The sequence below is a fragment of the Micrasema longulum genome, unplaced genomic scaffold, assembly GCF_059751315.1.
Source record: "Micrasema longulum isolate JH-2025_06_02 unplaced genomic scaffold, ASM5975131v1 h1tg001991l, whole genome shotgun sequence".
In the NCBI taxonomy this organism is placed as follows: Eukaryota; Metazoa; Arthropoda; class Insecta; order Trichoptera; family Brachycentridae; genus Micrasema; species Micrasema longulum.
In genome coordinates, this window is record NW_028279161.1 from 62,556 (window position 1) to 124,245 (window position 61,690).

At 33.8% G+C, this 61,690-nt stretch overlaps 1 protein-coding gene across 1 annotated transcript; it reads left to right on the top strand.

Annotated features, from left to right (window-relative positions):
• Positions 1 to 36,034: 36,034 nt before the first annotated feature.
• On the top strand, positions 36,035 to 54,528 carry LOC148273320 (protein distal antenna-like). The gene is made up of 2 exons (XM_088238885.1): positions 36,035 to 36,504; positions 52,683 to 54,528. The coding sequence occupies exons 1-2, from the start codon at positions 36,422 to 36,424 to the stop codon at positions 54,394 to 54,396; spliced, it is 1,797 nt and encodes a 598-aa protein (XP_088095011.1). The 5' UTR covers positions 36,035 to 36,421; the 3' UTR covers positions 54,397 to 54,528.
• Positions 54,529 to 61,690: the final 7,162 nt, after the last annotated feature.

The window sequence follows — 61,690 nt, forward strand, 5'->3', positions numbered from 1 at the left end:
ATGGATAATTTATATAGCGCTAATTTCGTAATATAATACCTCAAGGGCGCTTTACAAAGTGATTATGCGTAAGAAATTAATTTTATTTCAACTTTTTTCATTTGTAATTCAAGAAAACAATGTACTTTGTCATCACATGCTAAGGATTCAAATGATTTTTAAGTTTTTTTCGAAACATCACTTCACTCTTACAGTTTCGCACCTCTGCTGGGAGGGCATTCTATGCCGTAGGTCCTGCGACCGCAAATGCGCGTTCGCCGAATTTAGTGCGCTGTTTGCGTAGAGGTATAATAACTTTTCCTCTCGACGTAGATGTAGCTGATCTAAGCGTAAGACGTCTGTCAGTTAGTTCATCTGGAATGCAGAATTCCCTTAGATATTCTGGAGCAGAGTTGTGCAGTGACTTATACATAAGCCAAGAGAGTTTATATTCCACCCTCTGTGGAAACCGTAGCCAGTGTAATTCCTGAAGTAGTGGAGTGATATGACTGAACTTAGAGATTCCAAACATAAAGCTCGCTGCGGCATTCAATACCGACTGAAGACGAGTCACTTTATTCATTGGTAGACCTGCGTAGATATCATTACAATAATCGACTCTAGACACTACAAATGCATTTATTAATTGACGGGCGGCATCAACTAGCAATTTTTGCGTATGCATTTAATCTGCCCCAGCTGGTAAAAGCATGAAATTGTCGTTCTACTAATTTGAGCGTCAAGAGAAAGGTCAGATCTTGTCACATATGCCATTCGGTTCTGCCTGCTTTTGACATTACCAGACTTAAGATTTTGGTTTATCTGATCATGCCACGTCATTCTTGGTCGTCCTCGTCCCACGTTACCTTTCATTGTCGCCATATATTCCTGTTTTATCATTCTTTCGTCATAATATATTCGTTCTACGTGACCAGAACATCTCAGTGACCCTTTCTTAATCTTATCAAATATACCTGACTCAGATTTACACTTTCGCCTGATTTCATCATTCATAACCTTGTCATACATTGATTTCCCACACAGCCGTCTAAGAGATCGCTTTTAAACTGCGTTCATTCGGCTTTCATCCTTCCTCTGTCAGTTTCGTGTTTCAGATACTAATAATAATCGCATTTTTTTTTTATGCAACAGTTCATCATTCATAACCTTGTCATACATTGATTTCCCACACAGCCGTCTAAGAGATCGCTTTTAAACTGCGTTCATTCGGCTTTCATCCTTCCTCTGTCAGTTTCGTGTTTCAGATACTAATAATAATCGCATTTTTTTTTTATGCAACAGAGAGAGATGACGTTTTCGAGACAGGAATACATATGTCAAGGCATTTACTGGGCTTATGATTTATCATCACACACCGTGTGATATTCATAAGTCTGCCAGCTTACTCCTTTTTATTATTCATATTTTTATTTTTTTAAATATCATTAATACACTAAATTTATTTGTCAATTTTTAAAATGTGTAAATGGGGGCTAAATTTCTAACTGTCTATGCGCTCTGTAGCTGCAAGACGTCCTGTAATCTAGCTCCTATATGTTATAATTGTTTATTGTTCTTAATTGAAAACGAGGAACTAGAATCCCAACCGTCCATGCGCTCTGTAGCTGCAAGACGTACTGGGATATTTATTAATTGTACAGCGCCCTTGAGGCGATTTTCACAAAAATGGCGCTATATAAATTATCCAACTATATATATATTTATATAACGTGGTTTTTTTTTCCATTTGATGACTTTTGTGAACTGAAATCAGAAAAGAGCTGAAACCTTTACTGATGTAGGTCAGATTCATCTTGCTGAATTATTTCACCCAGGTACTAGAAAAATAATTTTATATTTTTATGAATTTAATGAAATCAATAAACATATGTGTTAAGTATTTATAGCGGATTTTAGGGATTCTAATGATATCAGTGAATAAAAAAAAGGTTTCATTTATATCTAGACGAATGTGTGGAAAAACAATGCGGGACAGGGTTACGAATAATGAAATTGGGCGAGAGTGTAAATCTGAGTAAAGTATAATTTATAAAATTAAGAAAGGGTCTCTGAGATGGTCTGGCCATGAAGAACAAAAAGATGACGAAAGAATGGTAAAACAGGTATATATGCGAGAATGGACGGTAAAGTGGGACGACCAAGGAAGACGTGGCATGATCAGATAAGCCAAAATCTAAAGTCTGGTCATGTCAAAAGCAGGCAGAACCGAAGGACATGTATTACATGATGTGTGAATGTGGAAGAAGGTAGAAATGTATGCCGGAAAAGACGTGAGTGGCGGTCCATTCTCTCGGAAAGTGGAGCGATGGTAGAAGTAGTCGTAATGTATTCAACGCCAAAGTCTCGCGAGTTTGGCATTGATAGGTGAAATATTAGGTGGTCAGATCTCGGTTCTGTTACACAATTTCAAATTTGCTATTTTGGTAGTGTGTGCTTTGTTTAAAATGAACTTTCGTGGTATATTCCACTCAAATAATATAAATCTATTTGTTAATAGAAAGTTGACCTTCGTCTTTTTTGTCCCGTGTCCCGTCACGGCAATAAGCGATTAGGGCGAATTCCGATATATTTACAACTCCGACGGCAGGGTAAGATGCGAGATGCCGGACGAAATAAAAAATGTCCGCACGTAATGGCGGAGTGACGCCTGCGGAGGCCGCCATTGTCCCCGTCGGGAGATTTACAGCGCATGGTAACTTGTCGATAAATAGGGGCGGAAGAGTGCGCGCTGCGCGTCATGTCGCCCCTCGGCCGTGTTTATAATACAAACATCTTTGTTGGCCGCCATTTCTAAGGCTCTAATGTTTATGGCACTTAGCTTACATTCTTGTAATGAACTGCCGAATATCGACGCTCCAGAACAAGTCAATGGTCCAACATGTGCTACATGCGCGATTATGGGATTTATATGAAGGGCGTCGATAAAGGAAATTAAAAAAAAACTAATAATAACAATCTAATCTGACGTTATTGAATTTATAAAATTACTATAATGGACATTTAGCTATTGTATTTTTATTATTATTATTATAGATAACTTATATGGCGCAATTTTCGTAGTATAATACCTAAAGGGCGCTTAACATCGTAATTCAATGGAGAAATAATTTAAGTGAAGCTTTTAAATTTGTAATTTAATTAAATCAGTTTATTTTGTTCCCAGATGCTACGGAATTATTCAAATGATTTAGAGAACAAGTGGGTTTTAAGCTTTTTCCGAAACATCACTTCACTCTCACAGCCTCGCACCTCTGCTGGGAGAGCATTCCATGCCATAGGGCTTGCGACCGCAAATGCGCGTTCACTGAATTTAGTGCGCTGTTTGCATAGAGGTATAACTTTTTCTCTCGCCGTAGACGTAGCTGATCTAAGCGTAAGACATCTGTTAGGTAGTTCATCTGGAATGCATAGTTCCCTTAGATATTCCGGAGTGTTACAAGTAAACACAGTTTTTTTTTCCATTCGTGTTTGCAATATGGTCATGAGAATGAATACAATATACAACATCTCATAATGGCCCTCCATATAATTTGCCGAACACACGGTGAAAGGGGCAGAAAAAGTAGTAGAGTTAAAATCAATTAAAATCGCCATACATGAAATTAAAAATTTTAAAAGAGTAACTCGTTTATTGTCAAAAAAACATCGCTTATTTTATATTTTCAAAATATTTAAAAAAAAATAAATAACTGGCTGAGGAAGGAACTGGCAGAGGAAGGAAGGATGAGAGCCGAGGGAACGTGGTTGAAATGCGATCTCTTAGATGAATGTGTGGGAAATCAATGTATGACAGGGTTCCGAATGATGAAATCAGGCGAGAGTGTAAATTTGAGCCAATTATAATTGATAAGATTAAGAAAAGGTCTCTGAGATGGTTTGGTCATGTGGAACGAATGGACAACGAAAGAATGGTAAACAAGTATATATGGCGAAAATGAAAAGCAACGTGAGACGAGGACGACCAAGGAAGACGTGGCATGATCAAATAAACCAAAATCTCAAGTCTGGTCATGTCAAAAGCAGACAGAAAAGAAGCACGTATGACAAGATGTATGAATGTGGAAGAAGCTAGGAATGTTTGCCAGGAAAGACGTGTGGGGCGGTCCATTCTCTCTGCCTACCCCTACGGGGAAATGGCGTGATGGTAGTAGTAGTAGTAGTAGCTTTTTTCGTATGAGACCGATAAAAGGACACACGGTCTTTAAGACAGTTTCGGGTATGTGGAAGAATGTACTTTCACTGTAATAGTTCAACCTGGCAAGGGAAGTTTTTATGCCACTCTCTTGCAGATGCCTCCCTGAACACTGTGCGAAAGACACAATCGCATCCGAACGATTATGCCTAACTAAAATATAAAAAAACGAAGTCTCGAATTCTCGTTTTCCGCGATTTTTTATGGAAGAAAATTTATCAAAATAAAAAAACTATAGTAACACGACAATGGTAAATATCTTAAGTATGTAAAAAAACATCGTTGTAGTGCCATAATCCTGGGAAAAAACGCAGGGGATACGTTTGTTTGAAGAAAAGTCGGACCGCGCATAGTCTTAAAGTCGAACAAATTATCAAATGTTACGAGTAACATTTTTACCTGTAATTCTATCACTAATCCGATGGCATTCGGTTCCGGGAAAGGTTTGCATATTCGGAATTTCCACCCCCGCGCTGCGCATTGATAAACAATACACGAATGACAAATATTTTCAATAGAAACGGAGAACCACTTTAAGACGTATGAAAAGGGGGCTCTAGGCATATAACAATATTCTTAGTAAAATAAAACCAAATTTTTCTTATGAAAATGTGTCTATTATAATAAATTAAATCATCTGTAATTCAAATTTTTTTTTTAAATTACCTAAATACTTATACTTTTAATACAAAAATCAAAAACTAATTTCTGTGACAATTGTTTTGCCTTGTTAGGGCATTTTCAAACGAATGTAAAGATTAAATGGATTGAAAGTCCTTATATAGCTATATAATTCTAGGAACTTAAGTAAATAAATTCATCTTATTAAGTATGACATGTACAGTAATCAGTGGTTTTTTTATTCGTTATTTTATTTGTTGATAGACTATTGAACTAAGCCATATATCGTATTATCAGTGCTATGATTTTTTAAAGTTTTGTATTTCTAAAATAACTCCGCGTGTGACCTCAGAGGTTGTTCGGTTTTTCTCGATCAGTTCTTGCCATTGGTTCATCCACGGCAAGCAAACCGGAAATCTTCCATAAATCTCATATCATATATTGATTCATATGAACCAGTGATGTCATTCAAAGAAGTTCGTTTTTTTATTGTTTTTTTCGTACATTTTCAGAAAACTTTACCGTACAATTGAATGCTCCATTTTTTCCGCACGCAAGAAAACATTTATTGAATCCAATTTCCCGTAGAGCTGAAGTTCCTCATTGTGGGAAAAACCAATAGTTAAGGGCAAGGTTAAGTGCTTTATAAATATTTTTTTTTATTTTTTTTATTTTATTATTTTTTCACGCCCATAAGACTTTTACAAACCTACATGAAAGTTTTACAAAATATAAGTATATAAACAACATTAAATTTAAAAAATACAATATAAAGCAACAAAAGATAGAACAGTGTTAAGAAGTAAAGTTGGTATAAAAAAAGAAGATGAGTATATAAACAACATAGATTTTTAAAAAAAACACAATTTAAGAAATAAAATATAGGAACAGTGTTAAGAAGTATAGTTGGTATAAAAATAAAAAGATGAGTGTATTAACAACATAAATTTTAAAAAAATACAATATAAAGTAATAAAATATAGAACTGTGTTTAAAAGTTAAGTTGGTTTTAAAAAAATTAAAGCAATATATATATATATTTTTATTTTTTTAATAAGCTAAAGAAATACAATTAAAGGTTTAAAGCAGCTAGGTACATAATGTTATAAAATACAATATGAAGAGAATATTAAGTTCTATTTGATAAGGAACATATACATTGATATTTAAAATTTACAAGACTCACGCTAAAGACATCTGGAGGTTCTAGGAACTTATATTTGTATTTTGTAAAAATTTATAATAAAGCAAGCAATTATTGACATATGTATTGTGATACAATTAATGACCCTTTATAGTTTTATACATACCCTAAAATAATTGTTCTGGAAATTATATTAATCAAATTACCTATTATATGTTGTTTTTCTTTCATTTTAATACATGATAGAAATATTATGAAGAATTTATACTAATATTTTTTTTTTCACAATATTTTTAAAGAAGTTCTAAAAATAAAGATACAATTTAAAATTGTTCTTCTATTAATAACGCATCATGCAATCGTGTACATAAAGAGAAACAGTGAAAAATAACAGTCTATTTAAATATGTTTAATAGTGGTAAAGATATAAGGTTGATTTGTTCATTTATCAAGATACGCTGCGATTGGTGTACTAATGCAGTGCCCTATGAACCACTAGCTGCGGAAAGGGAATAATGATGATGAAGTAAAATACAGAAAGTCGGTAATTTTTGCAGCATTCGAATAATGTTAGTTATTTTGATTTTATCGCCGTAATTTTTTAAAATCTTTTTTGATTGAGGATTTTACCGACAATGGAAAACGACACATATCAATTTCTCCATACTCGTTTCCGAGCCGGTGTAGTCTGACGATTGGAGAATTTACAAAATAATTCTGATTGCGGATTTTACCGACAATGGAAAACGACACATATCAATTTCTCCATACTCGTTTCCGAGCCGGTGTAGTCTGACGATTGGAGAATTTACAAAATAATTCTGATTGAGGATTTTACCGACAATGGAAAACGACACATATCAATTTCTCCATACTCGTTTCCGAGCCGGTGTAGTCTGACGATTGGAGAATTTACAAAATAATTCTGTGTACCAGACGCCACAACTAACATTTTATCTGCCTTCTTCTCGTCACATAAATCTATTGGGCAAATCCTACGCAGGAATCCAGGTCAATCCCAAAACGTAGTATTGTTTTATGTGTAGTGTAAATTTTCTATCAATAAATTATGATTTGATCCAATTGCACGTGTCTTGTATATTTTATTTCTACGGCTCACCGTTTTTAAACTGGGAGCCGCGATCGAGTAAAAATTAAATTTCAATCTTTTAGGTGTCAAAAGGAAAACACGGCATCGGTACTTAAAAACGTAATATCCGTTTTATTTTATGAATCAATTAGTAATTCAATACAATATGGAAATGCACAAACATCAACAGATGAAAGAATTGAAGGAATATAGATGTTCAAATATAGGCAGAATGGAGAATGTTACACAGTGTGTAAAGTGGCCACTTAAACTACCCATTGACAGGTCATAAGCCCTGTAGATGCCTAGACTTCTATATTACCTTCACTTAAATGTTCTTCGTCTCTGTTGTAATATGTTAATATAAACAGCTCCCCGGGGAGTTGAATCCAGTCCTTGTCTACAAAAATTTAGACAAACTCAAAATATTGTTAATTTACATCTGTTTCCATTTCAAATATTTTATAACATTTAGTAAAAAATTTTACTACAAATTTAAAGCTTTAAACATTTATAATAACCAATTTAAATTATGTTTTCCTTTACACCATATATTTTTTTCTTGTATTTATAATTTAAGCATCTTTTACTATTTGAAGGTATGATCTCATAGATTTTTTTGCCCAGCAAAACGCTATCCTGATGCTGATGACAGCGGACTTCCTAGCTGCGGTACCTCAATCGATCGATCTGGATCTATCTGACTGGCCTATATCAGGACCTCTAATTTTAATTTAGTTTTTTTTTTCATATATTTTTTATTTCCTGTCATGCGCTAAATAAATTATAACTTAAAACCTTTTCAGAATACATTGTTTTGCGTGCCTTCAATTTTTTTTCGACATTCTGAAATCAATCGTACCAATTTGGCAAAGCCACCGAATGATTAAGATTACCTCTTACCAGCTGTTTGCGCGGATAAGGGGGGATTTAATGATGGCTATGTGTGCGTATCACTTAGGCCAGCGAAGAAACAATATATAGGAGGGCTGGACCTAGGAAGCCGGCACACGAGCCACTACTCGCTCGCACCTCGTGCCTTGTGCAGGGTGGTGGCCGCTAATGGAAGATGCTTGTACCCTGGAGAGAGCTCGCCTGCTAGGGATTAGTCGCTAGTTGCTAGGCCGCCAGTCCTGCGTGGCTAGGCCGATCCGGCCAAGCGTCAGAACGGCCGATATATCGATCAGGGGAGTTAGAATCAAACAGGGTGTCAGAAACAACGACGGCGTTTAAATTCTATTTTAATAATGTTTTATTCAGTATTTATTTATTAAATACTTCACCAGAATACATTATATGATAAAATGAGCAATGTATTCCTCACTGGGAAAACACGTGCGGTAGAATACATTACATTTTAGTGTAGTTCGATATATTTATTTTTTACACGAATAATGGTTTTAGAATAGACTTTTTAGGAGAAGGTGGGGAATGATGGGGTAGTGGGGCAAGATGGGGCCCTGCGATAAAAGCTGAAATCTGCCGAGAAGCTCCGAGCACATTACGCCATTTAATGATCTCCTTAGACCCCCACCAATGATGCAATTGCAGCGGACATGTGTGCACTCTCCGATACGCAGCGATACTTAACGTGTTTTTCGCAAATTTTATGTTATTTTATCAAGTTTTGCTGCTTGTGACATTAAAGGAAGCATATCGTGATTTTAACTGGCTGATGGTCGCTTTACAAGCTCAAAGTATTGTCATTTACAGTAAGTTCATCAATTATTTCCAGAGAAATTGTATTTCGTAAACAATAAGCGTTGTTAACAAGCATAGTAAGAGGGGAGAGACAGGGTATCGGTACCCCATCTTACCTCATTGCTAATTTCCATATGTATTTTTTTTTACTACTAGCTCGTTTATTTTTTAAGCAACCAACAACAGTATAATAGCCCTGTAAATGCCTTGACATCTATAATCCCTTCTATAAAATGTTCTTTACCTCTGTTATAATATATTAATAATATATGAAGAGTATTTTGATATATCCCGAACATTTTTAGACAGACTTTTATAGGCTTTTGGGAAAAACTATAAATGGGAACATTTACCATAATATCGCACCTTTAGAACGAAAACGACTTAACCAAAAAAAAAAGCTTTAAATGAGTTAAGATCTTAAAACGACTTTAATGAACGTTATCCATCTTTTTGCATTAAAAAAATGCAACATTCGGATGGGAATAGGACAAAACCGTTGCATCAGTCTCTTTGTTATATTATATGACACGTAAACAAGAAGACAAATTATTAAATATAACATAAATTGTAATTAAATGTTTGTTTTTGGCAGCCCTGAGGGTTCTCTAGGCTCCAGACGCAGACGGTAAGCGCGGGCGCGGGTGTGAGAGGCGCCGGTAATTGTTTTCGCGACTCGCGGGCGCCGCCAGAGGACGGACGCCGCGACCTCGAAATGGCGCGAGACGCGAGCCGGGGGGGTCGGTTTCGGTCAAAAATCGCCCCCTGCGACTGACGCTGTTTGAATCTCATCCAACTACTTCGATAACTTCTTGTTTTATTTTATTTTTTATCTCAAACCAATCGACAGGTTTGTCAAACTAACCCCTATGAATAGGTATCATGAATGTTCACAAAATAATTCAAACTTTACAAGACTGTTTTCTTCTTCAATCAGACATTAACTCTTTTAACCAATGGTTTAAAGTCAATAAATTAGAACTAAATATTAAAAAATGCAAAATAATGACATTTCATAGAACAAAACAACCGATTTCCGTCGAGTACCTAATAAAAAGCTCCAAAATTGATGTAGTTAAGTCCATCAGAGATTTAAACTTTTACTGGGGACAGATTTAAAATCAATCTGAAAAAAGCAAATGATGACTGAACTAACTAGACTAGACGAGACATAAAATGACTAGACAATATAAAATTTATAATGTAACCCTAACTGTTTTTTTATAATTGTAAATAAATAATAAAAGAAGAAAAAAAAAGAGTGGTTTTGGACAATAACCTGACATACAACAAGCATATAGATATTACAGTAAATAAATCACTGAAATTACTTGGCTTCATTAACAGAATATCCTCTGATTTTACTAATGTCCATCCAATCAAAACTCTTTATTGCTCAACTGTTCGCCCTCTTCTAGAATATGCCTCCGTGGTCTGGTCTCCATTATATGTCAATCCCATAAATCACATTGAATCAGTCCCACATCGCTTACATCGAAAAGTAGCGTGGATGCTTAGACTAGAAAAGGTAATTATTATTATTATGCTGATATAGAGTCAATGTTAAATATTTCTAGTCTACAAAAACGTAGAACTAATATTGACTCCATAAATATGTTCGGCATACTAAATGATATAATCGACGTTCCATCATTACTGGGACAAGTAAAATTCAATATTCCGACTCGTAGATTGAAAAACAATGAAGTACTGTTCATCGATCAGCATAGAACAAACTATGACCTTAATTCTCCAATGACCCGTCTTTGTCGTATTGTTAACTCATGACAAGATCTGGACTTTTTTGTTTAAGTTTACAGCGATTTAAACGAGCATTAAGTAAATGGTCTAGATCTTGTCTTGATGTTCCTTATGTTTGTCAATGCTTCTTTTCATTTTTTTTAAAATGGTTTTTACTATTCTTTTATTATAATATTAAAACCCTATAAATTGTATAAATTAACAATGTCCGTTAATAAATGTTCTAAATAGCACTTAACTATTAATCTAAAGAGACAATTATTTTCCTAGGAAGACGATACATTGCCCTGCGGCTGAGTTTCAAAAAATCGAAAAGTGAGCTAATTGCTATTTTTGTATAACTTCCTTTGCTGTAATACCACAAAAATCAAGCTGTATTTGGATATTCCATTGTAAAGCCTGGGCATTCTTGATGTGAAAATAACTCAGTGTTGGTTCTATAGATTTCCACAGCAAATACTCGGATAATGTTTTTTAATTTTATTGATTAAAAGAAAACAACAGCCATTGTAATAGAAAAAAAGCAATATTTACAAATAAACCAAAGTTATATGGCAATTAAAGTTTTCTTTATAAAAGTAAATACAATGCAAAAAAACCGTACCCGTGAAAAGCCGTCTGTATAATAGGGAAATACTTTTTTTTACATTTTTAAAGTAATAGCGGTTTATGAAATACTGTCTAGTAAAAAAAATCTAATTATTAGAAGCATTAAAAGTGTTTTTTAATTTGTAATTTTGAATTCCCACAAAAACGGTCATTCCATAGGCCACGCCCCTAATATGTCACGATTCATGTTTATTTGTTCCTGGCTATTGAAATTAGTTTAAAACATCATCACGAATCTTAACGTCACAACAACCCCTGGCAAACACGTCGCGTTTTTCTAGCAATACATTTTTATGAAATTTCTTTTTTACATTTATGTATGAAAACATTTCTCCACAATATCCATATTGATTTTGAAAATACAATTAATTATTTTCAATCCATTTCATGTATTTTTAGCGGTATTCGTAGTATGTGATATTTCCCTATTGCACTTGTAAACAATATAATTATGAAAAAAAAATACTACAAAAATATTTTCTATTTTTGTCTTAAAAAAATATTTTCGCCAGCGGATGCACACGGAGTAACCCCAGATAAACGTTCCTTCTAATTTCAAACAAGAGAAAATAAATATAATAAAATATGAATAAACTCTTTTTTTCTATGATTTATTTTGTTGCCCTTTAATAATGAGGAATATTTATGTGTTTTTTTTAAATATTTTTATTTACTATTAAAAAAAATGCCATATAATCTTTTACAGAATATTTTACATTTTCTTTCTTAAGTTACACAAAAATTATAACTGTCCATTATTTATTATAGGAGCCAAAATTTATTAACATTTTCTTGAATACCCACGAACAGGCTATGCTTTTGTGGGATTTTTTATTTACTATTAATATGTATTTCATTGCTATGTATTTATGCTTTATTTTTTTAATACTCTGTTTTATGACTTATGTATATTGTAAAAAAACAAAAAAAAAAATTAAAAATTTAGAAAATATTTAAAGGGAAATGAGTACCGGAAACAGGGGGAACCTTGCACTAAAATCAACCTTAGCGAATAAATTTAATTTTTGTCGCAGTGAGTGAAATTAGCCGACCACAGGGGAATCCTGGTGCCAACCTTACTTACGAAATTAGAAAAACAAAATACGCCAAATTCTGTCAAAATATGATCCTTCAGGCGAAAATGTGGTAAAACTGTTTACAATCGGTGCGCTAATGTCGAGATCCGCGTATTTTGTGAGCCTGGACTGCGATTACAAACGCTGTCTTCAACGGAACATATCGAAACGGTACAAAGTAAAATTGATATGTATGTATGGAAATGTCTATATTTGTCCAAAAATGAACAGTATCTTTGATGGAAACCTGTAATTGAACATATCTAGAAAAAAAGTTGTATTAGTGTTCTATTTTTCATTTCACATAAGTTTTGCTTTGTAGATAAAATTGTAGAAAAATGTCAACTTGGGCCTCGAGATAAGCATTATCGACAAAATCAAGAATGGGTCGCTACGTTGGTTTGGACATAGAGCCGATGGTCAGTATAAAACTAATACCACTTTCGGACTAAGGGATTTTGAGTATCATTCAATAAGAATCTATAACCTACTTCCACTATCTATTAAAACAATTAGTAACGAGAAAATGTTCAAAAAGGCTATAAAAAAATGGATAGTGGAGCTGGTTAGAAGTACAATGGATTGTCTCATTCGCTCAAACCAATATTGAATCAACTGCTCCACAAGTGTATGGCTTATGTAAGGTTTTTGTTATTTTCATTGTGCGTTTCGTAATATAAATAATATACTACTACTAATAACCATCACGCTATTTCCCCGTAGGGGTAGGCAGAGAGAATGGACCGCCACACACGTCTATCCTGGCATACATTCCTAGCTTCTTCCACATTCATATATCTTGTCATACATGCCCTTCGGTTCTGTCTGTTTTTGACATGACCCGACTTAAAATTTTCGTTTATCCGATCCTGCCACGTCTTCCTTAGTCGTCCTCGTTTCACGTTACCGTTCATTTCCGCCATATATACTCGTTTTACCATACTTTCGTCGTCCATTCGTTCTACGTGACCAAACCATCTCAGAGACCCTTTCTTAATCTTATCAATTATACTTGACTCAGATTTACACTCTCGCCTGAAATCATCATTCATAACCCTGTCATACATTGATTTCCCACACATTCCTCTAAGAGATCGCATTTCAACCGCGTTCACTCTGCTTTCATTCTTCCTCTGCCAGTTCCATGTCGTATTTTTTTTAAATGTCTGAATATTTTGTTAATTTATTAAGTTAGTCTTCTTTGTTTATTCTCAAATGTAAGAACATTTCAAAAAAGTATATTGTTAAGTGTCCTCAGCACGGATAACCCCAGTGAGGTCACATTTATTTTTATTATTAGTTATAGTTCGTAAGAAAAAAATATGAATAAATAAAATAAATAAAAAACCACTAAAAACATTTGCGTTGCTAATATCGATAGATACGTAAAACGAGGAAGACATGGCAGGACAAAATTTAACTAATATGTTGGTAGTCAGATGGCAGAAGGGACCATCTGTAATTTTCAAAAATGTTCAGGAGAGCTGAAATACGTCTCAATTTCAAGACTTTAATCCACAAACTAAAATATTTCAGTGTTGCTATTTAATAATAAATTACCATTCTAAATAACGTTGATTTTTTTATTTTTTTTATGCGTGTATTTACTGAAATATTCATTAAAACTTTTGAAAACTTAAACATAGACAAAAATACAGATGGTCCCTTCTGCCACCTGACTACCGATGTGACGATGGACATGTTATATTATGAAGATACGGTATACCAATGGGAACGCATGTCAAAGACATTTACAGGCTTACTGACATTCTCCCATTTTTAGTCATACCGTATTATGAGATTGCAAAAACGGTGCTTCAAGGTGTGAATAAAGACTCTCTGACTAATATTGGCTATACCTTTAATCGTGACGTCCATCAGTATAATACGCGACAGCGTCAAAATATTCACGTACCTGGATCACGCACGACAAGGTATGGTCTAAGGTCTCTGCTATACCTTGCTTGTAGTGAGTACAACAGGCTACCGGAGTCCTATAGAACGTCAATAAAAAACTGTATTCATTAAAAAAATTACTACTTGAGGAGGTACGTGGGGATGAAATTTAGTTTTAAGTTCTTTTTTTTCCCTTAAATATTTCTTTCTTGCAATATGTAAATATAACATTTTTTTATTTTTTTTATTATGGATTGTTTAAAGGATTGCAAGCAGATGTATGATTTGTATCATATATTTGCTTGCTATCTTATTTCAGTTTTTATGTACATATTATTACTTGTTATTTTCAACTATATTTTGAGTTTGTCAAAACTTTTGTAGACAAGGACTGGATTAAACTCCCTGGGGAGCTGTTTATATTAACATTTTACAACAGAGATGAAGAACATTTAAGAGAAGGTAATATAGAAGTCTAGGCATCTACAAGGCTTATGACCTGTCAATGGCTGGTTTAAGTGGCCACTTTACACACTGTGTAACATTCACCATTCTGCCTATATTTGAACATCTATATTCTTTCAATTCTTTCGTCAGTTGATGTTTGTGAAGTTAAAGACTTGTTATTTTATTACTATTTGTTGCTATATTATTATTGTTAACATACCTATATGTAAATATTTTTCTGTCCCAAAATGAGTTTGTTGTAACTCCTGGGAGTACAAAAAAAAATTTGTATGATTTAATAAATATTTTTTTTTTTTAAAGATGTGTGAATGTAAAAAAAGCGTGGTCAGCATGTATGGCATTCATTCTAGCTTACCCTACGGGGAAACGGCGTAATGATTTTTTATTATTTTATAATTTTTGAAAACCCGTTAGGGTTTTATAAATATATTATAAGGTAAAGTCATGTTCTGTCTCGTCTGGTTAGTGTTGTCATGACGTGCTTTTTAAGGTTAATTTTTATTTCATCTCCAGTATAATTTTTCAAAAATTAGGTAAGTCATTGTAATGTTTAAGTCCATTGTATAGTATTTTTTAATGTCCTACATTTGTCTTTGCCAGTAATTATTTATTTTTTACAGAAACATACATCCAACAATGATCAAATGGCATAGTAAAAATAAGGTTTAAAGAAAGACCAGCGAAGCAACTAAATCAAAATCATACATATTAAATTATCGTACAACAAAAGGGTGTACTTGTGTGTATTTGTATAATGTGAGTGTTGCTGTTTTTATTATTGTTCTATTAATATTATTTTGTATGATTATTATATTTTTTTGCACCACAACAGAAATTGAAGCCCAATTACAGCGGTGAATTATAACGCAGTACACCCAGGCTTGAAAAAAATCACATAAAATTTTTGTGTTCTCACCGGGAATCGCACCCAGAACCTTCCGTGTGTGAGTCAAGTGTTTTAACCACTACACCACGGAGGTCACCTGATGTTGTCTGATATTATAATATATTTGTGTATGTCGGCAATTTTGGTTAGTGTTATGTCATCGCCATGTATCCTCAATGCAATTTTGTGTGCCTACAAATTTCATAGTCTCAATTTTCATCAATTATTTTATTTCAAACCGGTGTGTTTTTTAGTATAGTTCAGTCGTAGGGGTACTTTTGTTTGTGTTTGTTAGAACTGTATTCTTTATCCGCCCGGACACGGAATACTTGCAATAATGAGGAATTTCAGCGCTACCGGAATTTGGATATAAAAATAGTTTTGCATACGGTAAAAATAAGAGCATTTAATGACGAACTTAAATTGGTCACAATAAATGTTTCCTTGCGCGCGGTGAAAATTAGAGCATTCAATTGTACGGCAAAGTTTCTTGAAAATGTGTGAAAATATAATAAAATATATTTTATTGAACGCGAACAAATTTCGATCAACCAATGATAAGACAGTTATGGATAATTTCCAGTATGCTCGCCGTCAACGGACCAATGGGCAGAACTGATCGAGAATGATCGGAAGAGAACCTCTGACGTCACACGCGGAGTTCTTTCAGAAATATAAAACTTTAAAAGTTATAGCGCTGAGAATATAATATATAAAAATAAAAAGTAAGGCATAGTTTAATAATTTATCATTTATTTGAATAGTCTAAATAAAAAAACTAATGAACTTCCTCATTGTACGGCGAAGATTTTTGAAAATGAATAAGAAAATAAATAAACCACTTTGAACTACGCCACAGGTTCTTGTAAATCAACCAATCAATTACAGAATTTTTGTTTTTCAATAGCCTTTTTTTTAACGATTAGTGTATTTTTACGCCACGGGGCTCTACTATTTAATGCTAGCAGAACCCACCGACGAGAACTTGTGACGTCACGGGCGGAGTAATTTAAAAATTACGAAACTTTAAAAAATCTTAGACACGATACAAAAAAAATATATTTGAATAAAAATTGGTTTAGTTTGATAGTCTATTAACCAATATATATTTTTTAAACCACTGTACTTCCTCATTCCGCAACGTTATTCGTGACACCCATCCACTAACCACTATTCCTACCACCCATTATCGTCAGAATGAGTCAGCATCCAGCGTTCAGCGCGCTATCGCCTATCGCGTCCGCGCAAGGCCCAAGGTCCAAGGGGGCGCGGGTCCGTCCGCCGTGTGACGAGGGTCCAACGGCAATAATTGGTTCGGCGGGCTGCGGAGGGGGCCGGCGCTGACGGACAGACACGTAGCGGCCCGAGGCCCGTCGTCGGACGACACGCGCGGCGCCGTGCGTGCACGCACTAACCGCGCACAGAGACAGATCTCAACAAAAAATATCACATAAATCTCAAATGAAACTGAAAAAGTGCTTTTCTGTGCCCAGTCGGACGAAGAATACAGTTCTGTATCGTTACCCTCTCAAATTAAATGGCAGTGACATTGAAAAGGTGGACAATTTAAGTACCTCGGACGCATTCTAACTCTCTTGACCAGGCATAGAAATTAAATGTAGAATGAAGAACATCAGCCCTACGAGAAATTGGATGCAATAAATACTTTCTTGCACGCGGTTAAAATAAGAGCATTTAATTGTACTACAAAATTTCTTGAAAGGGTACGAAAAAAATAGCAAAAAATATTTTAATTAAAACGAACTTTTTTGTAAGCATGTTTATTTTTAAAAATATATAATATACAGCGTGACTGGAACTGAACCCGCCATAGCAAATTCGCATATAGAAGAGGTCATTTGCTAATTATTGGGCCTTACTTTCCTTAGCTAAAATTTTATAGTTTGGGAGATATGTCAAGTTTAATACTTTATTAAGATTTTTCCAAAATTTAACATTCAAATTTCTATACATAAATAATATATTATATGAATGGCTTATTCGTGTTTGTTTACTATTGTTTCAATAGACCTTAATAATATATTGTGATTTTTTTATTATGTTTTTGTATATACCTAATTATATAATCTATGTGCATTGTAATTGGCAGTAGTGCTGTACTGTACATCTAAATAAAAAAATAAAATAAAATAATTAACAAATATAAATTTAAATGAAAATAATCGAAAATTTGTGGAATTAAGTTAAAGTTTTTAAGTTAAGTTAACGTTGAACTATAATTTTACGTAACCAAAGGAACAGTTTCGGTGTTCTTAAATATCATCATCATCAGCATTCCCTTTCCGCACCTAATGGTGCATAGGGCACAGCATTGGTACTCGCAGTGTTTCTTGATCATTTTTGTTACATAAAGGTAAGAGCAGTTTTACGCTTCAGGTGTCAGTCCAGGAACCATGGACTAAAATTCTAGTGTAAAAACACCTTTTAAAATAAACATTTATGTCTACCATGTCGGGAATCGAACCCGAGATCTCTTGCATGGTAGGCAAGTGCGCTGACCACTATACCACGAAGTCTACATAAAACCATTGACCATCAATACACGAAGACGCACCCCGGGCACTCTAAAATTGACACATAACTCATGCTCAAACGCTCAGTCATGCCTAACGCATATTTAGTCGTTCCGTCAGCCGGGTTTTGACGTGAACTTAACATTTGATTTGAAACCAAATATCCTGATTGTATCATTTAAACGTGTAAGAACTGTTCGGATAAACGTAAAACAAATTATGAATCTTTTCATTGGTAAGAAGGTAAAATTATTCATTTTTAAATACATAATTATTTTTGTAAATGCCAAACTCTGCTCTTTTTACCAATAGGGGTTCACTTAATGATGTCAGAATACGATTTTTAAAAATGTATTACATGTCAGATAATATCATTTTAGTATTACTAAAAATACAGTAAAAAGAAATAAATGGGTTGAAATTATAAGAAATTGAAGTAATAAATCTGATTGGGATCCATAAAAAACGAATGTAAACATTTAAATACAAACTTTTTTAAAACACAAAAAAACTACATCCTCCCAATTTTTTGGTATACGCATTCTCGTTGAATGCAACCTTGATAACGATAAATAAAATATTTACGTTTCTAACTTTTTTTCTACTTAACATATTAAAGATTTTAAGAGCTATAAACATGCGCAGGGCAATGCTCATCATTTCGAAAAAAAAAACGCACGTAAGTCGGTCCAGAAGTCATTTAATCTATTGAGGACACACATACAAACATTGACTTTTAAATATATATATACGCATTCTCGTTGAATGCAGCCTAGATAACGATGAATAAAAGATTTACGTTCCTTACTTTTTTTCTACTTAACATATTAAAAACTTTAAGAGCTATAAACATGCCCAGGGCAAAGCTCATCATTTCGAAAAAAAAACGCACGTAAGTCGGTCCAGTAGTTATTTAATCTATTGAGGACACATACAAACATTGACTTTTAAATATGTAGATAAAAAAAACTTGTAACTACGAATATAGTACCTATTGAGTTTTTTTTCGTTGGTCATTTTCTATTAGGAAGCTTTTTACTTTTTTTAATGTTCCAAGTCCGGCTCACGTGTCCGTTTTCTCTTGACACGCAACAGCTATCCACTTTCCCCCTCTACTATCTCCTCTACCCTCCGCCCAACACCCAACCCCCACACCCACGGGGCCGGCACGAGGTGCCAAATTCCCCAAAAGCTCTGCATTGCCGTGTTTCTTGTGTCAGTCAGGTGACATGTTAGTTTCACTACGTCTACGTATTGCAATTCCTCTATTTTCCTTAAGGCCCAAAACTTAAACCAGCGGGCCGCCGAAGACAGGTATTTTATGTATTTACCCAATTCTACCTCATAGTTTAAAAAAATGTTACAATTCAAACCGACATCGCGACATTCCCAGTGATATCATTGTAGACAAAGAACTAAATTGAAATATGGACATAATACAAGAATATCACAACAATATCACATACAACATTACAAAACGAGACAAGGACAATCCAGACTAATAAATCAGGGACTGAAATTATACAATTAACTACCAGACAAAACTAAACCAAAGACTCGGACAAACTTTTCAAAAGACGTAAAAAATATTATTATCAACAACAGAGTATGATTAAGAAATTATATATTATTTTTGTAAAATGAATCAAATAATCCGTAAGGGTTAACAAATAAACTTCAAATAAAACAATTTCATTAAAAAAACATGCGTCCAGCTCAAAGATTTCTCCGAATTATCAAATAAATGAACACGTCGTTAGAATGACGAAGTTCAGCCCTACGAGAAATTGGATATAAAAAATGTTTTCTTACGCGCGGTAAAAATTAGAGCAAAGTACAATTGAATGTAATTATGCAGAAAGCAGCCAGCCATAGAAAAGTGAAACTGAGATAAAGCACCTTTATGAAAAGAGTGAATAAACAAATCTCCACATCAGTTGGAATGTTTTTGACTTTAACAAATGATAAACAAAGAATATATTAGTTTTTTTTTACATTACAAACAAAAATTTAATTATGTATTTGACCAGTTTTAATGATTTTTAAATTCGTTAAGACTTTCTACTGCTGTGGGTGTTTTCTGCAAATTAAGAAATACCGTTTTTGTGATTGATACTATTTTCAGAAGGTGATTAAAACAACTTTTTGTATGGAAGCGGTCTGGTTGTTTTTAGCAGAACATAGAATTGACCTTACTGCACCCGATTACATCATTATCTCATTTTTTTTAAATTGTGGACTGGCTGCTTTCTGAATAACTACGTTCAATTATTGTACTACGAAGTTTCTTGAAAATGTATAAAAAAATAATAATAAATATTTTAATAAAAACTAACAGCATTGAACGACGTCACTAGTTTATAAGTATCAACCAATGATAAGATTGTTGTGAAAGATTTCCGGTTAACGGTACGTCAACGGACCAATCGGCAGAACTGACCGAGAAGAAGCGGAAGAGAACTTGAGACGTCACACGCGGAGTAGTTTCAGAAATACAAAACTTAAAATTATTATTTTTTAATTAGTATAGTTAATGATTTTAATATACTCCATGGTTAATAATTAAAATTAAAATATCAATAAAAACGCCTCGGATTTAAAAAATTAAAAATATTAGCGTTCTTATAATTTACCCAAATATTTCAATTTTGGTGACTATTTTCAACGAGTTGTAAATAACTCACTAATAGAAAAAAGAAATCAAGTTGGGGTAGAGTGGGGTTTGAACCTCGGACCTCTGATCCGTGAGCCCGCAACACTATCCGCGGGATCACAACCCGATAACCTCAAACAACATAGTAAAACTTAACAAAAGAGATTTTTATGATAATTTTATTAAAATCATTATTTAAGTTTAGCGAGTACTCTCAGATAAAAATCCTGCAAAAAGAAATCAACTGGTGCTTAGTCAGTTATTGCGTTTGCCAGACATTAAATAAGTAAATAATTGTAAAACAATATACCGTATTTATTTATTTATTCATATTTTTCGATTACAAACTATAATTAATAATCAAAATAATGTGACCTCACTGGGGTTTCCCGTGCCGGGGACACTTAACAATATACTTTTTAGAAATTACATTTGAGAATAAACAAAGAAGACTAACTTAAAAAACAAAGATAATTAACAAATATTCAGACAATTTTAAAAACAAGGTATTTATGTACATCTATATTTTTTATATTACAAAACACACAATGAAAACAACAAAACCCTAACATAGGGTATACACTTGTGGAGCAGTTGATTCAATATTGGTATGGGCGAATGAGACAATCCATTTTACTTCTACCTAGCTCCACTATCCATTTTTTAATAACCTTGAGTATTGTATCTCATCATGCCGTGAGATTTTTGCCGTGGTGTGAAATGGGCCAATCATGCAATATCACGCAGTGGGCTCGAGGTTTGCACGTGCACAGCGGTCCAGACTCCGTGAATGTACGGTAGAAAAAAAACTCGTCATCAGCATTCCATGTCCGCTCCCTAGTTGGGGCATATGGTGTCTACGAAGATCCTCCAAGAAGCTCTGTCAGTTGCCAGCTCCTGTGTATCCTCTCGAGTCAAGTTTACGTCCCGTAGTTCTGACACGAACTACCGACGAACAGTCAGCAGTGGACGTCCAGGGCCTCGAGAACCCGATGCCTTGTAAAGTAGGCAAGCGTGGTTGAGGGTCTCCGGAGGCATCCGCAGCACATGGGCAAGCCGACCGTATCGCCTCCGCTTGATGACAGTTGTCACCGGAGTTTGTTCCATCCGTTCTCTTATTACGTCATTCCTTACAAGGTCAAAGTAAAAGAAAAGCAGAAAAACTTTAATTGGCTCTTCTGTGAAGTTGCCACATATAGTTTGGTAACTTTATCCTTTCCAGCGTCGTTACACATTTTCTCATACATAAAAATCGGATTTACTTTATACCAGGTTAAGTGCCGAAATACGGCGTTTTTTGGCAAAAAATAAAAGTAAATACATGCAATACAAAATAAAACAAAAGAAGTATTTGACATTGAATTGAATTGTAAGAAAATAATCCTAGCACCTTCACTAGATACAGGTTCTAAAGCTACATTTATAATATATACTATATATAATATACAATAAAATAATATATCATAATAACAATATTAGTACTACATTATAATAAAAATGAAGAAATAACAAAAATTAAATACTTAAGTGTAAAATAAAAAATAAATTTAGAACAAAGATTAGTAAAAAATTAAATTAAATTAAATATAAAACATAAAATATATGACGAAAAAAAAAGAAAAAAATTAACTAATATATTTTTTTTAATTGGCAACTAACAGTCCAAATACCGTCTCGATATGAACCGATGAATATAGAGTTTGTAATCGCGGCCCTGTAGCTCAATCACAAATAACTATCGACGTGCTTAAAAACATGCTAAGCATTTGAGCGATCACAATGAACAATAATGAACATGCTTAAGTTATCGCAGTCATAAGTCAACGCGTGTGTAAACTCTAAGTCAACGCTCGTTTCGGTTTGTTTTTTGTTTTCCTCGCAAATAAATATACAGTTCACTGACAAAACAACTGAATTTGCAAAATAGTAAAGAGTGCCTAATAAAAAAAAAGTGAAAATTAAATTACAATTACTATGGCTACTGCTTTTCTTGACATTTGGCTTGCCAACCGCCGCCGCCGGCTAAATGCAATGAATAGCATGATAAATAATGCATACATAAATAAAAAGAGCAGTTTTGGAATATTTTCCATATTTACACCGGTGAAATTCAAATATGTGATTGCGCAGCAGGATTATACGTCGCGAAACGTAAATATTTTGACATTTAATATTAGGTGTTCACGGATGTTCCATTGTGATCGCGAATACGAGAAACAACCAAGGTGACAAATTGTTATCACGTCGCTTATTAGCACGTCGCTGGTTATTTGTGATTGAGCTACTGGGCTGGTATTCTGAAGAGATCGCTCTGTTAGCATGTATTTTTTACCTAGTACGTTAACACACATTAAAAATACGTTTTCCACGCGCGCTTCCGCGTTCAGAATACCACCCCTGGCAATGGCGTCTTTGATACCAAATTTCTAGTGAAGCTCAGATTTGAAGAATAAGTATAATATGCGTAAATGTTAAGTAGGTACCTACAGTAAATAAACACAGTACTAACCATGTTTGTAGGCATCTTTGAGCATTTTAATCTTGGTTGCTAGTTTTTTATCTTCATAATGTGTTGATATAATGCGAATTAAAATACATATTAGGTACTGGTGAATAGCAATGATTTTTTAGTGAGGCTCAGCCTCACTTGCTTCATATGCTCTTTCGTCCCTGACCCCTGGAAGAAAAAGTTCCTTTGGACCTATATAATTTATCCGCAGATCGCGTCTGTCGTGTATAATTTTGCTGTGGCCTGAATTAATCTTCAGATTTCCAGAAGTGCCTATTCAACAAATTTACGTTTAAAGAGTGTTTACGGTACAACACAGACCTATTATAATATTTTGACTATGTGTAAAACAATTTATAGGTACTTGCTATAGAAGTAGCGTTCTAAGTTCGAAGTTATATCACTTTATTTCCAGAGAAAGTTATTTAGGATTTCGACCACGAGTCAGTCCTTTGTCTCGCCGCTTTCCGCCAACCCTCTTTTGTTTTTTCCTTCAATTTGCGAACGTACATGTGAGCGTGTCATATACAACGTGTGTGTGTACATAGAAGGTACGAAACCAATCGAAAAGGGAGGCAAAGAAATAAAAGTCCGCGAAACACCCGCGACGCCGGCGCTGTAGTCAGCGCGGCGCCGAGAGACGCATGATCGACTTTTTATTATTATTATTATTACGACGCCATTTCGAGTGCCTCAAGGACGTTTTGCATTTTTATTATTTGATTTATTTATTTACAAGGGAGTCACGGTCTCCGTGGGGTAGTTGTCAAGGCACTTGACTCACTCACGGGAGGTTCCGAGTTCAATTCCCGATGAGAACACAAAAAAGAACACTTCATTATACAATTACTAAAATTTTCGATAAGATTCCTAAGCAGACCTCAAAATAAAATGTTGACAAAACTTTTCAGAAAAAAATAATTTAATCGCTCATATGAAACAAGGCTTTATATTGATTATTATTTTATGTTAACAGTCATCTATTAAATTTTTTTGTAAATAAGTTTTGCGTTAAATATACGTATGCTTTTAGTTCTTTATAATGTTTATATTCCTTTTCAAATAAATATAATTTTTCTAACGCTTTTCTTTGTAAAGAAAAAATAAGAAACCTGCTGACAAGCCGGTTTCGCGGTTTCATGATTTTTCCTTTTATATTTTCTATTCATGTTTACCTTCTTAAATAAAAATAAATACAATGTGATTTTTCTCAAGTCTGGGTGTTTTGTGTTGTGATTCCCCGCTGTAATTGGGCCTCCTGGCCTGTTGTAGTGCAAAAAAAACTTACTTTTAAAAACTTTTTTTTTTTAAATACACACATTGATTAATAACAGGCGCAGCTTACAGTGACAACCAGGAGCGACCCACCACACTTGAGTTCCTGGGTTCGATTTCTGGAGGATCGAAGTGTAATGTTGGTATTTAAAGTGGTTCTGCGCAACAATATTTCATTTTTCCCGGGCTGGCACCTAAAGTGTAAGTCTAATCACCTTACCTTCCGTGTAGCAAAAAATATTAATATACTCTGCAATTTAAGTACCAATACAGTGCCTTACGTACAACTGAGTGCAGATAGAGAAGATAATGATGATTATGGGTATCTCGACTATGTATACTAACGTAAATATCTTTATCGCTTTAATTTTACTAGCAAAATTAGAATTTTTTTTATCGTCGTCATCATTTATCTATTCGCAACTAGTGATGCATAGGGAATGCACTGGCACTCCAATTGCAGCGAATCTAGATAATTTTTATTACATGGAAGGTACGATGAACAGTGTAACGCTTCAGATGTCAGTCCAGCGGTGCTATTCTGAACCACTTTCGCGGCCGTAGACAAAACTTTTTCTCCGGCTGCGAGAGCATTTGGAATATCACCCCAGGAACAAACCAATATTTCACGTTCATCCTACCATGAATCGAGCCAAGGACCGCGCCAACCACTACTCAACGAAGTCGACTCATCTCAACCCGATTTTCTTATTCAGGATTTTTACCTGAGAACAGCCATCGAGTCAAAAACGCTCGTCTAGGGTTCTGGTTTTTTTTACTTACAGAACTGTATTATTTATCCACCTGGACACAAAAAGTGTATCTTATTTCATTAACAAAATTAGATTTTTTTAAATACATTTTTAAAAACTAGTTAATTAAATATCAGGTGCATCATTTCGCTGGGTGTGCTACATTTTCGCCGTAGTCCACGTCGCCGGCTACCATAATATAGTGTAGGCGCTGAAGTAGTGGAGTGACAAGGGTGGGCGTCCTCACCCCTCAAGCCTTCGACCGCCGACATCGAAAGGGGCGCGTTCACCGGACGAAATTCCAGCGATCGCGTGCGTAGGCTTCGGCTCTTTCGATGCGCTTGCCTACTGCTCGGCGGGTCTTGGCGCGAGGGGGTATAGAGACACATTATGCACGACGCGCGATTAGAAACCGCGCGGCCGGACGCCCCCCTTTCCCTACTCCCCCTTCCCACGACTCTCGCCCCCTCAGCCAGCATCCCCCGGTACATAAGACCGCCGCCCCCTCCCCGGTCCCACGACGCCCCCCGCCGCCCCTATCGAACCTCCCAACCGTAACCAAAATTGAAGCGCAGATCTCTCGCGGACACAAGAACGCGGCCAGTGGCGTAGCCGAGGAAATTACGAGATAAATTTTCATTTTCATTTAAGTTAATATTGGTTGGGGTGTTGGGAAATCAAGGCCTCAATTACAATGGGAAGTTAACAGAGTCATCTTCGATTGTCTTAACCAAAAATTCTGAGGTATCTCTACATTGAGATGTTATTATCATGGATAACTTATATAGCGTAATTTTCGTAATATAATACCTCAACGGCACTTTACAAAGTGGTTATATAAAGATATACATTTAATTTCAACTTTTTTAATTTAAGGATAACAATATACTTAGTCACCACATGCTAAGGATTTATTCAAATGATTAGAGAACAAGTGGGTTTTAAGTTTCTTCCGAAACATCACTTCACTCTCACAGCCTTGCACCTCTGCTGGGAGAGCATTCCATGCCATAGGGCTTGTGCCCGCAAATGCGCTTTCACTGAATTTAACGCGCTGTTTGCGTAGAGGTATAATAACTTTTCCTTTCGACGAAGATGTAGCTGATCCAAGCGTAAGACGTCTGTCAGCTAGTTCATCTGAAATGCAGAGTTCCCTTAGATATTCTGGAGCAGAATTGTGCAGTGACTTATACATAAGCCAACAGAGTTTGTATTCCACCCTCTGTGGAAAACGTAGCCAGTGTAATTCCCGAAGTAGACTGCGAATATGACTGAACTTAGAGATTCCAAAAATAAGTCTCGCTGCGGCATTCAATACAGACTGTAGGCGAGTCATTTTGTTCATTGGTAGACCTGCATATCTACCATAACAATAATCGACTATAGACACTACAAACGCATTTATTAATTAAGGAGCGGCATCAACTGGCAAATTTTTGCGTATGCTATGACTAGAGTAAACACGGGCGTTCGAAATATGGTCCCTTAACCTGTGGCCAATTGGCATATGTTTGATAGAACGGACTTTAGCCTGTTGCGAGCAGCCCCGGCTACTTTTGAATTTTTATTTATTTAAAACTTTAAGTACAAAGAATAAATAATTTATCGGAATTATTGCTAAAAGCAATATCTTCATTTTGTCTCCTCGCAATTACTAAAATGATTATATGTACTTGCCAAGATTGCCAAGATACTGCACAAATCGATCTAGAAAAACGATAGCATAACCTTTCACCCCGTCGTAACCCCGACAGAAAAATCCACCAGAGAAGGCAACGGGAAACCACTCTGGTCATCTTTTCCCAGGAATCACTATGGCGAATACATCCAATAAGCAGAGGTCCTGGCTGCGGAGTAGCGCAGGACCGAGATGCTTTCGCTGTAGTAGAGGGACCTGACAAGGCACCTCAAGAAGAAGAACCTTTCACCGGTAAGTAATGTTTTTATCTTACCTAATCAATACTTGTTTAAAATAGATATTATAATGTTAAAAAAACGTCTTATTAATATTTTACCAGTTAGTCATTAGTCGTGAGTTATCTCCTGTCTCTGTTCTGCTCAGTCAGTCGGGTGTATAGTGAAACGATAAACAATATGTTGACTTTTACTTAATGGAAAATTGGGATAACTTTGTTATCTTCAATTGTTATCGGTGCCCTGGTGCCGTTCATTTGATTATTTTAAGGAATTATTATTGCATTGAGTGACAAAAAAAATAATTTAAATGTGTTTTTTTAATGAAATATTTTGTTTTTAAAATTCAATATGTAAAATTTTTTAATTTATTTTGGAGCGCTACTATACATTTTATATGGAAAAACACAGATCTTTAGTGGATGGAAAGGTTTTTAACTACACGCTTAGATGAAAAGATATATGCTTTCCGAAACTATAGTACACAACATTGCTTCAAAATAAATTCAAGTAATTTTATATAAAATTGCTTTATTGAAAAAAATATATATTGTCGTTCCACGATGTTAATGCCTAGTCCCTGGACTGGCATCTGAAGCGTAAGATTGGTCATCTTTTCTCTGTGTAACGGAAATGATTAAGATACGCCGCCGCGGTTGGTGTACCGATGCAGTTTCCATCTTTGAGATGAGGTTGAATGTTTCAGACTCCCAAAGACGAAAATCAAGAAATCGAAAGACAATTCAAATTAATCTAAATATGTTAATGAGTTTAAGATATTAGGGATGATGGGTTTATATTACTCTTCGAGGGATGGCAATAGTTTTCGTTAAAAACAAACATCCATTGTAAAAATCACCTCAAGGGGGCTGTACAATAAATAAATAATCCAGCACGCATTGCATCTACAGAGCGCATGGGCGGTAAGAAATCTAGCTAAACATTTTTCTTATATTTTAGTGTATTAATGAAATCAAAAAATATATAAAATAACTCTTGCTTTTTTTCAAACGGAGTAAGATTATAACACATCTTGCAGCTACTTAATGCATGGACGGTTGGAATTCTAGACCCCATTTACAAAATGAAGGTATTTTATAGTTTATATACCAATCGTCGTACAGCTACAAAGCGCATGGAGTGGAATTCTAGCAACTCTGGTCCGGAATATCTAAGAAAACTTTGCATTCCGGCTGAACTAGCTGACAAACGTCTTACGCTTAGATCAGCTACATCTACCCCAAGAGAAAAAGTTATATCTCTACGCAAACAGCGCACTAAATTCAGTGAACGCGCATTTGCGGTCGCAGGCGCTATGGCACGGAACGCTCTCCCAGCAGAAGTGCGAAACTGTGAGAGTGACGTGAAGCTTTGGAAAAATCTGAAAACCAATTTATTCATCCGTAGCAAGTGATAACAAAGCAAATTGTTTTACTTAAATTATAAATTTAAAATGCTAAAATCAAGTTTGTTTATTTATAGAACCCCTTTGAAAGGCGCCCTTGAGGTATTGCATTACGAAAATGGCGCCATATAAGTTATCTATAATAATAATCACATAAAATGATATCAATATCAATTCATTGATACCGAGACTCCATAGGTTAGGTAACACTTATGGAACGGCTGCAGACATTCTGACCAATTCTTTACTGTCTTATAAGTCCACAATATCAAGTTTATTTGTAGCTGCTCGTCAAACTATTATTGGCAATTCAATTCCATAAATTAAAAAAATACTTACTTGTTTATTTTTATTGCCTTATACTTGATTTTATTTTTTACTATTATATCAAATTGCATTGTAGTATTGGCAAATACGCATTTCATAGATACATATTTTTATTTCTTATTTTTTCGTGATAATATATGCTTGCTTGTTTATTAATTTAACTTAAAAATGTCTTTCTTGCATACCGTAACACTTTATTTATTGCTTGCTTTACAGAATTTATTTCATAAGCTTATATTTTATATTTATATTTATATTTATTTATTCACACTCTTTATCAAAATACAATTCCATATTCACTTTGCCCAGCTAACAAGGGTACATACCCCGTTCCAAGCTAGGCAATTACATTTTAATATATTATAATACTTAACAAATTAATATAGAGCACAGACAAACAAAATATAAACTTATTCGGATACACATTTTGATTCATATACATACAGACATACACATATATACACACATGTATATATAAATATACACATATATACACATGTACATACACACACACGTATGTACATACACCCATGCGCATACACATACATACATTCATAAAAACATAGACAATTTATATCTTTGCATTTTTTGTTTATATGCTTACTGTTTTTTCTTGCATACCTTTGTTATTATTGTTTTTTTTTTAACTTTGTAAAACTTTTTATTATATCCTTTTTAACTTATTTAACATATTTTTTTCTGTATATTCTGTGCTTATTATTTAGTATGTTAGCGTGTATTTCATTTTTATTTTTTGTAAATGCCTTTTGGGCGTTAATAAACAAAATAAATAAATACATTTACAAAAAATAAACATAGAGCATACTAGAAAATTTGTCTAGAGTTCATGCCAAGAAGTAAGCAATAAAAAAATAAATAAATGAAGCCAACGCGATGAAAACGATGTAACTGGTGAAGGCAACTAGAAATGTATTATTATTATTTATACATTGTTCGAGTTGATTCAGAAATGAACCGATAAATATTACTAAATTCATATACTCATAGTACCTAGTGTCTACCTACCCTTAAAAACAAATCAGCGATCGGTCGTTTCTCTTTCCTAATTCGTTACTATTCTAGGAATTGGGTCATTGATAAGCCCGTAGGTACGAATTGTTGATAATAATCATCGCAGGCGGATTCTGAGAAGTCATTATTACCACCACGGCGATGACGCATGACTTTCGTGCATTATTATCGTTTCAATGCATCAGGGAAATGCATCTACAAATCAGGCTAAAGACCAATGATTTGTGTTTCTGGGAAAGAAACGCGAAGGTTTAATCATTGCAGAAAAGAAATTTGCACTAAAATCGCTTTGAAACAAGTAAACAGACAAAATAATTAGAGAATATACCGTATTAGCCAGATCATATTGCGATATATGGTCATGTAGAACGAATGGACGACGAAACAATGGTAAAACAAGTATACTCGTATATGGCGAAAATGAACGGTAACGCGAGACGAGGACGGCCAAGGAAGACGTGGCATGATCAGATAAACTAAAATCTTAAGTCTGGTCATGTCAAAAGCAAACAGAACCGAAGGGCATGTATGACAAGATGTATGAACGTGGAAGAAGCTAGGAGTGTATGCCAGGATAGACGTTTGTGGTGGTTTATTCACTCTACCTACCCCTACGGGGAAATGGCGTGATGGTAGAAGAAGTAATAATGCGATATTTTTTACTCAAAACATATTTATTAAAAAAAACCATTCGCGTTATATTCGGGGCTAAGAGGAAACGCGATCTGACTTATCTTCGTACAAACGTATTCCCTTATTTCCTCCCTGGATTATAGCACTAGAGCAGTATTTTTTACACACTATAGATATTTCAACAATATTTTGAGTTTGCCTCAATTTTTGTAGACAAGGACTGGATTCAACCCCCTAGGGATCTGGTAATATTAACATATTACAACAGAGATGAATAACATTTTATAGGGAATATTGAAGTCCAGGCATCCACAGGGCTTATAACCTGTCATTGGCCACTTTACTCACTGTGTAACATTCACCATTCTGCCTTTATTTAAACATCTACATTCCTTCAATTCTTACATCTGTTGACCTTTATTATTGCGGGTGAGATTCATCCGATTAAATTATTTCACCTACATACTAAGCAACGCCTGAAAATCTTTTTTAATTTTTATACTTCTTCTTGGACCATGTGGATTTATCAAATCATAAAGTCACAAGCCCCAAGGACGCCTGGACTTCCTAAAATGTTATTCATCTCTGTTTTAATATGCTATAAATATTTACCATTGGCGTATACCTATCGTTTTGTCTTATATAATAAATTGTTTATTATGGGACCTAGGTGTTTAGTATAAAACAGCATTCATCGATATTATTCCTGGCCGATTACCGTCATTTCCCATTTTTCCCTTGACCCCTTCTTATGCTACCTACCTTTCATCAAGATAGAAGATGCTCAAAATCAGACGATACGGATTTGGAACATCAAAAACAAAATCTTGACATTATATCACAATGATAAGAATTCTTGGATCGTCGCGTGCCGTTGTGAAAGTTATTATAATAAATCGTTAAATATCATAATTCATAGTGAACGTTCATCATTAGGTGCATCAATATTGAAAACATCATTATCGCATGAAAGGTAGGTCCATTCCCGCGCTCCTTTCTTTTATTCAAATACTCCAACTTTGTACAAATCATATTCGTTTTTACATTATACAGTCTCAAATAACCCTTAAAAGCACCTAGTGTTATCTGCCTTCTTTCACAAATATGATAACTATTCATTAAAAATGCAAAAGGTACCGACGCATAAAATTTTATTCTGACATTCAGTTTTGAGGTGCGAAAAACGGGACAACGAAACGTAAATTTCAGGTATAAAAAATAATGTTCATATGTATTTGTCAAAATTTCCTGATACCGCCTATCCTCTTGAGATTAGTGAATGTTTCTTTTAATTTGTGTTATAATATAAGTCGCGTCATATTCGGGTTAATACCTCAGAGTAATAGTTCTCTAGAGAAACCCTTAGGCTCTATTGCATAGAACAAAAATGTTCCATAGTCTGGTTTCAGTTTGGATTTTAGTCTAACAATAAACGTGTAATGGAAGATTTTGATTTGCGCTCCCAATCCTCAACGCAAGCACCTCCGGCCCTGTAATTTGGTAGCTAAGTTCGTGGTCAATAATCAAACAATGTTTTTTTAATGGGCTTTTTTATAGGTTGTTACTCTAAAATTAATACGGTCATTCCTTAGTTTTTTTCCGATTCTGAAAGATGTGGTCCTGTAAAAGTCTCCTGATATTCTGCAAGAGATACTTCTAAATGTTCCAAATCGCCGAGCTCCGCACACTCCACTATTTCATGAATCTCTCCATCGCACCAACTATGAAAAATGTCACGTATTACGGACATTTGTAATCATCGCTTCAATAATATAGATTTATTTATAAATTCAAAAAATACATTCGAAAACAAAATTATGGAAGTGATTGATAAGCGACGCACTCACACACTCACATTTCTTAATACCCATATACAATGTCATATTTATAACACAAACCCTCACGACTATGCAAACCATTGTTTTAATATGTTACTAACTGATTTTCAAAAAAATACTTGTAGTAATTTCATGTCGACTGTTTTAGGAATCGAAAGCGAGACTTCATTACACATAGCATGTCAATATGGAAAGGTAAAACAAAGATGCATGCGACCTTTAGCGTGTTTTTATACGTACGTGGTTCTCTCTTTAAATGTCAGCTCACCGACGACAGCTCGTGACATCACGCACGGAGTAATTTTAAAATTACAAAACTGCATGACGGTCATAAAATAAAAAATAAACGTTTTTTGGTCAATTTGACAGTCCATTAACAAATATAAAAAAACCACTGAATTTCCTCAATGTTGGTATTGCGTTTTTATGGATGTACATTAAAAACAACATTCTTGAAATTAAAAACACACAACAAAAAAATGGATCACTGCTATCAATCTCAGAACAGGTTATATACGGTATGTTTCCTAATTATATTCATATTTCATTTTCTTATTATTAATGGTACATTTTCTAATTTATATTATGCTTCAATTTTGATTATTATCTGTATTTTTTCAAATTTACATTTATTTTTCATTTTTTAAAATTTTTGTTATTATATGTTTTTTTTAAGCATCATTTAATGAAAAAAAATAAACACATGTAAAAAAAAGGTCATGCCTAAACACGAGAATTTCCTAGCTAGTCGGGACCTGAAACAAAGAACCTCTCTAAGAAAACTATTGACGTGCTAATAAGCGACGTGATAACAATTTCTCACCATGGTTGTTTCTCGTATTCGCGATCATAATGGAACATCCGTGAACACCTAATATTAAATGTCAAAATATTTACGTTTCGCGACGTATAATCCTGCTGCGCAAACAGATATTTGAATTTCACCGGTGTAAATATGGAAAATATTCCAAAACGGCTATTTTTATTTATTTATGTATTATTTATCTTGCTATTCATTGCATTTAGCCGGCGGTTGGCAAGCCAAATGTCAAGAAAAGCAGTCGTCGTAGTAAATGTAATTTAATTGTCACTTTTTTGTATTCGATACTCCTTACTATTTTGCAAATGCAATTTATTGTATTATTTTTTATAGTAAACGCTGATTTTTTGTCAGTGAACTGTATATTTATTTGCAAGAAAAATAAAAAACAAACCGAAACGATCGTTGACTTAGAGTTTAGACACGCGTTGACTTATGACTGCGATAACTTAAGCATGTTCATTATTGTTCATTGTGATCGCTCAAATGCTTAGCATGTTTTTAAGCACGTCGATAGTTATTCATGATTGAGCTACTGGTGAGATAGCTAGCAATCATACATACTTGATATTTATTATATGTAAATAATTACATAACACTATACGCGTACGTATTTTACTTGTATTATTGTAAGAAGGAAGCTGAATTTATTTATAATAAACGCTGACATTATCGGCACCGCTATTGAAATTAAAAGCTATATCTATTTTTTCTTGGAAATCCACGTCGGCGTCGCTGCGATATGACTGGGTGTCGCCATGACTCCCGCATTGTAAACTTGCAAAGCGCACGAATCTTTATCAGTGCTTCGCCATTTATTATCTCTGAATTCCCCGATAGTGGCACGGTGGCGATGGACAGACGGGAGATGGGGTATCGAGTGAATTGTGAACGCATTCGGCGAAAACATATTCGCACAACAGGAAATGCCTCATTAGGCGAAGTGACCGCGGCGGAGAGTGCTATTGCCCGAAATAATTAACCACCGCGGCGGCCATTACTAAACTTTTATGAGATCCTACCTACACTGGTCAGAAACGAGAATCGGTGTCTTCGACATAGATTTAAATAACATACTCTTAAAAGACTGTGCTAAAAAAACCCCTTCGGGAACGGTGCTGTAACATTGTGTTACATTAAGCTCAAGACGTCATATTTCGAAATACAGGAATAAAAAAATTGACATTTACGAATAGTCAAAGTGGCCACACTGTGTAATATTTACCGGTTTCAGCTATTTTACTTCACAAACGTCAACAGATGGAAGAGTTGAGGAAATGTTAATGTTCGAACATTGACTAAATTTTGAATTATACACAGTATGTAAAGTTGTTACGTAAACCAGCAAATGACAGGTCATAAGTCCTGTAAATAACTTGACTTCCAATTCTCTTTTCAACAATATTTTTCATCTCAGTTGATTTTTTTTTTCTCTAACATAGGCAGAATAGTAAAATCTTAAATGTAAACTGCTTATTCTGTAAAATAATATTATGAAAATTGGGTGAGTGCCGAGAACAGAGTGAACAGCGCACTTAAATAAATCTTGGTAAATAAATGTTTGTCGCAAGAGGCAAAATTAGCAGTTCACAACGGGGTCCTGGTCCCCGACCCTGATGTATGGGAGCGAAGTATAAACTTGGAAAAACAGGGATGAAAGTAGGCTGAATGCTGTCGAAATGCGATCACTCGGGCGAATGTGTGGTAAAACTATGTACGATAGATGCACAAATGTTGAGATTCGTACATTATGCAAGGCTGAGACAAGTATTATCGACAAAAGCAAGAAAGGAGATCTGCGCTTGTTTGGACATGAAGAGCGAATGGACGGCGAAAGAACGGCTAAGAATATTTACAGTGCGAATGTTGATGGATGCAGAAATAGAGGAAGACCGAGAAAGACATGGCATGACCAAATCCAACAAATACTTGAAGATGGACATGTCAAAAGTAGGAATAATCGGCGCGCGTGCATGAGAAGATGTATGAATGTAGAGGACGCGAGATCTGTATGCAAAGACAGAGTGATGTGGCGTTATATCCTCTCTGCCTACCCTTACGGGGAAACAGCATGATAGTTTGTTGTTGTTGTTGTATTTTTTTTTTTTAAAGAAATATTTACGTTTTTATATATATATATATATACCCAAATATGTAATTTTGAGGACCATTTTCAACGAGTTGTAAATATTAGAAAATGGGAATCAAGTTGGGGTAGAGTGGGATTCGAACCACGGACCTTTGAGCCGTGAGTCCGAGACACAAGCCGCGGGCCCACAACCCTATTAAATAAACAGTTATTAAAAAACAGCACGATGATGAATAAAAAACAGCCGTTTTGTACCAGATTTGAAAACACGTTTTTTTTTTTTTTTGTGAAATTTATTCATTTTATATCACGATGTGGGAAGCCTACGCTACGCCCGTGCAACCCTTAGGCGCGGCGCCCCGCCCCCCTCCACCCCCGGGCCGCGCCCGCCTCCCCGCCACCCCGGCCCGCGAACCTGTTAGTTTCTCGGTATTGATCGTAGTGGACAAAGGACGGCGGCCGGACATCGTCTCCCGGCCGCCGCGAGACGCACTCCGCACTCACCTCGAGGGAAATCCGCACTCACTCCTCACTCGCGCGAAGCCGACTGAAGAGAACCCCGCATTATCCTGCCCGACGCAAAAAAAAAAAACATCTCAAAACTTTTCCGAACATCGCACATTTTCGAATCGCGCGCGGGAAACTGGAAAGTTTTCCCGCCGCTTTTTACCGGCGCATGCACCCTGCGACTGCGGTTTTTTATTGGCCGCCGAGAGCTTCATTCATTCGCTTTAAAATGATTAGTTTTATTCCACGGCGCGGGGGGAGCGGGGGTAAACACGGCCTCGTGGGCGCTCTGCAATAATCGCAGTTTTTCGTGGAATGTCTCGCGGGGCGGTCGCCCGTCGCCCCTCGCCCCGCAGGTACCCGGTCCCGACCGTTCCTGGAAGACACCGGACACTCGCCAGTTCGCCACTCGCCGTTCGCCGTTCGCCGGGTCATTCCAGTTCGTCACTCGTCGAGATAAGGTCCTATCCGCTCGTCCGCGTCCCTCGCGAATACTCTCGTATAAACAAACTTCAGTGGTATTTCGTTACAGTGATAAGTAACTTTCCCCGTCTAGAATAGATTGTTTGCGCGTGATTACACCGCCGCCGCCACGCTCGTGATATGTGCCACATTCAAACTGTTTTAGTGTCACTTTGTTGCGATAAATTGTAAATAATGTCATAATAACACTACGCCGATTGCTGTCAATGTCGACCAGTTCATGTTTGTTGTATGATATGCCGGGAGCCTTCAACAAGATGGAACTTTTACCGGGCACCATGAATACCAGGTAATTAATCAAACAACACTTTAAGTAATCATCTACAAAACAAACAAATCGTTCAAATAATTAGTCACATAACTTCACCGCTATTCATCGCTAAATAACAGTGAAATAAGGTACTTTTCAAAGTTTTTATTCATAAATCATAATTATTAGCGTATTATTAACTTTTTTAAACAAGTTTTCAACGTTTTAATAAAAATAACAAATTGAATGAACGCAAAAGATAAACAAAAATAAAAAGTAAATAACAATATTTTACTATTTTTTCCCCACTTTTTTTTCAAACAAAAAATATATTTTTATTGTTGTTTGAAGGGATTATTCTTAGCATTTTTATAATACACGTACTATACCGTACACGCTTCATTTATTTATTATTAGGAAGTACATACGTAGTTTTTTTATTACGATTTTGTAAGATTTCATGTATTTATTTCCATTTTTTAAAAATATAAATTAAAACCAAAGTGTTGTGTGCCACTCATACTAAAAATATTTCATCATCATCATTCCCTTTCCGCACCTGATGGTGCACAGGGCACTGCATTGGTTCACCAATTGCAGAGTATCTTGATCATTTTTGTTGCATGAAAGTAAGATGATCAGTCTGTCGACTCAGGTACCGGTCCAAGGACTATGAAATATTCTAGCGTAAAAACGCCCTTTTGAATAAATATTTCGTATCAACCAGGCCGAGAATCGAACCCGAGACCTCTCGCACGGTAGGCAAACGCGCTGACCAACACAATACGAGGTCGACAAAATATTTATAAAATTGACAACATTTATTTACTTGTGTAGGTAGTTTCAATAAAATCTTTCATTACTATTGTTTGCGATATATTTATCATAATAATTTACTATCATACAAGAGGGTATGTTTTATGAAAGCAGTTTATTATTTTGTTATTTAAAAAGCAAAAACACAATGCGGTTGTTTTGATTATGGGAAATATCCGTCAAATTTAATTTTGTAACACCAAACAGGAATGAATGACTTTATTCGCGTATCTGACTACAATAGTACAAATAGTAACAACGAATGAATTGGCAATAGTGTAAAATAAATAAATAAAACAGTATTTATTATAGTTGTCCATTTACCAGCTTTAGGAAATCTCTAGTAAATAAAACAATATTTCGGACCAAAACAAATCATAACGTTATGTCTGCTCCGTTCTGTGCCAACCAGCCATCACAAAACTTTATTGATAACTACGACAGTAATTCACCGTACCTGTTGAATCGGAATAACTTTTCCTGCTTACGGAACAGAATATATATTTCGTTAACGTTGCAATAGCATTTTATCGAATTAAATTAAAAAAATATTTACAAAGCAAATAATATAATAAATCACACCCTCGTAGGGGTAGGTATGCAAAGACGATAGAACGCAACATTACTCTGTCTTTCCAGACCTCGCTTTCTCTACATTCGTACATCTTCTCATGCATGTCGGGTCATAAGTCACCATCGAAAAACAAATCGTGCGTGTCTAGATTTCCATATTTTTTTTCTCGAAATATTTTCCATCTCTGTTGAAATAAAAGTAATTTTGATTAACGGGTCTTGTCTACAAATATTTGGACATACTCATTTTTTAAAGTGTGTCTATATTAATTGTCTAAAAGTAAAACCACTTAATTTAATCTGAAGGAGCTCAGAATTCGTATTTTGTATTTATTTTTACTATCAATTAATTACCGAATTGAATTATAAAATTACTATAAATTATTTGTTAGTCTCGTGGTGTAATGGTCAGCGCGTTAGCCTGCCATGCAAGAGGTCTCGGATTCGATTCCCGATATGGTTGATGTGAAATATTTATTTAAATGGGTTTATTCACACTAGAATATTTCATAGTCCCTGGACTGGTACCTGAAGCGTAAGACTGATCATCTTACCTTCATGTAACAAAAATGATCAATATACGCTGCGATTTGGTTTACCAATGCAGTGTCCTATGCACCATTAGGTGCGGAAAGAGGATGATGATGATGATAAATTATTGTTATTTTAAAGTTAAAACTTTTCTGCATTCCATTTCTTGACATGTATAAATTTTTATTATTTTATGCATTTTGTTTTGATTATTTTGTATATTGTTAAATATATTTATAAATGTTTTTGATTTATGATTTATATATAGAAGAGTCCCGACTTAACACGGAATTTTCAAACAAGTCGGGTCATAAAAAAAAATTATTTGTGCTAAGATAAAATTGTATTTTTTGCATTAAATAAAAAATAAAAAATTAAATTAAATTAATCACAGTTTAAATAAGTTAACTTCTTTTTATCACGGAAAACAATATTATTTAAATTTATTTATTTGATAAATATACGGCCTGGGTGAGTTACGGCAGTTATTTGAAGAAAAATATGTACAAGAAACTGAATAAAAAGAACATAAAACTACGTAGCAAAGACAAACAAGGGCAATAAAATAATGGTATACAATATATTTATAAACACGATCAACATATACGACTTCGAGCTAACCCATGCCAATCCATCTTCAAGGGGATGTACGAAAAGCCGGAAGATCTATCCTAAAGAATTCCAAGTTGTGGGACGAATCGACTAAAATCTACACATTCTACATGATGTGATTTTATAGTGTATCCGATGTTCGGATCGCACTCTATCCAAAAATGATACCCATTTTATAAAATAGATATTTTTCTAAAGAGCCGTTGAAAATGACCCTCAAAATTTAAATATTTGAGGAAATTAAGGAACACAAATATTTCTTGTGAATTAAAAAAAAAAATTGTTGTATATTGCCAACTGTCCGCCTAGTGGTTAAGTGGATAATGCGTTTGCCTACTGTGCATGTGGTCGCAGATTCAACTCCCGATAAAGTCATCATATTAATTTTTAGGTATTTAGAAGGGTGTTTCACTGAAATCCTTCATAATCCCTGGACTGGCATCTAAAACGCAAGGAAATGTAACAAATGATGAAGATACGCCGCGATCTTTATAATTTGTTGTGTAGTGAAGTGCCTAATGCACTATTGGGTGCGGATACCGAAATTATGATAATTTATCTATTTTTGACCTATCATAATAAAATAATCGTGATAGATTAGAAATGACTGGGAATCACGTCGTGGTAGAAGAGGACGAACCTCTGATCTCTGAACCGGAGTCCGCAACACTAACACTCCATAACCTGACTCAAATTAGAAATTTTAAATGTAAATTCTAATCTGTTAAGAATAAAGGCTTTAAACCACAACTATGGAAAAATCGGTTTCATTAACTAGAAGATGGGTCGTTCAGGCAAGGAAATTTCAGGTTTCTGGGCCCTAAAATATTCAATATGTTACCCGAACATAGCAAAACCATGGTCCGGATTCAATTGAATAAATTTGAAAAAAATTGGTTACTGGGTGTAGATAAAGAAAAATCGGAAAAATGACTAAAAAACATTCTTAAATAATTAATATTATAATTGATAATTATATAACTGTACAATAAATTAACTAGCAGGTAGTCATGTTATTGTTTATTTTGCATAAAAATATCTACCTTAAAACAGGTTGTACCTAGTTTGGCAGAATAGACATCTAAAGCATTTAAATAAATCCGTAGCATGTGAAAACAAAACATTTAAAAAAAACAAATTTAAAAGCTTCAATTAAATTAATTTATCCATAGAATCACTTTGTAAAGCGCCGTTGAGGTATTATATTACAAACATGGCGCTATGTAAGTTATCCATAATAAAAATAATAAAGACATAATCCAGATAAATCTGTAGTAGACAAAGAAATCGTAATGTTGTTAATAAATAGTGATTAATGTTATTATTTTCAACGTATTTTTAACCAATAGCGTAGATTTTTTTACATGTTTTTATATTGACCTATTCGCGCAACCCTTTTTCCAGAATGTTTATAAGACCCACCTAATTGTTAAAAAAATCCATTTAAACTAATAAAACAACTTTGGCTGAAATTGTGGTTTGAAACCTTTATCTCAAACACGGTCGAATTATTAATTATATTCATAATATTATGTATGTGATAATTCGAGATTTTACCGGTGTTTCAATCGCCACACCCTATGTAACATTAAATGCAAATAGTCTTTTATTGAATTCCTAGTTTTAAATTAAAAAAAATATTTTAAAATTTATTTATAAACCCTTACGGATTATTACATTCATTTTACATAAAATAATATATACATTTTTCATTTATACTCTGTTGTTCAAAATAATATTTTTTACATCTTTTGAAAAGTTTGTCTAAGTCTTTTGTTTAGTTTTGTCTGGTAGTTTATTGTATAATTTCAGTCCCTGGTTCATTAGTCTTGATTGTCCTTTTCTTGTTTTAGAAAGTTGTATATGGTATTTGTCTGATATTCTCGTATTATGTCCATGTTGACTACAATTTTTTGCAAGTTTTAGTTCTTCGTCTACAATTACATTAGTGGCTCATTTATGGATAAATTTTAATGATTCTAGTTGAAAGAGTTCAGTTATATTTAATTGCTTAGTTTGTTTAAAAAGTTCTCTAGTTGCAGTTAGATAGGGAAGGTCATATATTAACTTTAATATTTTATTTTGTTGTCTTTGTAGTCTGTTTATGTCATTTTGATATCCTGCTCCCCATAGTAGTTGCGTATAACATATTTTAGTTTTTACATAGGCTTCATAATAATCAGAATTTTTTTCGTTTTTGGAATAAAATTTTTGATTTTTAAAATAAGACTCGATAATGTCGCCACTTTGCTAATTAAATTGTTGATATGAATTGTCCATGTTAATTGTCTGTCTATTGTTAGTCCTAAGTATTTAACATGTTCAATTTCAGTAAGTCGTTCATTATTTATGTAAGCATCTACTTTAATTTAATTTAGTGGTTGTGAATCATTTATTTAAACAATTATTGATTGTATGATAAGACTCCTTAGCAAACAACGCACTAAAATCGGTGAAGGTGACTAGGCGAAAAAGGAACTACACTGAACGACGTCGCTAGTTCATTAGTATCAACCAATGATAAGAAAGTTGTGAAAGATTTCCGGTTTACGGTTCGTCAACGGACCAATCGGCAGAACTGATCGAGAAGAAGCGGAAGAGGACATGAGACGTCACACGCGGAGTACTTTCAGAAACACAAAACCTTAAAAAATTCAATTATGTTTTTATATATATTCTTTTTCTATTGATTTCAATGATACAATTATTTTGTTTTTTTTTCAATACTACTGTATTTTACTATTATACTTTAATTTTGTTGATTTCAATGATACTGATTTGATTCGATTATGTATGAATCTAAATTTATAAAATTTATAATTTGTATTTTAATATTTATGTCTGTTTTTTTTTTATTGTATTCTTTGGAATTTTACTATTTATTACTTATACCTTTTTTCTGGATTGTTATTATATTGCATCACATGTCATTATATTTTATTCTAATTAATTTGACTATGTATTTTTTATTGTTAATTATTATGCCTTGACACGGGCACAGCCTAAAAAGCCTTAATAAGTTCACTTATATTTAAACGAGTGTAATTTTGAATAAATAAATTAATAGCGCTGATAATACGATACTTAAGAATTGAATAAAAAAAAAAACATGAACTTCCTCATTAAGTGTTTTGGGTAATGCTTAAAGCCGCAATAATGTTTTAAATGAAAATGATCGTGTTTGGTTTCACGTGTTCGTATATATTTTAATCATCAATGTGGCCAAAAGCGTATGCAAAAAATACAAACCCACGAGTAAAAATCTTCTCTACCCCCTAGAGAAGAATAAAAATACCACCGCAGGCTGCTATTTGCATTTCAAACTATATAAATTAATTCATTTACGAGTATTATTATTATGCCGGCAAGAAGATTAGGCGTTTGGGTGAAATGGCGACATCACACGTCCGTTCCCTAATTCAACGGAATGTTTTTTTTTGCCGCTGGTTTCTCTAAGCTCGCATATTATTATTACTGGAACACAGCGGGTAGTGGATATGTCCGCGACTAATGCTCTCTGTTGACCGTTTGGCGTTTCCTGGAAGGATTTCTAGTTGGGGTGAATCGTTTCTACACAGTATCCTGTACACGTGGGCTCCCCTTTCAAACAGAGACCTCCGCCCACGCTCCGCCATCACTCGTGATCGATAATAGTAATTATATTACCGCAAACAAAGGAAAACTTTTAATATGTCGACGGTAAAAAAAAATGATGCCCCATAAAATGAATTTTGCGGGAGAGTCTATTAATGATTTTGTAATGAAAATAAGCTTACCTTTTTAAAATTTTGAATCCATTCCAAAATCATGTCGGTGAGGCAGGTTTGATTATTATTATTATTATTATCATGGATGACTTATATAGCGCCATTTTCGTAATAAAATACCTCAAGGGCGCTTTACATAGTGATTCTATTGTTAAATTAATTTAATTGAAGCTTTTAAATTTGTAATTTAATTAAAACAATTTATTTTGTTTTGTTTGATGTAAAAGTATTAGGACTGTATACATAAATGTAGAATTAAAACAAAAAACTGTTTTTTTTTGTAAATCTAAACGACGCCGACTAGACAATTCGTAAAATAAAGTCCATTAAGGAAGTTCAGCCCTATGGGAAATTGGATATAAAAAATGCATTCTTACGCGCGGTAAAAATGAAAGCATTAAATTGTACGGCTAAGTTTCTTGAAAATGTATGAAAAAAAATATATTTTAATAAAAACGAACTACTTTGTATGACGTCACTAGCTCTTCTTAACCAACCAAGAAAGTTGAGAATAGATAGAATGGATTTTCAGTTTACATAGGTCAACTGACCAATCAGCAGAACTCATCGAGAAGAAGGGGGAGAGAACTTGAGACGTCACACGCGAAGTAATTGCAAAAATACCAAACTTTAATAAATCATAGCGCTGGTAATACGATGTATAAAAAAAAATTGGCTTAGTTTAATAGTATATTAACAAATAATATTTTTTTTCTAAAGAACCTCTGAACTTCCTCATTTTGTGATATAAGTCCATTGATTTTTAAAACGTTGAACAAGAGGGTTTTTTATGTAAGCAAACGACAAAATTTTCGTATATTTGAATCGTTAATTTTGAAAACAACGAAAAAAATAAGAAATCGCTCCTGAAAAAAATATGTAATATACGAATTGATATTTCATTGTCATAACTACAAAACTTTGCAAATAAAACTAGTTTGACTTGCATGTACTAATTTGCGCCTCCCAATATGACTTTGACGGATTATTTTTAAGTTAATTAAAACCAAAATTGAGGTATTTCATTGCTAATAAAAAAAAAATCTTTTATCTAATTAAAGAAATAAAATTTTCACTTTAAATATTTTCGCTAGAGGAGGATACAAAAAATCTCTTGGGGAGCAATTATAAAATAAAATAAATCATCTCTATCCCCTAGAGAGTGGTTAATTTGGGGATATTTATTTTTTTCATGCGACTAATTTTTGCAACATATATGGCCACACTGATGATTAAACGTCAAAAAATATGAACACGTGAAATCAAACATGATGATTTTTATTTAAAACATAATTGCGACCTTAAGCATTACCCGAAACACTTAATTTGGTTGAATTGACCAAACCGTATTAGTTTTATTTCCGTTTTTGAAGCAGTTTTATACACCATTTGACATCATCATCAGTGTGGCCATTATATGAAGCAAAGTGTCATCGCATTAAAAAATTAAAATCTTTAAATTAATCACTTTATGGGGTTAGAGAAGATTCAGAATACCACCCCTGGGTGGACTGAGTTTGAAACGATGACGTTCTCCGACGAATGACAAAAGATAAAGAGCGGCATGTGATGAGGCGAAAAATATAACATTTTACAAGTCATTCTACAGAGGATTGAAGAGAGACGCAGTGCAGATAAAAGGCGCGCATCACTTGGCTAAAGAACTTTCGTGACTGGTTCCATTGCAGCATCCAGTCCTTGTTCAGGGCAGCTGCCATCAAAGTGAGAATTGCTGCGATGAATTCCAACCTCCACCGCCCGGGGAGAAGAAAGATAAGAAAAATAAGGACGTTTTCGAAATTAACGATACATTTATTACTAAATTTCGACTATAATGCCGTATCAGTCATAATACGAAACTGTATCGATATCGAGAGTCCTGCTCACTTGAATGAGTTTTATGTTGTGTTAGTTTTCTTCTTTAGCAAATGTGGAGAAGTTTTTATAAAGGCCCACAGTCGAAATTTTCTCCCTTTCCCAGCGTGCATCCAAAATCCACATGAACATAAAAAATACAAAGAAATTGTCAATATTTCTGTATATACTGTTTGTTCACCCAATAAAATAAATAAATAAACCTTAAATATTAAAATAAAGGTAAATTATAAGCAAGGTCAAAAATGCTGTGGGCCTTACTTACGTATAAAGCTGGGTCCCGTCTTCAAATGGGAAGTTAAAATGTATCTTCAATTAAAATTAAGTTTTCTGTATGAAAAATAGAACATGTTTGCATTTTTTTTCTGAACATGTTCAATTACAGGTTACCGGCGAAGATACTTTGAATTTTCATACAAATATACACATTTTTGTACATAAATATCGATGTTATTTTATGCCGTCTCGATATGTATCGACAAATATAGCGTTTGTAATCGTGTCCCTGGGGTGCTATTCTGAACCACTCTCGTGGCACGAGAAAACAGTTTTTCTCGTGTATTTACATACAAAATACATGAGATAATACGGCCGCGAGAGCGTTTGGAATACCAGCCCTGATATAAAGTAATGCCTAGGGATAGTAGTAGGAATATTCGCATAGTTTTCTAGTAGGTACCTATAACAATAAAATGAAAAAAGAAACAAAAAAATTATGGATTTTTTTAATGTTTCGATTTCAATGGCAAGACAGAATGTTTCAGTGTTGAAAATGAGGACACTAGCCTTTGAAAGGTCATAAGCCCTATAAATACATTGGTTTACATATTTCCTTCTCGAAGATGTCATATTTTTCTGTTATAATTTATGAGATTTGAATTATCTTTGACGAAACCGTGTTTATCTCTATAAAATGAAAACAATCAGGTTGTATTGTTTATTGTTACAAAAACATATCAAACATTTTTTGTATCGGTTTAATTTGAATGTTTAGATGAGGAATACAGTTTTGCGTGATAAATATAACTAGAACCCTGGACGAGTGTTTTCGACCCGATGGTTACTCGCGAAAAATCCTAAAAAAATATGTTAACCCAGTGGAGATAAGTCCGCCTCGTAGTGTATTGGTTGGCGCGTTCGCCAACCACGCTTGAGGTTTCAGGGTCGATTCCTGACAGAGCCAAGGGGAAATATTTATTCTAAAGGTAATTCCCTGCCAATAGTTAACTATCTCTGGCTGGCACCTGGAGCGTAAGACTGATTAACATTAACATTAACATTTTTTTTTTGCACCACTACAGGCCAGGAGGCCTAATTACAGTGGTGAATTACATCACAGAGCACCCAGGCTTGAGAAAAATCACATTTTTAATTTTGGTGTTCTCACCGGGAATCGAACCCGGAACCTTCCGTGCGTGAGTCAAGCGTCTTGACCACTACACCACGGAGGCCGCTGATCACCTTACCGTCATGTGACATGACCGAAATACGATGCATTATTGTATAGCGTACCAATGCAATGCTGTATGCACCACTGGATGTGGGAAAAGGAGATTATTATGATGACTGTTTTCAACTTTTCGCTATCATTTACGAATAAAATTATTTAATCCGTTGGCTTAAATTTGACCTATATTTTTAATCTTGCAATTTGCCCTCTACAACATAATAATGATAAATAAATAACAAACAATAAAAAGATCATTCATAGTTTAAATCTCAGTATTTTCACGGCTGAAGAAAAGTAAAGACAAATATATACTATCAATTTTTTTGCACTATTTTATCTTCAACAAAGTAGGAACTTATTTCAGCAATTTCAGTCAGTCAGAACAAAGTACCTGACTGCAAACGTGAAATACTCAAGTGCCTAGAAAAAGTACATGATTTATTTTTTAAAGTAGTTGCAAATTTCAAATCGCGTTCGGTTTGGCATCGCCGCGGACGCCAGAATAACTACTCGGGGCCATCACTCTTTCCCGCCTCCAGCCTTTCGCTAGGTAGGTCCCTAGTCGCGCCAACAAGTACCCCGGATAACGTTGGTTATATTCCATGGTGGTGTATAGTAATGAATACGCATCCATGGTGGTGTATAGTAATGAATACGCATCCACGGTAGGTTAGGCACTCCAAGTAACGGTACAAATAAGTACCGAGTACCTACCCCGTGGCTTGCGTGCCAGACGTACACAAATATCGGCTCCGCATTATCTTCCATTTCAATCTTCCTGCGGTCCCCGGCGGCTTTCTATTTTTTTTTCCTTTTTCGCTTCGTCAGTTCTGACCCGAGCTCTCACGTAAAGCTTTTGCTTATTCGCGGCGGCCACCCGCCAGGAGAAGCGGGAGGAAGGGGGCGAGAGGAGGCTGTCCCCTCCGCGGACTTTGATCGGCCAAGCCGACAAGCAGAGATACAAAACATTTTTAAAACTATATTTTAAGAAATAATATCTTTAAATCTAAAATTACTACAGTGACAATAGACAACTAATCGTAACGCGAATGTTTTCTAGGTGAAGGGGTGACCCTCCTACAACACGGTAGATAAGTTTCTGTAAAATGTCGCGTTATATGAAACTTAAAGCCAGTACAAAAAGGGGGTTAGGTTCCAAAGAAATTCAAATCAGGTTTTTTATTAGTTAAACATATCATATTTTCTGTCTGTTTAATCTTGATTTATTGATTTATTCCTCATCGCATCTCGATACAACAAAAAGTAATCGTTTTTCCGATTGAATGATTATATCATCTTCACTCTCCGAATGTTTTTTTTATCATTATTTGCAATTTCCACCATCTTTAAAAAGTCTATGATTTTTTTGTTTGCTGTTCCTTAAAAAGCTGTTGTAGATTTTCTGATACGGAAACGGTCAATTTTTCAGCTCTCTTTTGAATTCTCGGCTTCTTTCAGCGAAAGGGGTTGCATTAAAAAAAAAAAAATCTCTAGGCTTAGGTCACCTTGTTATTTCTTTAAAGTTAATATTTTATTTCACAATATTCACGGAATCGATTTGAGCGATTTTGTCTATTTTATTTAGGCATAAAAGGTCCGAAATGCAGTTGTCTTTTTCACATTGCATAGGGGAGGCATCTTCAAGGTAGTCACAGGAAAACAATGTTCAAATACACATTTATCGAAATTCCCTGTCATCGAATATCCTCGCAATCTATATAATTCGAAACTCAAAAATAATCATGTTTACGTACATTAGAGTGGGCCGATAATGTATGAAGTTTTTTTATTATTTTATACACCAAAATGAAAGGTGTCTAAAAAGTTGGATTTTGGATCACATTGAACATAAAAAATATTTTTTTAAATATTCCCTACTACTTTTGTCCCTCAACCGAGGTTTGAAGTTTATCACTGTCTGAACATTTTTTTAATTATCTGTATTGATAAAATATTTTTTTGTTATTAAAGATATAACTTAATCACATTACAAATTCAAACACGTTTCAAAACTACCGAAATGAAAAAAGTTTACACTCCGCGGAACTGATTCCGTTGAGCGCCTGGCTAGTATTGACGAAAACAATGGCTTATTAAAACAATGCTTCCCATTTATTTCAAAACAAAGTACAACTCACGCCCTTAGGTGCTTATTTAATGAGGTTTAATGCACATTATAATCTTTAATTGGACTGATTTTCCTACTTAAATACGAAATGACAGCTGGTTTAGCGCAAAAAATAGTATTTTCCGAAAAATTCATGCTCTGGTTGAGGGCCAAAAGAAGTATCAAATATTTTTTGCATTCCGAGTAATCCAAAGGGCGTCTTTTTAGACCTCTTCATTTCAAAATTTGTAAAAAAATAAAAAATTGAAACAATAATTGTTATCAAACTTTCGATTGTGTTCATTTTATCTATATATGCGTATGTACTGAAATGTAGCAATAATAATCGTCATTTGAGTTGATTTCATAGATTAGAGATGTTGTACAATTCAGAACCACAGAAAAAATAGCAATTTATAGCATACATTACAAACAAATTTATGATATTTCTTTATAGCTTACTTTCAAATAAAATCACCGTTTGCCACTAAGGATTACCTGTATGGGAGTTTTACATTTATAAGACGCGAACCCAATTTGTAACTAACACAATTTTCGTTCACTGTCATACGGGGAAACTACTGAATTGAGAATAATGTGAATGTACTGACCGTGTATATTTAGTGACTCTACTGCAGTAAAGGGCTATTATTATTATTATGGATAACTTTTATAGCGCCATTTTCGTAATATAATACCTCAAGTGCGCTTTACAAAGTGATTCTGTAGAAAAATAAATTTAACCGAATCATTTCGATTTGTAATTTAAGTAAAACGATTTATTTTGCTATCACATGCTACGGTTTTATTCAAATGATTTCGAGAACAAGTGGGTTTTAAGTTTTTTCAAGTACAATGAAAGCTTTTCAAGTTTCTGTTTTTTGTTCTTTTGCGGTTTGATTGTAAAGAAATATGAACTCCAAAAAATATGCTACGCTTGTTCATATGTCGATTACAAAGAGACGGTATTTAAAAAATATTTAAATATTTACTATTTTGCTTTAAATAATTATTGATTAATTGTACATTCATACTAATAATTCACTTTTAAAATATTTTTTCTATCTATTTTTTAATTAAAAATTTAAGTGTATTATTATTATTGTAATTATTTGGTATTGTCATTTCGAATATGTGATTAACAAGTAGAATATAATTTTTGATATTTTTTTCTTATACAAAATATTTCCGCTTGATGCGGGTCAGAGCTAAATTACCCTCAACCCAAAAAAATGTGTTTTTTAATATTAAAAAAAAACTTGCAGTGCTCTGCGGATTTGTACGATCCGTCTGAAATGAGCCATAGGACCTGCGACCGCAAATGCACGTTCATCAAACCTAGGGCACTGAATTTTAATTTGTCTCTATCGCAAAAAGCTGGCGATCCCTGTCCGAGGCCGCCGCGCCGGTTGCGGGGGCGAGATAAGTCTAGGGGGACCGTGTACCTGATGCGGGTGTCACGTAGCGGGGAGGGGACTCCGCCCGCCAATAACTTCGCGCCCCCGCGGCTCCAGGCGCCGCCGCCGCCGGACTCGCCAAATCCAAAAGGGGACGCGGAATAATGGCCAACTCGCTTCCGTGCCGAATTCTAACCATTTGGGACAATCGTCTCCCTAACTCCCTATAGCCCGCTGCGGCGATAGAGCCGAAGCAATTGGACAGTCAGAAATTCGAAAGCACTCGGTCGTATCAAAACAATTGGACGTTGCATCGCTACGGCACTAAGTTGAATTATTGGCGATTCTTTTTCAAATTCAGCGCTGACGAAAAAGGCAAGTTTACCGAAAAAGGTTAAGTAAAAGTTGTCACGTTTCCGTCGAAATGGGCTGCATGAAAAAAATATGATAAAGCTACTCATTTTCACAATTTTATTTGGATGCATTTCTAACCCACGTTCAAATTCAAATTACGAGTAACTTCTAACTCTTTTTCATTTTGATAAAACAAAAATCAAAACGCCGCGTTGTTTTCGATATTAAATTTCTCTAAAGGTAAAATATTAAACTATAAAGTAGATTCTAACCTCCTCAATAAAATATAAATAAACGCGGGATTGAGAACGCGCAGACATCCGGACATATTTAAACTACCGAAAAAAAAACATATTTTTTATGATACTCTCCCAACTTTTGCGAATAATCTCTTAGGAATAAATCTTAGTCAATATGTACACACGTACAACTTATTTTTCATTGTATTGTATACTGAATAAGAATTTAAAAATACATATTTTTAAAAAAACAACAAATGTAATTCTGTCTATTTTGTGTAATTCTATAATTGAAGATATACGAGTATATTATGCATGTGAAATTGTATCGACGAATCCCTTCAAATTGTATGTTTTCTAGTTGTTGTTAAAAAGTTCTAGTGGTTGGAAAAACGAAAGTAGAACATGTTTTGGGAAAAAAATTGGCAAATGGTTGATAGACATGGGAAGCAAAGAGCCAAAAATTTGTTAACAATTATAACCTTATTTGTAGATAATCTGTTTATATTATAAATGTACCTATATATTGTGTACATACTTATATATTATGCACATATTTATTAAATTATATACATACTTATTTTACTACATACATACTTATATATTACATTTATACTTATCATATACATGCATTATAAATTTATTTCACAAATACTTTAAAGATTTTTTGAAAAGATATATCTTTGCAAATACGACCCTTTATTATTTTTTTGCCGCAACATATCGGTTCCTTGGAACAGGCATTACCTATATAGAAACCAATCGATCCTCTCAAGTATTCCGCTATACCGCACTCCTTCGCTTGATTGATTTATCCTTAGTGTTTAAGTAGAATATTTGTTTGTAATTTTGCTTATGTGATTTTTCTTTTATATAAATCAAATAAAATTACCTTATAAAATAAAATAAAGCGAAAACATGAGAAAAAATATTTGTTCTCAACCATCATTCAAACAAATATACCGTACACTTGTAGTCTGGTAAACTAATACCTACTGGATTCAGATCGGTGTTTAATAAACGCACGAAAATTAAGGAAATTATACAATTTTGTCATTTGAAAAAGCCGTTTGATCGAAACCACGCCATCAAAAAAGTAAAAATCAACATTAGATAAAAACAATCATTTTCTAAGGTTGAAAATAATAATAGATGAAAAAAAATAATTATCGAAGAAAAATCTTCGAATTTATACGTACGATTTTATTTTCGAAAATAAATATGTACAAACATTTAAAAACGCAGAAATATTGTGGTCTTTTTTTAAATTCTATTTTATATAATTGGCCTTCGATAATCGTTTTAAAAATATACGTATTTTAGTTCTGTCATCTTTTTACGGATTAAAAAAAAACAAGTGTATCTGGTTGTAAATATTTAATTTAAACAATATATACCTAATTTTACCTAATTATTTCTATATGTATGAATTAAGATATTTAATTTTGTAATGTACATATATATGAATAAATAAATGATAAATATATTTTTGGCAAGTTTTTTTTTCAAGAATTCAAAACACATAAACACTTACAGTAACTTAACTGGCTTATTTAATAAGTTTTTTTAAATTCCATAAAAACAAATTGTAACTGCATGTTCCTTCAAATAAGTCATTAATAAATTATAATTTTGATTTAATAAATAGGTGGTTAAATTGTAGAATTAAACGAGTTGTGATAAAAATAATTATAAATATGTAGGTAGAATCACCCCACGAGTGCAGTTCCTACTGAAAACATCCTAACTTTACCGTCCAGTACTGTAGGCGCGGGTCCGGGCGGTTGGGATTATTGAGTTTATAAATTATTTTAATTGCAATTTTCGATTACAAATATGAGCTTTATAGATAACAAATAAGCAGTGGTAATTCACTTAGAAAAATCATAGTTAACAATTAATATTTATATCGTAACGTATTTTATTTTTTAAATTTGAAATATAAAGTTCAGAGCGCATGCTACTGCCATCTATTTGAGGTTTTACGAAACTTTGTTTGAAAATGCATGAGAATCTTGTCTACTTGCAACATGCATGAGAATCTTGTCTACTTGCAACATGCAATAAATTCTAGATCTATAAATTAATATTCAAATAAAACCACTTCGATTTTAGCCACGTATTTGTTTATATATTTTTTACCAACTGGTTTCGAAACTACTCAAACTTTCCTAACAAGTTTACTTTACTAATTAATATTATCGTATTTTATTTTTGTGTTATTACTATAGTGAATATTAAATCCAAAAAAATCATTAAGAACAAATTGGTTTTACTTTCATTTTAATCATAATGAATAACCAAAAAGTTAATACTTTAAGTATTCTTATTAAAGTTTTTATTTTGTATGTGAATAAACCTAAAAATAAAATATTAGTTTTAAAGGTTTTAAAAACATGTATTTATGCTTAATTTGTACTACTATTACTAACTTTTGTTGTTTTGTAATTTAAATAACTATTATATTAAATTTATAAATTTTATTTCTTGTTTCAGAGATGGAACTTGCAGCCTTGGAACTACCAGCAAAGGGAAAAGACCACTTCGTGCTCTCAGCGCAAGTGACAAGATAGACGCCATACAGCGAGTTAATGATGGAGAATCTAAAGCCTCAGTGGCGAGGGATATTGGAGTTCCCGAGTCGACTCTTCGGGGCTGGTGCAAGAACGAGGATAAACTCAGATACATGTCTTCTCGACATTCAACACCTGACACCGATAAATCCTCCGATGGAATGACAGAGAATATTCCAGAAAAAAGAATCAAATATGATGTGGCATCTTCTGTTTTGAATTACTCTCACAACTCTAACCTGGGTTCCATTCAATACCCGGATGTTGGAACTGATCTTTCTTTGCAAACTTGTACGGAAGAAAACGGTTTGGATCTTTCCAGGGTAAAGAAAGATGAAGCTGAAGTTAAACCGCCCGAAATGGTGCACCCAGATTTTTCTTCTTACACAAGATCGACTCTAGACCTGTCGAAGAACATATCAGATATCAATAAATTTAATAGCGATTTATTAAACTCTTCCTTACCTAAGGAAAGTAAGCAGAAGATGGACGCAGGTGCCAATATGTCTATGAGTGCAATAAGCCCACTTTCCGGATTAAACCACCTCTCGGGACTATCCGGTCTAGGTCAAAGTCATCTCGGTTTAAGTTTTAATGAGATAGCTACCAACCTAAGTTTGATTGCTCAATTGAATCCTAGTCTAAGTGCTTTATCCAACAGTATTAATACTAGTGCCAAAGCTTTGCGGTCTATCCGCTCCCCTAAACCCAGTCATATTTCCACATCCACGGGATTATCTTCTAGCGAAAAGCACAAATCGAGCAGTAAATCCCACCACCATTCTGATCCGTACGGTGAAAAAAGTAGGTCTGCTAGATCAAGCCACAGTTCTTACAAAGACACTCCAATGGATGATTCACTATGGTATTGGTTCAAAAAACAGCAAGCTATGCTTAGTTTAGCAAACAATCCGACGACTCCAAATCCTCTCAACTTACAGCATACAATTCCATCAAGTAGGAGTAATAAGGATCAATACTCTTCTCACACCCAGAAGTCAATAAATTCTTTACCACCAGTAATACCTCCGTTGGATTCATTAAATAAGAACTCTTGGTTCTGGCAATATTATAAACAATTCACCGGGAATCTGGGATTACCTGATGCGAAACTTTCCACAGATTTAAATAGTTCTCAGCCACGAACAGAGTCCTACGAAAACATTCTCTATTCGCACCTGACTAAAGAGAAAACTGAAATATCAGTTCCCCCAGAAGAAGCGAGTTATATTCCTCTCGATGAACCTAAGCCCGAAGAAACAACTCCTGAAGTTTGTATTACGCCACCGATAAAAGATAATAATGAAAAAGACTCTGGTAAAAATAATACAAAGGTCAGAGCTGTTTTAGACAACCTCCTATTTAATAATAACAATAACGATTTATCTCCCAAACAATCGCCCGAAATTGAAGACGGAGAAAAATATTCAAATACTGAAAACGAGTTTAGCTGCGAAGTAAACGAAGCTCTTGAACACGGTGAAAAGTTCCTGAAGTGGTTAGAAGCTTGTCAAGAACCGAGTGTAACGAGGATGCAAGTCCACCAACTGAAAGGGCTACTAAACAATATCAAAGCCAATGCGGAGAGAAGAAACCAAAATGGTAATATAAAGGACAGAGTTAGCCGGCGGAAATAGGTTGCGGAATTTTAATGTTACCAAAATTAAATATACAAAGATAACATTACAGGGATCGTCAATTGTTGACATTTTGTAGATAGATAGAATAATAAACATTTGGTCAATAACACAAGCTCTTTCATATTTTCTTTGCTCAATAGGTCAGCCTCTCTCCAGATGTTTAACCTTTCTAAAATACATATGTATGAACTTTGCGACTTTTTTTCCAAATACCTAGAACGTATGCTCTTTATCTCATAATAAATCGTTTTCAGATACAGTTCAAATATCCCAAAGCGTTAATTGAATAATAGTTCCACCATTGAGCGCCGAACATTTTAAGTGTAGTAATTAACTAAGTTTATCAAAAGAGCTTCTGCCCTTTGAAAATGTGATAAATATTTTATTATCTGAATATCAAGAGAACGTCAAAATTATATATATAAAAAAAAATATTATTCTAGCAATAAGTTAAGCTTCCAAATACTTTCAGTCAAAAAAGATGCGCATACTTCGGTGTTGTCGATTCTCTTAATTTAAGAAATGAATTTATGTAAATGTAATACTCAATTAAAAATATTTTAATTTCTCAGGGTTTCCTTATAAAGTGTATTGATAAAGATTTAACTGTTTTTTCTGAATGTATATTAATTACAGTAAAATTAATTCTTTATACGCACATTGTTATGCGTAAAAGAGTACAAATTTAGTAAATACTGTTAAAATTTATATAGATATAGAATAAAATGATTTCAAGTAATGGTGTTTCTTAACTGTTTTTGTGTTAAAATTGTACAGTCTAAATTTTTATTTGTGATCTTATTGTGTAGTAATTTTATATTGCAGATACAAATAAATTTATCGTGTTTATTTAGATTATAATAGAACAGGATATTGCGAACCGTTTCAATCGATAGTTAACGAGGTCAGAAAATCATAGAAATATTTAGTTACTAAGTACATATTTAATAAATATTCAACTGATGTGTAGGGATTATTCAACATCCACACTGACTATTTTAATCTTCTGTTCTGTTTATATAAATTTTCATAAACAATTAACTGATATCAGATTAGTATAATTTAAAATTAAATAAATGTCATATATTTCACCGATTTAAAAAAAAACGATGGCCAAATAACACATGTTACTCAATTCGATTTGATTTTGTATGTATGTACTGCTTCCTTATAAATTAATTCCATGAAATGAATTAATTAATTTTAATTCATATTAGTTCAACAATGTCCTTCCAAAGAAGCGCACCAGTAATGGTAATTTTACACTAATATGTATCAAATAAGGATTTATTATGTGAATACCTACATTTTTATCTGTCAACTTGTTCCTCTCATTATGGTTTAGAATACAAGATGCCAAATTTAAGTGGATATTATTACCATTTAAGTATTTTATAGAATATTGTGATCTCATGTTAGTAACAAATGAACGATAGAAGCTTATGTATCTAAATGACTCAAATCTATGGTACCTTATTATTTTTCTAATATAATATAATTACAAAAATTATGTTTTCTTATTTTTCCCTTGTTATTTTGTATAGATATTTTCATATGTTTATTAAACATACCTAGATGAATTATAAACTTGGCTACTCATAAATAAATAAAGAGAAAAGTATTTTATTATTTTCGGTCATAGAGGATCATAAAATTTAAAGTCAATATCGTTGTGGAATTTAAAAAAAAATCAAAACATAATTTAAACAATCTACCTTTTGACGACAGATTTTTTTTACATATTTTTTTATTGATAGCAAAAAGAAAAATACGTAATTTTATTATGAACAAATTATAAATGTGTACTTTTAAAAAGGAAAAATAGCTATGACAATATTTTACTATATGAAGCTGAAGCTGTTTATCTATTTGACAAAAATACTTTTCTTTTTTTTTTCTTTTAACACCTCGCTGGGCACGACCTGTGTCGAGGCATTCATTGACTTTATTTATAATATCGACGGAAGAAAGAAAAAAGTTACTAAAAGAAAAATAGCAACTTTACAAAAGAGCCATTAAAGTTTTTTGTATTTTCATTTGATTAATAAAAAATCTCACAAATTCATATATTTTTTATGTAATTCTTACATAATTAAAATAAAAATTTAAAACATGAGATTTTCTATTAATTTAAAAAAACTTTCATTGGCTATTTTATATATATATCTAACTTTTTCCTTTCCACCATCGATATCTTTCTAGTTACAATAGTTGGTATCTATAATAATATACATACAATAGTAAAAAACTTTTTTTTAACTAATAAGTTTGAGCAAAAAAAAACTGCAAGTTGCCTACCACAAATTACTATGCAAAAATATTTCACACTTTTATGGAGATATTCCCCATATTCCAGTACCTACTTAAGTTAAATAATTGTTTGCTATATAATATTATACTATCTGACTTCCGTAACATTTGTGGTTGTGTAAACAGTATATATCTTATAATCTCTTATTTTTTTTTTAAATGCTGACCTACACAAATACAATACCAGATAATAGCAACACTACAGCATTAAAAAGGATAAATGCTGAACAGTCAAAAATACTATTCAATGTACTTTACAATGACTTACCTAAAAAATTTTAAAAGGCTCTATGAACATATTACATACTTTATCAAATAAACAGTTTTTTTCTTCTTGTGTGCTATTAAATATTAATTTTGCGAAACCAAACACTTACATATTATCAATTAAATAAATTTGCTCACCAAAAGAACAGGTTTTCTGAGAGGCTCATAGTCCAAATAGTCTGAAACAAACGACGCGCACCCTTCCCAAGTATGCATCTCTGGATACAGTAACCAAGTTGGTCGAATTGTAGTACACACCATTTTCTAAAAATATTTTTAAATAAAATGGATAAAGTAGTCAATAAATTATTTAATACTTGTATTTCAAAGGAAAGAAAAAATACAAGGAGAGGAATGGAAAAGTGTTAAGGAAGATACAAAAAATGTATCTTCAAACGTAATTTAAATAGAGATTATTATTATATTAATTTATTATAGGCAGGCAGCCTTTGCTATATCTCGTGCACTGCTCTTTGTCAGCATTTTTATTCCTTAAAAAAAGCATCCAAACAGTTTTTTCACCAAAATGGAATGGACCACTAGGCTTGGCAATTTATTCCAGTCAGAAACCACCCTGCTGGAAAGTAGAATGAACAGAGATGCTGTAGAAACATATCATGGATGATTCCACAGTCGAGCCACATCGAAAGTAAATAAATAAAAAAATCTTTCATGCTATATTTAGATAATTTAGTTGATAAGTGCAACCGGATTGTGGTCCCGTGGCTAGTGTCATGGACTCACTAATCAAAAGACCGAGGTGTGAAACCTGCTCTACAACAATATGATTCCCATTTTCTTATAGTAAGTTATTTACAACTCGTTGAAAATGGCTCTACAGGTTTCTTAAGAGTGTTTAGGAGTAATAAACTGATAAATTGAAATAAAATGTGTTAGAGGTAACTCTCAAATAATTCCATGAAGGGTTTAGTTGCTGATAAAAATATGGAAAGATTTAATACCTGTAATCCACAATCATTTGGTGCCTCAAATATTAAAGGTCTTCTCTTAGGATAGTTCCATACAAATTGCTGTCTGAAGTTTTCAGCAAAAGTTAACAATATTCTCTCTTTGTCATTATTTTTGTAGTATGTTTCCGGAAGACAGGTTCGATTTTCAAAGTGAGGGTCATTTATAACAGGCCAAGTTAGCGGTATTATACCTAACTCGTAGATAACATTATTTAGAGCTTCAACATTCAAACGATCTTTGTTTTTTCTTACACCGTAAATACGTGGCTCGATGAAGTAGCCTTCTTTTAAGTGTTCGGTATCTTCTATTGGTTTATCACCCTCATTTAGATTGTGAAAGTGCTCCACACTATGGGTATGAAAAAATTCAGGGCCCTCCGCTATATTCGAAAGAGACATTTTTTTCATTTATAAATTACCAAATTATATGGCTCAACAACTAATTTAGATTGATTTCAATTATAAAAATTAATATTGTACCGTAAATTAACTCAATTGTTTTAAAAATAAATCAATAAATCCCTTGGCAACAGTGTCATAATAAATCATGTTTATACTTTCTTATATCTTACACCTGTTGCTCTAAGCTTGTACCCTTTTGTTCTTTGCTATCTGTGCCCAAATAAAATGAATAATGGATTCTTCAACTTCAAAAGAAAAATGAAAGACATTCACAAATCACACATTTCACAGAAAAATATTTTATTAGTGAAAAAGAAGGAAGATTGAAATTCCTAGTATACTGGAGCTGGCAGCTGACAGAGATGTCTGGAGAATCTTCGTAGATACCATATGCTCCAACTGGGAGCAGGTTGTTCTACATTATCTCTGGAGCAGACATGGAATGATGACAATATTTATGCATATGATATAAATGAACATTATTCAAAATCAGAAAACACTAGCAAACATTATCAAGTTTTATCAGATACTGAGGTATATGTAAAATCTATTTGCATATATTATAACCATTAATTGTATCATCATCATCATCATTCCCTTTCCACACCTAATGGTGTACAGGGCACTGCATTCGTACATCAATCGTAGTGTATCTTGAACCTTTAATAGGGGTGTAAAAACACAAAAAAAAAACATTTCATAGTCCCTGGACTGGTTCCTGAAGCGTGAGACTGATCATCTCACTCTCATGTATCAAAAATGATCAAGATACGCTACGATTGGTGTACCAATGCAGTGCCTTATGCATCATTAGGTGCGGAAAATGAATGATATGATATTACTGTAAGCACATATTTTTTTGTTTTGCAGTAGAGTTAAATAAATATTATTTATATAATATGTAAATTACTGGTTCTCATAAAGCGATAAAAAATATATAGTTTTCAGTAGGCACGCGTAAATTAGTTTTTATTGTCTATTGAATATTGGAAAATTGTCTATTATTTTTGTCCATAGATTACAAATTCATCGGTCAGTTCGCAATTGACAGAAGAACTCGTGACACTATTAACGTATATTTAAATATTATTATTGCGGCCCCGTCAAGCATTGTTTAGTTAATACTAATATAGTTCAATACATAATTTACGTAAAATGGGAAACAAATCATCTCTGCTGCTTCGTGAGGAAGAAATTGCACAGATTCAAGATGAAACTGGTTGTATGTAGTTTAATATAATCTACGTAATATCGTAGACCTTGATCTCCTGTGATAAAAGGCTTAGTCTAAATCAATTGAATGAGATGGATTGACCTCTGTGTGTCGTTTTGACTGTGTTTATATCGAAGTCCATAATTCTGAGTTTTGTTTTTAACATAATCCTCTTCATTACAAATTGATATTTTAACTGTTTCCACCTTCATGGATTTATTTTATTGCATATTGCAAAATATATTATGGTACATTTATCACTAAATCTGATGTACAAAACATTTACCATCTTGTCATTTTTAATAGTGTTTTAAAATTTGTACGTTTTAGAGTATTGATTATCTCCTATTCAGCATTACGTTTTCAGTGACACTTACGAGCAGCTCATTTCCGGGGATTTATTTGTGTATTAAAAATTGTTTGCATATGGATCTTTATTGTATATTTTCTTCATCAATGTACTACATAAATATTCACGCCGTTTCTCCGTAAGGGTAGGCAGAGAGGATATAATGCCATATCACTCTGTCTTTGCATACATATCTTACTTCCTTTACATTCACACATCTCATGCACGCGCGTCGTTTATTCCGACTTTTGACATGTTCATCTTCAAGTTTTTTTTTAAATTTGGTCATGCCAAGTCTTTCTCGGTCATCCTCTATTTCTGCATTCGTCAACATTCACATTTTTTCATTTCGATAATACTTATCTTAGCCTTACATAATATACGGATCTCAACAATTGTGTAAAAACAGAGAAAGGTCTTCTGGGTATAGTTAGTTGATACATTCCATTGCTGAGACAATTATATTGAAACAAATTCAACAATGTTTTTTAGTATGTCTCTATCTTTGTTGTCATGGACTGGTAAATCTGTGGAGGTTCAAGCATAACAAGATGATGATTGTTACACATGCACAATGGTTTTTCTTGGTTATTATACTACATGTCATTTGCACTCTTTTCCGACGATTCGGATCGCTACATCAATCAGCGTACATCAATCCTGATCAAAAAGATTATTTACTTCTATTGAAATCTTAATAAACTCATTCAATGTTTACGGCCATAAGTCTTCTTAATAATTTTATGTTTACAGTCGCATTGAATGAATTCTGAATATTGTAATGTTTGCAGTCACAATAATTGTCCTCTTAATAATATAATGTTTACAGTCACAATGGATGACCTCTTAACAGCTCGATTGCCAGACTAGCGGGGTGCAAAATGTACCCCAATTACCGAGCATTCTGCCTGAGCGCACTGATTTTTGAGCTTTTTATTGCGATCGTAATTTTTACGTGAAAACGGAACATAATCACCGACAGATTATAATTTTTGGTTAGCCTCATTATAAACTGTGTATTTATAATGTCTATATAAGATTATAAAACGGTATTCTTACAGGCTATTAAAAAAGTAGTAAAACAGTACAGTATTTATACAAGTACTTTATAAAATGGGCACCTTCTTTAGTCTATGGTGATCATTTTCAATCTTTTAAACCAAACCCGCTCGTTGTGTGATATTGTAGTAACTTTTGATAACAAACTTGAATTCAACCATCACACAGAACTTCTCCAAGAGAGCATCCAAAATCTGTGGATTTATTTTGCGAATATACAAACCATTCAAATCCCCTAAAATGCAATTACATTGTATAAATCATTTTTTCGTAGCTTGCTTGAATTTAATTATATAATATGGTCTCCTAATTATAATATTCATATAATCCAGATTGAATCGGTTCAACTTATTTTTTAAAAATGGTTTATATTTAGAAATGGAAATACTCTTATAATGAACCATTATGATCATCTAGAATACTTTCACATTTCCAATTTAGAGCTCAGAAGGGTTTTGGCTGGTTTAATATTCTTGCACAAAATAATATCTAAGTATATAGATGCCTATGATATCCTTGCTCAGATTAATCTTAATGTACCTCACCGTAACTTGCGTTCTAATGCTGTCTTTGCTGTGGGAAATTTTAGAGCCAACATCGGATCTGCCAAAGATCCTCAGAACAGTTAACTAAATCTCACCAAACAGTACTGCCAATGTGTTCCTACAGCGAACGCAAGAATTCAAGAAGCAAGCGGTGTTATCACTCCTGATTTGATCA

Excerpts from the sequence above, each read along its gene's own strand:
- LOC148273320 (XM_088238885.1), top strand. The coding sequence starts at position 36,422 with ATGTCGACCAGTTCATGTTTGTTGTATGATATGCCGGGAGCCTTCAAC. Across the intron at positions 36,505-52,682 it reads CCGGGCACCATGAATACCAG|AGATGGAACTTGCAGCCTTG; the intron begins GTAATTAATCAA and ends TTCTTGTTTCAG.